General features: G+C 38.4%; 4 protein-coding genes and 1 long non-coding RNA gene across 7 annotated transcripts; 3 read left to right on the top strand and 2 right to left on the bottom strand.

The window, feature by feature from the left end:
* Positions 1 to 7,743: 7,743 nt before the first annotated feature.
* LOC103708910 (uncharacterized) lies at positions 7,744 to 8,267 on the bottom strand. Its single transcript, XR_604371.5, has 2 exons — positions 8,127 to 8,267; positions 7,744 to 7,848 (listed from the first exon to the last, which is right to left on the bottom strand). It is a non-coding gene; the product is annotated as an uncharacterized LOC103708910 (long non-coding RNA).
* A 2,426-nt stretch (positions 8,268 to 10,693) lies between these two features.
* Positions 10,694 to 27,851, top strand: LOC103708911 (RNA-binding (RRM/RBD/RNP motifs) family protein). Of its 2 annotated transcripts, none has more exons than XM_039132385.3 (20): positions 10,694 to 10,873; positions 11,287 to 11,407; positions 11,504 to 11,564; positions 12,632 to 12,668; positions 14,179 to 14,309; positions 14,431 to 14,523; positions 14,625 to 14,703; positions 15,631 to 15,764; positions 17,372 to 17,511; positions 18,056 to 18,106; positions 18,197 to 18,276; positions 18,358 to 18,412; positions 18,489 to 18,600; positions 21,107 to 21,662; positions 21,819 to 22,032; positions 22,121 to 22,191; positions 22,847 to 23,015; positions 23,088 to 23,217; positions 26,840 to 27,297; positions 27,393 to 27,851. In XM_039132385.3, the coding sequence occupies exons 2-20, from the start codon at positions 11,294 to 11,296 to the stop codon at positions 27,648 to 27,650; spliced, it is 2,943 nt and encodes a 980-aa protein (XP_038988313.1). In that variant the 5' UTR covers positions 10,694 to 10,873; positions 11,287 to 11,293; the 3' UTR covers positions 27,651 to 27,851. The 2 variants fall into 2 exon arrangements, with proteins under 2 accessions (XP_038988313.1, XP_038988312.1); XM_039132384.3 differs by having other exon boundaries at positions 10,695 to 10,873; positions 14,616 to 14,703.
* Positions 27,852 to 31,981: 4,130 nt separating this feature from the next.
* On the top strand, positions 31,982 to 38,193 carry GLY1 (NAD-dependent glycerol-3-phosphate dehydrogenase family protein). Of its 2 annotated transcripts, XM_008794025.5 has the most exons (10): positions 31,983 to 32,390; positions 32,542 to 32,678; positions 34,569 to 34,674; positions 34,898 to 35,099; positions 35,358 to 35,445; positions 36,039 to 36,186; positions 36,688 to 36,837; positions 36,920 to 37,069; positions 37,786 to 37,877; positions 37,979 to 38,193. In XM_008794025.5, the coding sequence occupies exons 1-9, from the start codon at positions 32,040 to 32,042 to the stop codon at positions 37,798 to 37,800; spliced, it is 1,347 nt and encodes a 448-aa protein (XP_008792247.1). In that variant the 5' UTR covers positions 31,983 to 32,039; the 3' UTR covers positions 37,801 to 37,877; positions 37,979 to 38,193. The 2 variants fall into 2 exon arrangements, with proteins under 2 accessions (XP_026661132.1, XP_008792247.1); XM_026805331.4 differs by lacking the exon at positions 36,688 to 36,837 and having other exon boundaries at positions 31,982 to 32,390.
* Positions 38,194 to 38,551: 358 nt separating this feature from the next.
* LOC148700130 (Tetratricopeptide repeat (TPR)-like superfamily protein) lies at positions 38,552 to 42,632 on the top strand. The gene has a single exon (XM_088710601.1). It carries the CDS (start codon positions 39,348 to 39,350, stop codon positions 41,847 to 41,849), a length of 2,502 nt encoding a protein of 833 aa, XP_088566727.1. The 5' UTR covers positions 38,552 to 39,347; the 3' UTR covers positions 41,850 to 42,632.
* Positions 42,633 to 46,161: 3,529 nt separating this feature from the next.
* On the bottom strand, positions 46,162 to 48,811 carry WRKY54 (WRKY DNA-binding protein 54). Its single transcript, XM_008794026.6, has 3 exons — positions 48,349 to 48,811; positions 48,099 to 48,203; positions 46,162 to 46,856 (listed from the first exon to the last, which is right to left on the bottom strand). Exons 1-3 carry the CDS (start codon positions 48,678 to 48,680, stop codon positions 46,352 to 46,354), a joined length of 942 nt encoding a protein of 313 aa, XP_008792248.2. The 5' UTR covers positions 48,681 to 48,811; the 3' UTR covers positions 46,162 to 46,351.
* Between the last annotated feature and the right edge of the window lie 7,692 nt (positions 48,812 to 56,503).

Here is a 56,503-nt window from a genome sequence, read left to right as displayed (position 1 = left end):
AAATCTTATATATATTATCTATATAATGTTTAATTAAATTTAATAAAAATATTTTAATATATTTAGGTGAATATAATTTTTTTGAGAGAGAAATAGAGGTCTTACCTTGTTGATAATATGCTAAAAACTAAATAGAGGGATTTGACCATGACAAGTCTGGTTAACTAATAAAAAATATTTTGTAAATAAATTCTTTTTATTTGTACCTATTTTAACTTTGTTATTTGTCTTTTGTTTTTGTTAGAAGAGAAATAAACATGAAGCAATAAAAAATAAAAGATAGTTCATTTATCATCAAGAGTGTATCGATAAAAGAGATCCCCATTTCAACATAGCAGCCGCTCACGTTTCTCATGCACGTGATTAGTGCTGAGCAATAAATTAAAATATATGTTTTTTATATTTTTTTGTCAGAATATATATTTTTTTAAAATTAAAATACTGGGGCGATGGACTACCGTTTGAGCACTCCAACGAATGGCGACGAGAGAGAAATAATAAAACGAAGAATGAACTTGCACGTGTCAGTAACGGGAATGAAACTAGAAGTGCTGCGGGGCCCAATTGCGGTACCAAGCCAAGCCAATTGCAACGTGTCAAGGGAGATTCGTCCTTTCCCCAATAGCAGCCACGCCACCTACCACCGTTTTAAGAAGTGTAGCGTTCCTGGGGCAAAACTCATGACAATATGGATGGGCATCTCCCATGCAAGCGAGTGTTTAGGGCTGAAAACGCCATCTTAGAGGATGACTCAGTAGAGCTTATTGAGCAAATTCGGCAGAAGAGATTGGGAGAGCTAGATCATCCGTTGTTAGCCAACATTTGAAGACTTTTGGATGAGTGCGCTGCCATCTAGATCGAGCATGTCCATCAGAAGGTGAATAGGATCGCAGACTGGATCGCCTTCTTTACCGCGCACCACTCTGATGATATTCTTTGGACTCGGTATGTATCTGTTTTTCCATTTTTTGAAAGTATTCTCTCTTTGGATTTCTCTGGCTGTGCACATTATAGACTGGTGTGAGCGGCCTAGGGTTATGTGGTGGGCCCTGTAACATTTCTACTCAAGCAGGCCACAAGCCATACACGTGTCATGCCAATAATATTTTCCCACGTAAATGCTGTGGGTTCTCGAATTGGCGGCCCCGTGAGCTGTATGGTAATTGCTGAGCAAACCGTGGCATGGGCAACCGTTGGTGTTAGGGAATGATCCAACTTAGTTCATGCACTTTTAACTTTTTTTTTATTATAGACCACTTTGAAATCTATTAAAAAGAATAAGATTAAAGGAAGATTTAGACCTTAAACGAATTCGGATGAATGAATTAATAAAAAGAAATTACCTAAATATTGATTTTTGCACAAAGAGGCATGGGGATAGGTGACGATAATAAATGATGGTGATGGTTTTGCCAAGGTTTCTCTCATCATATTTAGAAAAAAATATCTTACAAAATTTAAAACATAAAAACTTGATTCGGATGAAATCTTGATGGTTGTCTTGGAATTATACTTCAAAATTTAAAACATGAAAACTTGATTCAGATGAAATCTTGATAGTTATCTTGGAATGGGACTCATTCCAATATATATACACTTCCTCCATATATATATATATATATAGACACTGCGTGTTTTTCTATTGAGGGGTGGGGTGTGGAAGATGCAAGGGGAAAGTTTTTTTTATAATAATAAAAAAGGTGGATAAAGCAGCCACCAAGCTTTTACTGAAAGCTAAAAGTAATTATAGAAGAAGAAAAGAAAGAGTTACAACATCTAATCAATAAAGATTTAATTAGAATGAGGCAGTATGACAGAAACAAAAGCAGTTACAAAAATAGAAAAGTAGAGAAAAATCAAAAAAAATAAATGATATAATTTTAGCTCAACAAAAAGAGCTAACTTGTTGTCCATATTGAGCAATCCATTGAAACAACTTTTGGATACCGCCATGCTCTTTTTTTTTTTGGTCAAAATTGCAAATTATATAGCTTTAAAGTGAGTACATCCTGCCAGATCACGAGAAAGTAAATAGTACAAAAAGGAGAAAATATCTCTTATAGATGTTCAAAGAAACTCCCCGGAGTGCCGGGCGACGAAGGAGGCGACCCAGTCTGCTGCCCTATTCGCCTCCCGTCATGCTCTTCTATTTCAGTGGCCGACACCAATAAAAGTTCCAGGTGTAAGACTTTTTAAGCCCTCATACAAAATGAGCCTTGTCGTGCATCAGCTCAACAAACCAATTTTGGTACATATCCCCTGCCTATTAAAAAAAAAAAAACTCTATTTGAGCATAGTGTCATGTCCGAGAGATTGTAAGATAGGACAACGTATAGCCTTAGAAATATGTTTGGCAGGCAGAGTGGATGGTAGTTGAAAATGGGTCCGAATGATAGGTGCACACCCAATGCAAGTTGCTCTTTTCTTGCCTACTATTTATGCAAGGATTGAACTTGTATTTGGACTAGTTCAAAGAAATGGTTTTGCTATCGTAGCCTAATGGCATGGACATGTATAGGAACATATTATATTATACAGATAAGAACGTACTCCATATATTATATTATATTCAATACGTGCATCTTCAATAACTGAGGAATTGCAATTTTGTTTTCTTTAGCTATAATTCTTCAAACTTTACTTACTGTCATTTGCTAAGTTTCGAGCTTCAGCCATTATCAAGGTGGTGGTTCAACTGAAGTACTTTCATTTGGTTTTGCTGAAATCCTAATGGCATAGTATGCTGCCTTTCAAGGATTGTTTTTGTTTCTTCTTTTGGTGGAGCCTTACAATAAAGGAAGGAAGCATTCTGATAGGAAGCTAAATTGAATCAAAGACCAGTCTAACAGGAAGCTGATCTTAACTCCTAACTATCTGCCAGGTTGTTTCATCTACTTTTTCTTACTGGTTGTTACTTATTCCTCTCTTGCCTATGTACTTTTCTTACATATTCAATAAACTGGGTAGCTCGGCCTCCCCTTCCCTTAAAAGAAAAAATATTCAATACGTGCATTGGTTCTTGCATTTGATAAGGAAGCAGAAGGCTCTTGAAGATACAGTACTTTGGCACAACCATGCCATCTGCCAACTTTAACAGCAATGGTTAATAGCAAGTTCATGAATATATAACTGGAAAATGGAGGTGCACATCTTTCATAAGAATGAGCTAAACCTCTTTCATAAGAATGGGCAACATATGACTGCTTCTTTTACAAGGCCGATTCTGTACAATCCTGCTATAAGTGGATACCAAGGCATTGCTGTGTTTAATCATATCATTCAAAAGCTCCAGGACAATGTTCATCATTAATAGTTGAACATGTCTGCATCATAACGCAGGCGCTGTCGCCATGCTTGTCCCTGAAGAGGTTTTCAGGAAAGTAGAACCAGTCTGCTCATTGAGCTCACATGCAGCAACAGTCATTTGCTTTAGAGCACATAAATCTTAATTTATCAGTCCCATTTTTACCACTCCCGCTGAATACTGTTAATCCAAGGCATTTAGCAGCAAATCCCATTCATATTACCAACCATGTTGAAAGTCTTCGACCATTCCTCATCACTCACACCGTGAAGAAGCCATCTGATCCAAAAGTTTTTGAGCGTATCAAAGTTTATCTTCTTCCTTCCAACTCTAAGCAAGAACATTGTAGGTGGCCGCAGTGACAACCATCCTCTTTTCTCCTACACCATCTTGTATTCGAAAGTATTCTCACAATTCCCTCTCCCTAAATAACTTATATAAACACTGAAGATGCAAGAATTCTTAAATGTACTCCCCAGAAACCATTTCCTCTACGGTGAATGAGCAAGATCAGATCTTCCAAATTTGAATGGTCCATCTATTTGCGCATCATACATCACATGTTTAAACAGGAATTACAAAGAGAATGGGTTTCTTCCACTTATCGATCCAATCTTGAAAAGGGTGTTTATGCAGAGGAGTGCGTTAGTTTGTCAAGGATCAAACTGTTTTTTTTATGACAAGGGAGGCAAGACTACTACCCGGCTTTCATTGAGATTGAAAACTATATACAAGAAGAGCAGTATACAAGAATGATCAGATACAAAAGATTTGCTGAACCAACTATATCAGATACAAAGTTTTGATTAGGTGCAGTCCTCAGAAGAGGAATGACCTGTCAGAACTATATCACAATCACGGATTTGAAAATTGAAACAAACTTTTTCTGCTGTTAAAATAGGCGATCCTCACATTATATTACTTATAACCAGGTGGATGCTTTATAGACAATTGAACAAAAGTATAATTAGCTTAAAACCATCTACGACTGCATTTTAATGGTGAGTTAAAATGATGATCTTAAGTTATATGCAGCATTGTCAACCATCCAAGTAAAAATTGCAAAGGAAGCATGCCAAAGATAATCTCCAATGAAGCAAGTTGAATCATCACATCTTCATCCTTGAAATCTTTGCATCCTATCTCAAAGACATAAGGGAATTACCTCAACTTGAATTCGGGTAACATGATTAATTTCGATTCTTTTGCCTTTATTCTCCAACAAGAGGACATGCCATCCTTTAGTCTTTAGTGCATCCCAAGAGTCAGCCCAATAGGTCCCTCATAAAAAAAAAAAAAAATAGGAATCAGCCCAATAGGAAGCAGCCTCGATGAGTCAACCACAACAGGAGTATGAAATTTTGAACCCAACGATAAGACTGATATTGCTTAAAAACAAAACACAATGGGGTTATGGAAAAGTCCCAAGTGGGTGGACTGGATTATCTCATTCTCTATTCAGTCTGTAATGGGAGATCTTAATCACTGATGTTTATCCCACATACAGTGATCTATATAGAGCATCGTGTTAGTCCTCAATGTACTTCGGAGGCAATAAGCACTAGAGAAATATACTCGAGAGAGAGCGGGTTCTTTGGAGAGGCATCTAGCACTCACTCTTCATTAGGAGCTTCTTTCCTCATATGCTTTCTAGTGCAGGTCAGAAGCCCATAGGGTAGAGTGGAAGAGAGATGTCTCATACCTATGTTCTCGTGATTGTTCGCTATTATGAGCATTTTCTTAGGTTTTATCATGTACGTTGCTCATGTTTGAAGGCTTTGCAGTTACTTTGCTTCAAGTTTAACACTTGGCAATTTCACGATGCCACTTACGTAGTTTTATTTCCACTAACTCTTGAGATTTAACTTCTTGGTTGCTGAAGTCCATTGTATCTAGATTATGATACTCCATTTGAGTGGATTTTATAAGCATTCCATTGTATAACCTGTCTCTTTATTTAAAACAGTTCAGAAAACTCAAGTGTCCAGTTTAACAGTGCCTCCATCTTTTTAGTAAGGCCTGAAAACTGACTTTCTATTGTTTGATCTCATAAAACTCAGCTAGTAAAGTCTAGTCGTTCTCTGTCGCTATTGCTTTTTCCTGAAGCAAAAGAACAAGGATTGCCTAAAGGTCATTTAGCAACGCTACTTACAAAAGCTAAAGTAATCTGCAAATCACCACTAGAGCTATAGTCAAGTAAGCTCACAATTTTTCCCTGCAGATGATGTGGCAACCTTGTTGAAGGCACTTCTGAGAATGTACTCAGTTTGGCCTAACCAATAGAGACAACAGGAAACCCTTCTGCTACTCAATGCTAGACAATGAATCTACAGATCCTTATATCTTAAGTACACTCAAACTTCTTGTTTTGCTTAAAATCATTAAAAGGAAAAAGAAAGTTCTTATTTTGCATGAAGCAGTGCTAGGATGATCTGACTTGAGAGAGCTGGAAATTGTAATTAATGATCAGCAACAAAGAGGTGATTTTCTTTTTTCTTGCATTTTTCCTTTTCTCTTTTAAATGACGGCTATGCATTCTCTCTATAGAATTCAGTGGATGATCAATTCTTGTTTAACTTTATAAAACTAGAAAAAATCAGAAATAATTTATTAGCATTAGAAATTTCATTAATATTCTGTTTCTTTTACATAAATCTCACCCCACAATAATTCTAGTTTATTTTGTGATTCCTTGCAGACACACTGATAGGAGCAAAATGAACGACAAAACATGCATTCTATTATGCATATCTATGTCTGTGCCTATGCCCGCGAAAGTGTAAGTCTGATTCCTAGCAGAGAAGTGTGATGGATTGACTGCATGCTCATCGATTGTGTAATAGAAGAAATCTAGAGTTCACGATCTGAATTCTCTGCAATAAAACAAGTGTATGGACTCTAGGCATCATTCATCTGAATTAAGTGCAACATGCAAGTGCATATGAGAAGCAATGACTTTGGAAAAGCACATAGTTTTTCGTATGCCAAAATAACTACTTGGAGTTTGAGGGTTTTTTTGTATCATGATATGGCTTCTCTTTTTCTTTTTTATTTTTATTTTAGAGTGAAGGTCATGCTCTGGCACACTGTTATATTTCAATAACTACGCCGATATTTCTATTTTGTCTGGAGTTTTCACCCTGCTTGAAATCAAAAGATGCCATCGAATAAATCAAAACTGATAAAGCCGCTAAAACAAGTGGATAATTAGAACAGCAATAACGCACCCATTCAGAAGGAAAAGATAAAGACACACAGAAAAAGAAAAAACTATATATGTAAACTAAAAAGCTCCTGGTTTCAAATTGTGTGCGCAAGTTTTTGTTTTTTTTTTAGAATTCTGTTTTTTCTGAGACATATTTGCATAGAATTTTTCTACTCTATGTAGAATCCAGTATGGAATACTCATTATGATGAAAAGATGTATTGAAAGTATCTTCACCAGGCTGTTACTTGTTTGGAATTTTTCGCAGAGCAAGACCTTTTTTGCTCGACCAAAACCAAGGTCATATCATACGTACTGCCAATTCCTATATCAGACCAAGATGTGGTAATAAAAGACCAGAGGTATTTTGGAGATAAAGGCTGAAGGCAGTATGACTTATTAGTCCTTAGAAGCTTGCCATGAATATAACTGGAATCTGGAAGACGCAACACAACCATGAAATGATGCATTGTATTATAGTGAAAGATTTAACTCGCCCCATAGTACTAACATAATTAATGAGGCAGGAAACTTCATGATGAGAAAGAACGTAAATGAGCTCTGGAATTTTTAACGACTTAATTTTTTATGAAAGGGAGGATTACTCCACCCAATTTTTATTATGGAATCAGAAGTTGCAGCTAAATGATTCCCCAGAAGAGAGAATCAGTGTAAGAAGGTACAAGGAAGGGTCAAGAGACCCAAAGATTTGGTTCAGATTCAAGTGTTGACAGTAGCAAAATTAATGGAACTCCCAGATGAGTTCAAAATAGCGAGAAAGCAGCAGCCTGGAAGGTCTGAAGTTGACGCGGTAGATCTTACTGGGAATGAAGTTTATGCTGTTTCATCTATATCAGAGTTCCACAAACCTAAGCATGACATTGAAATTCATACAGCAACCCAAAACATATAAAGTGCCACATATGTACTGAAGTAAGAACACAGAAGAAGACTCATGAATCCCTTCTTATTGAATTTATGCGCCAAATTAGCAGCTCATGTAATCCCATATCATCAACACACAAGAAGCCTGATCACAGCATTAAACAGAGCTTCTGGAACATTTAAAGCTTATTAACAAATCCATGGCCGGTGAGACTAAATTGCCAGATAAAATCAAGCGAAATGACTGTGGTGGTGATGATGGTGGCGATGCCGGCATTCATCCAATCCAAAGCACTGCAAGAAGGGGTAGCAGGCCACAAACAGGCACCTCCCAATCCCCCTTAAAAAACAGGTAGCAAGATAGCAGGGGCAGCAACAGCAGGCCAAGAAGGGATCATCAAATGGGCTATCCTTCTCATGGTCATGGTGGTGGCGATGGTGATGACCCATGGTCCTGAAACAAGTAACCAATATAATTACAGACTCAAAAAAACACCAGAAGAAAACAGAGGGAAAAAACCACAATTCCATATCAAATCAAAGCAACCTTCTTTATTGAAAACCAGCATCCTCAAGCCTAGAGGAAGAGGTTTCTACTCTTTTGGTGTGGTAGAAAAAGAAACAACTAGACCTATATAGCTATTTGCCAGCAATTCAAATCAAAAAAATAACTTTTTTTGGTTGAAAAACAAATGCCCAGAACATCAAAGGATAGAGTCGAATCTACAACACCTTGCAACTCTGGGAGGCTTTTGGAACCAGAGACCCCGCGATCTCGATCAAACCAAACTCGGATTGGAGAGAGATGGATATATAAAATTTGAACGAAACCAATACAAATCCAGGCAGCTCCCTCCCCAGTCGTCGACAAAAAATAAGAATAAAAAAGGAGTCTTTTTTTATGAGTTTGGTCCAATCTTGGGGAAGTTTATTTGGGGTGGTTGTCGTGGTTACTTCAAGAACTGGAATTTGAAGCCTAGCAGAAGCAGGTGATAGAGTGATCACGCCCGTTGAAACAGCATATCGGTCCGAACACTCGAACCCAGAGTCCGCTCCGTCGACGTCTCTTCGATTTCTTAGAACTGAAAGTCCAAACGGAGTTGCCAATCAAATCACGAAACCCCTTGGCACCTGAGGAGGAGTACCGATTTGACGTCCAAGGGCCTTCAGGATACTTCTTCCAGCGGAGCTGTCGCATGATTGCCTTCCGGAGACCGGAGTCATCCCAGTAAATTTTTTTTGACTTCATGATGACACAACAAAAAATTGAAGCTAACCTCAAAAAAATTCGGACATTACAAAAAATAGTACCATCAAAAATAATCCACGAAGTGTGGCAGCTCACTGGTCGGATGACAACTCTTAGAAGATTCGTCGTCCGGTCAGCGGAGCGATGTCTCCTTTTCTCCAAAATTTTCAAGAAGTCCAAAAATTTCGTATGGTCTGAAGAGTGCCAACGCCTTGCTTTAAGTAAGGTGGCAAGCCAACCGCGGACTGATACGTGGTGGCACCGAAGGGGAGCTATTTTAATTGGATTTGGATTTATGGACAAAGAGAATCCCCGCTACACTTGAGCCCAAACTCTGGAGTCAATCCTGAGCCCTTCACCAATGAAAAAAAACAAAAGAAGAGAAACTCAACTCAATGTATCAGGTATGCTCTATCTATATTATTCCATATTTTATTTTTCTCCGCTATTTTCTAAAACCCCTTTCGGTCGGATCAGCTCGCCGGCCTTCAAGCTCTTCTTCTTTAAATTAGATCTTTTTCTTCTCGCATGGATCCGCCAGCAACCTTTTACCTTCGGGTCGAGTTTTAGCGGCAAGATCATCTAATGATGTTTATGCAATAATCACAAGTCATTCAACATGGCATGTGTCTCTGCTAGGATATCTCGTCTCTTTTGTTTGGATACTCTTGCACAAAATCTTGCAAGGATCAAGTGTGTTGGCCCATTCAAGTCCCCGCCTGCAACTTAATTAAAAACATTTGAGTGAGGTTGGGTGGTATCAAACCTCCTCTAGATCCCTTCCCTCTAGCTACATAGGCTAATCAAAGCCCTTAAAATTAGGGCTTAAACACATTGTATTCACAAAGAATGGCAAGAAATCTTATTATATGGTTAGAGACGCATCAAGGTTGGTGGCTTCACCCATCATGGTATAACCAATTGTTACTGATGTGGAAGCAAGAAACTCAAGAAACTCTTCTACATCACCGAATATTTTTCCAATCTTTAAAAGATCTTCTCATTCTTCTTCTCCAACAACTCTCCTTTCTCTTCTCCTCCTTCCCTTCACCATGGTTGCTCAAGCCAGCAATATCTAATCACCGACTATTGAACAAGATTCCACCATCGTAATAGCTGCCATAGTTGTCATCTTGCTCTTGCCACTACTCGTATTCATCATCATCATTTTCATCTACTGCATCAAGAAGTCGAGGCACCGATATGACATTAATTCTGCTCTCGAAATTGAGCAGAGTTCTCCAAGCGTCGTCACGCAGGCGACAGTTCTGTCGAGCAACCTATCTCGACACAGAAGGTTCCGCCAAGTTCGTTATTATTATTATAACCCTTTATGTGTTGTTATTGTTGTTATAATGATAATGGGCTATAACAACACCCGTATCGTCACTCCAGTAGTAACATCAGATAAAGGGTTATAACAATAATAACGAACCAAGGAGAGTTCCTTATGTCGAGGTTAGTTGCTCGATAGGACTGCCATTTGCACGAGGATGCTTGGAGAATTCTGTTCGATTTCGAGAGCAGGGTTAATGTGGTATCGACACCTCAGCTTCTTGATGCAGGAGATGCAAACGATGATGGCGAATACGAATAACAGTAAGATCAGGATGGCAACTATAGCAGCTATTACGATGGTGGAATCTTATTCCATAGTTGGTGATTGCATATCTAGCAGCTATAGTGAAGAGAGAGATGCAGAGAAGAGAGAGTTGTTGGAGGAGGAGAAGGAGATCTTTTAAGTTTTAAGGGCCAAGGTAGAGGTGATCACGGGCCTTCTGGCCCGGCCCGAAATTTTTCGGGCTTGGGCATTGAAAAAGAGTCTATTGGTCTGGCCTGGGCAGGAAAAACGGCCCGATCAAAAAAATCGGGCCGGGCCTGAAAACTTTTAAAAATGGCCCGGTTCAGCCCGGCCCGACTATAAAACAGTAAAATATAATATATTAAAAAAAATTAAGAAACAAAACTAAAGCCCTAATTCCTAAACCCCCTTCCCCCTTCCCTCGTTGAGACCCAACCCCCCCCCCCCCCCCCCCCCCCCCCCCCCCCCTCCCTCACTGAGTGCCGCCGCCCCCCTTCCCTCGCCTGAGAGCCCCCCCTTCCCTCGCGGAGAACCACCGCCCCCTGTAGCCGGTTTCCGCCGGTTTCCCTGTAGCCGCCGCCTCCTTTCGGTGTCCTTCTCCCCCGGACGGCAACCTCCGCGGCTCCGGTCACCGACTCACAGTCGCCGGTAAGATTTTTCTCCTCCTCCTCCTCCTCTTCGAGCTCGATTCCGGATGAATTTTGCCCAAGCTCGGAAGTAAAGCCCCATATAGCTTCAAGCCCGGATGGAAGAGAGAGAGAGAAAGAGAGAGAGAGAGGTGGGGGGAGCGAGAGAGCTCAGAACTCGGAGGTGGGACTCTGGAGCTTCCCCATCGGGCCGGTTTTTTAGGTGGGGGGGGGGGGGGAGAGGGAGGTGGCTACGAGTCTTCCCGTGGGTGGACCGGTGGAGACTGGAGAGAAAGAGGGAGGAGGGATTTGGTTGGCTTGATGCCTTGATGCCCATGGGTCGTGGGCATCAAGGACGCCGGAATCTTCAGTTCTTCACGACCCCGCTAAAACCCTAAAAACACTTCTCTTCTAACATTTCCCCGTCTCGCGTAGGACGGCCATGGGGAGGAGGAAGAGGAGCGATAACGGCGAGCCTGAGAAGGGGGGCGCGAGGGAGCGCTGCCCTGCTACTATCTTCGTTTCCAATCTCCCCTATTCGTTCAAATCCTCCGAGGTATTCATCATCACTACTTGTTGGCTGGTTCTTCTTGAGTGGTTTTGGAGCACTGCTTGACTCTCCTCCGTTTGTATTTTCGTTTCTTGCTTATAGCTGGAAGAAGTGTTCAGCGATGTCGGTCCGGTGAGGCGTTGCTTTATGGTCACCGAAAAGGGTAAGAGGCTAAAGAAACTTAGTGTAGCTCGAGTTCTTGGACAATCTGGCTCTTGACAATCTTTTTGCTTGGGAACTCGATACATCTGTAGCAATTGTTGTTTATGTGTATGGACATCATTTTCGTACTGATAGGCGATTACGAGTTCGAACTCTGAAGAAAAAGTAATTTAATTCTATATAATAGTAAAAGTCACATCTGAAACAAATGATATAAGAAACCATGTTTTTTCTGAAACCAATTACTCAAGAAATCGTGTTTTTTTGAGTATCTTTTTGATTCAAACTGTTTTTTGATACATCTGTGTCGGTTGCTGTCTATGCGTGACCCGATTTCTATACCCATTGGAAATTAATTACATGAGTTTTAAATAAAAAAATAAACCAATTATATATACAATAGTAAAGAATTGCATCAAAAACCAATTATTGCAAGAAATCATGATATTCTTTTCTTTTCAGTCTCGTTGTCCACTTCTTCAATAAATTGATGATTGAAACTCTGATCAAGAACATTTTATGTGCATCTATTTATTTTTTCCAATATCATGGAAGGAGAGATTTTAAGATTAAGGACATTGAATGTCTATTTATTTGCATAAATGTGCTTTATAATATGTGATGAATAGTTTACCAGACTTAGGAAAAACTTGTAAACTACTTGGATGAGTAATTCTAGTGAACATGTTGCTGCTATGCTGGTTCACTGATTAGGTTTAGAAAAAAGAAGAGCTTGAAAGAGGCAAATAATGAAGTTTACCAAGTTTCATTATCTCAGTTTCAAAGCATACTACAAAAACTGTTTTAGTATATGGTGGTCGAAATTTTTTTGCTAATAACTTCTGTTATGTTTGAAACCTTGGTTTCTAGTGTGTGCTGGATGAATGGAACAATCATTGAATTTCTGTTTTGTGGTAATAGTTTTGTTTTATTGCACTTCATTAGCTTGAGAGAATTTTTTCTAATTCTCCCTTGTCTAATTATTTTTTATTTAGCTTCTCATGCTACAAACTTTTTATATATTTCATAATAATAGAACAGTTATTCTAACCTCTTTCTTTTTACCAGGTTCTGAAGTAACCCGCGGCTTTGGTTTTGTCCAATTGTAAGTATGATTATTCTATGGCCTGAATTTTGTTGGTATCTTCTAATGCTATCTGCTATAATACTTTGTAATAGGAAGGCTAAAAACATTTAGAGCTGATGGAATTAAATCATTTTGAAGTCCATGTGGTGGTTCATTACTTTATTGTTTAATGCCTGCCACGTGACAAGACTTATCCCAAAAATTCCTTGACGTGCTTCTTGCACTCCGAAATTTCCTAGATTGTTGAGAATCTTCTATTGAAATAAGTAAAATGATACTAATGAAATATAATTCAATGAATTATGATGTTTGTTAGGGCATTATGCCAATCTTTGTTGTCATTACAAGTGCCAAGCTTTCTCTTTGCCTTGTTCTTTATTGATCACAAATGTTTCTACTCATCTGATTTAGGCATTGGCCACAAAGTCCGCCTAGCCTTAAGGCTCTGGCTCGCAGGCTCAATAATTGGGCAGGTCTAGGTAGATATTTCAGGCACAGCACGTTTGATCAAGTCCGCTTTTTTTAGATCCATCAAATTTCAGTCTGATCTCAGGTTTGATAAACTGCCCTTGGATGTCCGGATTTTAATAATATATATATATATATTATTTTTATTATGTAGTAAAATTTCTATGTATTCCTTGATTTTAAATGCTTTAACTTTCCTTTTTTTTTGATAACATGTAGGATGACCTTTGGAGTCTCATACTTTCGTGCATCTTTGTGCACCGTGAAAAATACTGGCAGCTCTCTTTTCAACTATAATCAGAATATTAACTTCCAGAACATTAACTTCTAGAATATTATGGACTTTTTTGCAAGGGAAGAGCATGAAAAATTTGTCTTCTAACAAATCATCCTCTCAATTAGTTTCTTGTGTTTCTTTAGGCCTTCTTTGTGCATAATACCTTTGTGACACAAGGTAATGTCTTTTAGTGGTAATGTACTATGGACTTTGCCATTCAAATAAAATGACATATTGACTTAAACTTTTTTTGAATGACAATCTTACTGGATTACCTTTTATGCACTACACTTTTAAGTTAGCAAATGGTTCTTCAATTATCCAATGAGTTTCTATTTATTCAGGATCTCTATTGAAATGCAACTACTTTTTTGTTCAATATTTTTTTGCTAAAATAGTAAAAAGGAGAAATCATCATGTTCGGATTCAAAAAAAGCCGAAAAAGGATGGTACCATTGGTATTGTACCATTCTGTCGTGAATCTGGCACTATTGCAGGTGCCAAGACGGTGAAATCCATTACATACAAGCATACCGGTCTATACTGGTCCATGCTGATGCGCAGGTACCAGTTGGTATTGATGGTTTTTGATTATTTTGATGTTATTAGTTTCAGTATGTACCATTAGTGTTCGGTACTGTACCAATATCATGCCGCTTTGTTAGAATAATAGTATAGGATTCGATACCGGTATTTAAAATCTTGGTATGTACTGATGCTATTGCACACCAAGGAGTCTTTTACTGCCACTTGCATGATTAAAGTGGGTTCCCAATTTTTCAGTGCCTCTGTTGAAGATGCTGAGCGTGCCATTCAACTTAAAAATGGTTCAGCTATTGGTGGTAGAAAAATCAAAGTCAAACTTGCAATGCATCGTCTTCCTCTCGAGCAACGCAAGAAAAAGGCAAAGAATGGTTATACCCCTCATCCAAGCTTGTTGTTTATTATGCCCAAGTTGTTTTAGTATAACAGTTTACAACAGTTTTTTGTGGTAATGACCACCAATACATCTTTATGAGTCTTCATATTCTGCAGAAGTCCAGTCAAGCGACACCGGTGCAATAAATGAGACAATTGATTCTTGCAGTGTCAATAAACATAAAGAAGCTTCACAAGCACAAGGCTTAGGTTTTTAACTAATTTTGATCTTTTCTCTTATATATCTTTCCACTATGTTCCCGTTGCATTGACTGTAAAAATTGATTATGTTGACAATTCAGAAACTGCAGGAGTTACCAAGGATGCGAGGAATGTAGTGGTACCAGGCAGTCACCCTCCGGATAAGGCAGATGGCTCAGAAAAGCAGAGGTATGACTGGGTATATCAATCTTGATTATATCATCATATATGCCTTCCAAAAATTACTATCTAAACAAACTCTGGAAGCAGTTATATTAATAATAATTGACATGGAGTTACAAAATTTTGTTTTTCCTTTCTTTTTGAGGAGAATATATTATTAGGAAAATCCCTTTGTTATCCTTTTTCTTTCTGCTTGTTAAATTTCTTGTCCAAAGCAGCTAACATTTTTGTAGTTTCAGCTCCTTGTTAACTTTCCTTATGACTCATGGTGTTATTCATGATGAGATATCATAAAAAGCTAAGAAAGAAAAAAGAAAATAATTGTTTCTACCTTGTTTTGGACCCTTTAGATCAAAACATGTTTGCCGCTGTAAATGTCTAGCAAGAATGAGGTATGCTAGAAGTTCACAACATGATAATATATTCTTTTGGCAATATAAATACAGTTAGTCCCTCTTCATCTATCTAAATCTGTTACATGTTTATTTTCTTTTGGCTACTGGTGTCTGGTTTTCTTATTTCCTTGACTTGAATGTTGGGTCTCCTCCTAAGTGGCTGCTTTAGGTGGGGTGGGCCCTAAGCACCTGATTTTGGGATGGGCTAAATCATTTGATTACATGGTTAGATGTTGACTAGTGCTTATGTATAAGGCGTGTTTAAGCAGAAGGTTGCATTAGTTTCCTATTTTATGACATTGTTATACTTTTATTTGGTAGTGTAGTGTTTTCATGAAGGAAATGAGATAAATACGGTGAAATGCAAATATAAATTGCTGTCAGCAAACTTTCGAGGGAGAATGTAATATATTGTATCGTCTATTACGCCAAAAATTATTAGCTCTTTTTGACTTTCCTGACCGTGTAATGCCTTTCTTCTTCCAAATATTTTGCAGAATGTCCTTGAATTAATCATCTTCTCTTTTGTCTTGTGTAGGGTTGCAAGAACTGTTATATTCGGTGGTCTTATTAACAATGAGATGGCAGATGAAGTGTTCCATCTGGCTGGAGATATTGGCACCATATGTTCTATAAATTATCCTCTACCAAAGGAAGAGCTAGAGCTCCATGGTTTGTATCTATTCAATTTAACATTCATAGCTCAATTGTGTTTGATTATTTTTTTTATGGTATTGTCTTTCCAGAAATTTTGTGGGTGTATTTTAAGGAAACCGTCTTAAAAGAGATGAGGGAAACAATCATTTGGTCAATATGAAGGACCTACGGTGAGAGCTTTTATTTGGGTCTTTATAGAGGGATCTAATTAGATTTGATTGTGGCCCTTTTACGGCATGATTAGAGTTGGTGCAGTTGGAGTTTATGACAAGTCAGGTTCATTGCTAAGTATTGAGTATTGACTATATCATGCATGATCTGCTGTCACCAATTATTAGTACATTGTCTAAGTATTTATTAGAAGAGACATGAAAAGGCCTCTCTATATTATACATGAGGTAAACAATGCATGTGGTTGGAACTTTCTTTCAGTTTACTTTGTTGAGTTACTTTGGTTTTCCATCACTTATTTCATTTTGGAGCTAATGGAACTCCTTTATTTAATTCTATTCAATTCTTTTTGCTTATTTTTTAGAATTGGATAAATTTTCTCCCATAATCTAATTAATGCAAGTGGTGAAAGATTCTCTCTTAGATATTAGAAGTCAATCAACCACTTTTTTTTTCAAAATAGACTTAGTATGGAGTTTTATGAGACAGGCATTGCCCATCTTCTTGGATTTAGGAGAAAACCTTGTCCAGCTTCTCTCTCCTTTTTCTTGATTTCTTTTTTTTTGTGCGCATGCACATGCGTGTGCGTATGTATGTGTGTCAGAGAACGGAGGCGCATAGTATTTTATTGGATGACATATTTCCAGTTCTGTAGTTTCAGTTTTAAAAATACAGCGGAGGTTAGGTAGTTTGAAGAGATTGGGGAAGCTAAGTGACAGCTAATCCTTATGTTTTAGGGATAGGATAAAACACCTTGCAGGAGGTATTGGTTATTCCTAGAAAATGGGGATTAGTTGCTGCCTGGTGCCTGCCATTTCCTTGAGCCATGCATCACCTATGTATTTTTCAAAGACGAATGGCCCCTGCCAGAAGATCTTATCTGACCAATAAGATCTTCCAGCATCAAAACAACCCCTTAATGTGTAGCATATACTACCAGATCAGTGGTAGGCAAGTTGGAAACACGGTGTCCCAAGTTGTCATTAGTGTACATTATTGACTCATGTTGCCTAATCTGCGCTGACACATTATCATTGTGTCTATGACAAATGTTGTGCTCAGAATAAGAAAGTTTAAATGATTAAAATAAAAAAATGAACATCAACCGAGGCTAGTAACAAACATTAGATGAATCTTGCAAATCATCACTTAGTGACGTGAAATATATGGATGGAAATAGGGGCACAATTATAGTAGCAATGCATAACTTGTTGTTACTTTCTAGATGCAACTTGGTCCACTTCTTAAACTACTTGGCCACCTAATCTGCGCAATTGTTTTTGTAGCTAGTCCACTTAATTTTATGGAAACGTTCTTTTGCATTACCTGCCTTAGTTATAACAACAGTCCCTCCCCACAAAATAATGAATATTGTTTGAGACTCTAATTTGAAATATCCTCCCATTGGAGTTTATGGTGAACATTAACAATAAATTGTAATACTTTTCCAGGGCTTTCTCGAGACGGATGCAAACTAGAAGCTTCAGCAGTACTTTATACTAGTGTCAAGTCTGCATGTGATGCTGTTAAAAAGTTGCACCAGAAAGAGATAAAGGGTGCTTGTGTTTGGGCTCGGCAATTGGGTGGGGAGGTATGTTTTTTCCTATGCTACATATACAATTTGCAATCTAAAAATAATAGATTTTTGAAATGTTCTATCCTTTTTTATTAACTTGGATTATGAATTGCATCCGATATATAATTTTATTTTGACAGGATCATGCATTTTCAGTTATTATTGAGTGGCTTAAAAAACATAGCTTCAGTTGAATGGTCACATAAAAGTTGCACTTAGGTTTTTATCAAATTATGTAAGGACAGTTTTTGTAAGATCAACATATATAATCGGTATATGACAAGCATTTTGATTTTCCTTAACTTAAAAAATCTGCAAATTTTACTATACTGCATGGTGAATTACAGAATGTCATTGCTTGGATGATAGATACAATTGGTTCCAGTCAAGAAGTTAACTATGTAGTTGTAATAGTAAGGTGCACCTATGCTCTAACTCGATGTATCATTTGCTGATAATTTACTTTAAACATCACCAGTTGAATGTCAACTGTTATAAGACTCTTCATTTCTTTGTCCAAATATTTCCAATATTATTTCCTTATATCATTCTGATTCAGGGCTCAAAAACTAGGAAGTGGAGAGTGATAGTCAGGAATCTGCCATTCAAGGTGCTTAACGTAGTATAACATACCGAAATCACTTATACTGGTTTGTTGTTTAAGGAACACTAGTTAAGCTGATATAAATTTTGAATGCAGGTTACAATTGGCAAGATCAAAGATATCTTTAGCTCAGCAGGTTTTGTGTGGGATGTGTTAATTCCACAAAAATCAGAAGGGTATCCGCTTAATGTTATATTTCTTTATTCAGTTATTAAATTTACAATGAAATATCATGTTGGTTTTTCTACTTTTTCCAGAATCTCAAAAGGCTTTGCTTTTGTCTCATTTACATGCAAGCAGGATGCAGAAAATGTACGGTTAGTTACAATTCTGTCATACTAGAAGAATTCTGTGATTATTAAAGTTGTAATGATGCTTTCCTTTCTAGGCCATAAAAAATGTCAATGGGCGTGTGATTGCAAAGAGACCTATTGCTGTTGATTGGGCTGTTCCAAAGAGAGTATATGAGGTTGCTACAAAGTCTGCTACTTCAAAAGATGGTAACTTCTAGACCCTTCATCTTATTTTGTTTTTATACCCTTTGTGCTATTTTCTAGTTTTGTGAACATGCTAGTGCATTAATTTTGATGCTTTTTATTACCAACTGAAAACATTACTTGTGGAGTAATAGCTGAATAAAGAAATTAAACAATAATTACAGGTTGGCTTGTTCCATTTTGGGGGCCTGTAAGGTTTAGATCTGGATCTTGATCACAACTTTGTCTAGGTTCTCTTGTATCTGCTTTTGGTTCTGAGTCTCAAACATTTAAACCTCTTACTTTATTCGCCATGTCTTCTTTTAAATATCTGAACCTCTCACTTGTGCACCATTCCTTCTTTGTTACCATCTTGAGAGATCATTATCATTTATCATTCTGTTCTGCAATATTAGGCTTCCTCGCATGCACTTCATTGCTGAACATCCACTCAAGGCTTTAACATCTTCTGCTTTATTAGATACACACACATACATGTACAGATGCATTTATACACATACATGTATATGTATGTGTATGTATGTATATGTATTGCCCTCTCCATGCTTATTAATTAACATTCTGACATGTACATCATTGTCATGACTCACGATAACACCAACTTAGGACTGAACATATGCCTGAAACATCCTTTTTTTATGCATTTTATGATTTATTTGGATTATAATCTTTTTAGTGCTGTTTGTATTAGTCATGATGAAAAATACCAATGATCCTGACCTAGTATGTTACTTCTCATACATTTGATAATAAACATTAACTAGTGAACCTTCTGCCATGTATAGGTCAGGGTTATCAGTTCCTTGGGATTTGTCCTTTGCAATGACTGAATTACCCTAGGCCATATTTACTGTTAGTTCCTTGAAATGACTCGAAAGTTGTACAGATAGGAAAGAAGGCAACAAATTAAGTCTTGAGTTTATAAAGTCTCCATAGCTTTTGATACCTTTGAAACCTCTTCTTTCGTGCTCTTGACCATGGCTTGTAAGGACTTTCTCTAAGTAGTGGTAAACTAGAACACCTAGCACTGGTCAAACTAAAAATTATGTTGTAGAAAGAAAGCAGAAATTATTGATAGCTTCAATTTTAATATCTTCGATGCCAAGCAAAAGCTTTTATTTAGGTTCAGTTTCTTCTTTTGGCACAAATAAGGAAACGAAGTACTTGACATACCTTCTTTTATTGCCTTACCCTTTGACCATGACCACTTGATTTCTTTTTCATTAAGGAGGTCTTGATATTCCATCATTAAAACACTCATCTTTGAGGATCCGTTGAAGTAGCACTTCCTTTGTGATCAATCTGATGAAGTTCTGTATGAAAAGCTTATCCACATATATGATCTCCAATCATTGCAAAGGTCTGCCTTCTGACTTAAATCATCACTTTTATATAATAAGTCATGATTTAGTTGGACTATAAGGTAAAGTAAGGAGGCTACAAATCTGCTTAGGTTTCTAGACAAAGCATCCTGCATATTTGACCAATTAAACTTCTCAAATACTACTTTGTTACATTACTTGAACTTCATTATGCAACTAGTGGTAGAATACAGTCTTTTCAGTGAAAAGCCCTTCCCTATTGAAAGAAAGCAATATTAATTTGAGATCCCTTGCCAATCACCATAATTAGTTGGTCATACTTGCTAACACTCTTAACTAACACCAAGGACTTTAGTTATCTCCACCTCATCTTTGGCTGTTCTACTCTTGGTCAAAAGCCCAACATACGCTATTATTTGTTCTTGATGTTAAAAGAAGAGGAATAATTAAAGATTGACAAGGACACATATGAGATGATTAAGGGGTCCCATTTCAAAGTTCTCTGTACCAATACAATGGCCTCCTTATCACACCTAGTCTCCAACCTTTCAACCCTAATAGATTTGTTAATCTTTTTATCGTAAGTAATAAATTTATTTGATGCAAGCTAACTTCTCCAGCTCTTTCCCCATGATTTAATTTTCTACCCAGAAAGCTTTTTCAGGATTGTATTTGGCATAGATCCTTTGTAAGAAAGCAATGGTCCCTGATTATAGCATCGGACGTCAAAGACAGAAATTGAATTGCCATGATGTTCAAAAGAGAAATAGGTTTAGGCTGTTATAAACTTTGTATCATGTCTTCAAGTTACATGCTACATATTATAGTTGCATCAAGGGTTTAGGATATGCGTGGCCAAGACTTGGCGATATATCTCTTACTTTCATAAAAATCTGGAAGTGACCTATCTTCTAGGCAGAGCAGATATGTTTGTTGGTTTCTTGGCTTTTTTCTGCTTAAATATGGCCATCATGATCTACATATCCTAGATGCAGGATCATTTGTTGCTAGCTTCGTTGTTCCATACTCGTAGAGTAGTTTGTCTTCTGTGGTGAAACGACGCTTGTTGATTATGGGAGTCCATCATTGTTTTCTCTTCCCATTCCAATAGTTACTCCATACTTATAGAGACAACATGATATACAGATGTTTGTTTCTTTGTTTCTATCGATAGTCTCTTTTTGCAGAAAACCTTAGTGATGGCGACAGTGACAACGACAGTGACGAGCAAGATGAAATCAGTGAAGATAATATGGTTGGAAAAGATGTTGAACTTGAGACTGTTGGAGAACCCCAGCACCATAATGGTGAAAATGATGCAGTTCAAAAAGTTTCGAGTCCTTTCAAGAGTGACATTCTTCCTGTGGAAGTAGATTTTGAGAGAGAGGCAGAAGTTGCTAGAAAGGTTCTTGAAACCTTGATCAAATCCTCGGCACATGTATCTGATCCATCACATGGTGACAATTCCAAAACAGATGAAAGTATGGATAAATTTCAAAAGATGTGGAATTCTGAAAGTAAGGAATCTCTTTTGTCTGAAAAAGAACCTGGCATAGCTGAACCTAAAGTTGCCAAAGGATCAGATCATAGTGTTCAAGCATTGAAGAAAAGAGACACCAACTTGGATAGAACAATTTTCATCAGCAACCTTCCATTTGATATTGATATTGAGGAGGTGAAGCAAAGATTCTCTGTTTTTGGGGAGGTTCAATCTTTTCTACCAGTCCTTCATCAACTCACCAAGTATGTCAGATTTTGCATTCTAGTTTGATTTTTCTCACAACAATAAGAGCCTTCAGCTTCAAAGAAACCATTTTTTGTATACAAATAACTGGTGAGAGTCTAGTTCTGGCATTTTGTAACAGAATATTATGAGTTTCTCTTTGGTTGCTTCTGCAGGCGACCAAGGGGAACTGCTTTTCTAAAATTCAGTACAGCAGCTGCAGCAGATGCAGCAGTTACTGCAGCAAGTGCTGCACCTGGTTTGGGCATCATTATGAAGGGGAGACCACTGACAGTTTTAAAGGCTCTGGACAAGGAATCAGCTCACAGGAAAGAGCTTGAAAAAACAAAGAATGAGGTTCATGACCGACGCAATTTGTATCTGACAAAGGTAATTTTTCTCTCTTCTCCTTATGACATGTTCTGGTATCATGCTCTGCGGCGCAGAAGAAATTTTTCTAATTTCTATGTTGGAACAGGAAGGTGAGATTCTTGCTGGAACACTAGCAGCTGAAGGGGTCTCAGAGGCTGATATGCAAAAACGTGAGATGTAAGTTAATAATATTTAATTTTTAATTCATGTACGACCTTTGTATTCAATATGAATTTTATGTACTTTCTTTCATTGGTTGAATTCTTTTTCTTCAATGATGCTTATGCAATTATTACTGGCAGATTCTGGCAAACTCAGTGACTTTTTCTTTTTTAGTTGATGCTTGTGCAAATTAGTCACTGTACTCAAGTCTCTGGATTAAATTTAGTGCTGGCTTCGATTTTCCGTAGTATTTTGTCAATTAAGATTAGGTTTCGTGATATGCTTAAGGACTTTCTAGGAGAAACCCCGTAAACATCTGGCAGGATCGGCTGGGGAAGGGGAACCGGAGAAGAAGTGGCCGTTTCCAAGAGAACCTTCATAGGGATCGCAGGGTTTGATCCCCAGCAGGATTAAAAAAACATTGAGGGGCCTGATGCCCAAGAGGGTTTTTTTTAATCCTGCAGGGATTGGGCACCGCGACCCCCATGATGGCTCTCTCGGGCACCGTCTCTTCTCCAACTGCCCTTTCCTAGTTGATCCCTCTGGACCTAGTGGGTTGAGTTTAGAAGTAGTATATAAAGTAACTTGTCTTTGGAAGTGTAATTATTACATCAACCGGTAGATTGTCTTGTTTTCTTACGGTTATTTACAAATCAAACTTTTGATACAGGTTATCTAAGAAAAAGTTGGAAATGCTTCGATCTCCTAAATTTCATGTATCGAGAACTAGACTTATTATGTATAATGTGCCAAAGACAATGACATCTGAAGAAGTGAAGAGACTTTGTAGAGATGCTGTCATTTCTCGTGCTTGCAAGCAAAAACCTAAGATTAAACAGGTTTGACGCATTTGGATTCTCAATGTATTTGTATGTTGTTTTGGTCTACTGACTTTGTTACCCTATATCCAGGTAAAGATCTTAAAGGATGTGAAGAAAGGAAAGGTTTCTGTCCAGAAACATTCACGTGGTGTCGCTTTTGTTGATTTTGAAGAACATGAGCATGCACTTGTGGCCCTAAGGGTTCTTAATAACAATCCGGGTAAGATAGGATGTCATTTACATTTGGCCCTTGGAAAGGTATGGTCCTAAAGAGGAAATAATGAATGTTGACTATATGGTTTCTATGTTATAGTTGGTGTGGAGCATGCCACCTCTTCCTTTTCCTATGTTTACCAACAAGTTGTGAACATGGGAACCTTATTTTACCTACAGAGGTGTCCTATCTGCTGGATTTGGCTTGGTCGGTGTTATAATGGCATTTGCTTAAAAGCTCTTAATTGGTTTCTCTTCTTGATTGTATATATTATTGTTGTAAGAATTACCAATACATGGTATGAAAATTTCACCAGGTGCACATGCACGGAGTACTAGCTGGCTGGCTGGTAATGCCATTTATGCTGGCTGTTTTTTTTGGTGTTTTGATATTGTTTATATAGTTCTATGTTCCTATCTTTTCGGTCTTACTTGCATGCATATTAAGCACTATCAACATGTGAAGCTTTTAAAAGTTAAAATCTGCACCATAGTAAGTATAAAATATTATGAAATTTGCTCCACTATTGTTACATCTCTTGCTTTATATTCAATTCATTGTGCATTTTTCATGATCCTTCTATGTGAACTTTGCCCTGCTACTCCTTTTTCTGAGATTTTCAACTGTTCTCTTCATCTTTTATTTTTCATGTTTCTATTGAAATATAGTTAGAATTTCTCTGCTCTTTTTTGTAAATCACCTCTTCATTGCAAAGTACTTTATATTAATATTTCACCTTACTGTTCAATGCATGTGAATTTTTAAACCCCCACACATCTCACTCAACTATTATTTCTTTTACTAATTAAATGTGTTTAAAACCTCTTTAGGTAATCATGCATTCCATTCACAGTTTCTCCCATGCAAAAGATGAGTAAGCTACATGGTCCCTGACATATATCAGCACAAAACTGTGGAGAAATGAGAAGTTTCTCACATGTCAATAATTTCTGCGCTTTAGATTTTTTTGAGGATTATTTTAAGAACTGATTCATGAAAAGCTGAAAATATTCTACCTAGATTGCTTCACTTTGAAATTTCTTTGGAATCTGACCTTTGCACCTGCTTCCTGAGCATCTCCATACCCTAAATCTTCTGAGAGCTCTAGTCTTCACTCCCATAGCTGTGCTCAATTGAGGAAATTAATATTTTACAGATATGAGAAGGGTAGTCATACATCACATAGCATCTTTGTTTCAACTTGCTAGGGCCAACGGGCATAACTGATTGTCATTGAAGTCCTGCAAATGCCTCTAGCACTCCTAACAATCGGAAGAAGATGCAAGTAGATGCCTGTAAAGGAGATTTTAAAGGAAACCCGAGGAAGAAGAAATGACATGGAAATATAGACTATCACAGTACTTATCAGAGCCAGGCTATTTTCTCAAAAGGGCGTGCCTTCTCTTATATTCCATTCATTTTAACATTGATTAAGGATGTAAAATAATCAGGGAAAGAGGAAAAGATGAGAAAAAGGACTAAATACGAAGAGCAAAGAAATCTAGAAAATCGAGATCATAATGGAAAGAGATTAATTTGAAAGAATGCTTCCACGCACTTTCTCTAAGTAATATGTTTTTCTATACTAAAAGCTGTGATTTGTGAAAGTATATATTCTTCATAAAGGGCTTTTATTGTTTAGAATATGCATTTGCATCCTGTTGGTTCTGGACTTTTTATTTAATCCTGACCTTTTTATTTGTTATTGACACATTTTTCATTTTTAAAATTATGAGGAAAATGAAATGGAATGCCTTTAGGCCACGTATCTATTTGGTTGGTGTCAAAAATCATAAATAATATTCGTTCCTTTTACTTTACCCTGATTTTTCTCCATTTTGTGTTTGTTTAAAAGTAGACCAATTCCTATGCTCTAATCCTACTTGGCGCTGTAGTTGCCTGACAATGCATAGCCTATAGCCTGATTCCGAGGATGGTGTTAGAAGGGGCTGGTACTGTGATGGAGTGCCCAGATTGGTGCTGTAATCTAACAGTGGCGATCAACTACAAGTTGCTTGATAATGCATGACAGGTCTTAGTTAAAAATAAAGGCGCTAGGCTGGAGTTAAAATTTCGGAATCTCTTCAATTGGAATCTTAGAATATATCATCTTATATCATGTAGCTCATTGATTCACTTTTTAGGGCATCCATTTCGGATGTTAAACTCAAAATAACAACATATAAAGGAGAATTCGTGAAATTTGTGATAGGAAATGGAGATGGACTCTAGCTGAGATAGTGTCCTCTGATATATAACACAGGTGAAAAATTTTAATTTTCAATATATTCATCTGGTGTGTTCTCCTTTCCCTGAATTAGCATGTTCTTGAGACAATAGAGTTGTTTAGATGTTATTTTTTCAAGCCAACCCTTAGTTGTCAGAATTGAGTGCTGATGCGGAAGCAGGGGCAAGGAAGTGGATATTTTAGAAATACTTTTGGTAAGGAAGTGCTTACAAAGCAGGTGCAGGTTCGAGATTTCAAGAAGATTTCGAAGTGTGTACATCTTTAGTAACGAAGCATTTAGAAAGCAGGCGTAGGTTCGAGATCTCAGGAAGATTTGGAAGTGTGTGCATTATCCTAGGTAGAAGATTCCAACTACTAAGAATGAACTGGTGTGAGCAGTGTGCAACTTGGACTGTAGTGTTCAAAGAGTTGCCTTGAGAAATTACTGCAAAGAACCTTGTAAATGATTTGAAGAGAGTTATGGTTTTGCAACATTGGGAACAAGCTTTCGCAGTAGCAGAAATTTAGCTGAGATGCAAGTGGTGGATATGTCCATAATTAAGGAATCAGACATTTCTAAGAATAAATTAGAAATGCAGAGGAACCTATCCCTGTACATGGTTTTGTGAGCCTCTAAAATGTCTTTAACATGATGTCCAATGCCCCAGTTGGTCCTGTACATATGATCATCGGCCAGGAAAAGAATTGCAGTAGCTAGATGATGGTATGCAATATTGCTTAGCCATAGACCCTTTGTTATAGGATCTAATCCTCCATGAAACTCAGAAATTCCATGTATTTTGACCAATTCAAGGTGAAAAACGGGTTGCTTCCTTGGTAAAACTGGGATAAATTTGTGCCAAAAGGTTTCAATTTAAGATAAATTGATGAGGAAGTGGTGTCTCTTTAGGATCAGCTCTACCATCGAGAAATTAGTTAATCGGTAAAGATACATGGATTTGGTGTCCCGCCTAAGCGAGAGACCCAAGTTATTGTAACCCTGCTAAGTGGTGATTCAACATGGATTCTACATCTTGGAACCAGACCATTTTTTGGGGCAGCTTTGTGATAATGGAACCTACCGGCAAAAGGCATTAACAATGCAAATATTCCACTTGGCTTTTCTGTTCAGTAGGAAAAACTGTGTTGAATAGGATTCTGAGCAGTGACTGATGATTAAAAATGTTGATTTTTTTTTACAGCTCTTTATTGAAGTTGGCCTGTTGCTTTTAATTTCCCATTCATGATTTTTTCTGTTAAATTTATTCTTATTCCTGTTCTTTTTACTTGTTCATTGGTCAACCAATTGTGAATGCATTTTGACACGCTCTTTTTAAATCTCTATACTACGAAACAGAAAAGTTGTTTAATATTGATTTAATTGCGCATTTTCTGTTTTAGAAACCTTTGGTCCAGAACATCGCCCTATCGTGGAGTTTGCTCTTGATAACATCCAGAAATTAAGGCTGCAGAAAGCTAAATTAGAGACTATAAAGCAGAATCATGGCAACTCTGAAGATAGACTAGCAAATCCGCAACAAAGCTCTTCACCTGAGTTGATGGATACTGACTTGAACAGAAGGGACAAAAGGAGGTTAAAAAACGCAAAGAGCCAGAGAGACCATGAGAGATCATCTAATGTATCTGGATCTCCTGAAGGGCCCAAAGTGGAGCTAGATGTGAGTGGCGAGGGAAGAAATGCAGATGTAAGTGCAAGTATGGAAGATAAAAAACAAAAGACAGGTCTTGTGAGAGGAAGGAAGGTTAAAGAATCAAGAAATGGGAAGTCAATTGTAAAGCCAAACTCCCTTCAGGGAGGCATAGAAGTTAAAGGAAAGCAATCAAATGCAGAAGAAAAGGTAAGTACTTCATCTTGGTACTTCAAATATTATTCACTTCTATAGTTTGAACCAACTTGCTAAAATTACTCCCCCTCCCCTCCCCAAATTTGCAGAAGGATATGTCCGCTGGAAAGGAAACAATAACAGTTTTGAAGAAAAGGAAGATACAAACATCTGGTGGTTTGGAACAACGGAAGGTGCATAAAAAGCTGAAGAAAATAAAGGAATCATCAGGAGATGTAGTAGATAAATTGGATAAGTTAATAGAGCAATACCACTCCAAATTTTCTCAGCGCAATTCAAACAAAGCCAAAGATGCTCCAAATTCTGGCCATAAAGAAGTCAGAAGATGGTTCGAGTCAGATTCTTAATAGGCATCACTCGTCAGATTTTGCATGTACATCTTGGTGGCAGAGTTTGTTGAGTAGTAAAATATATGCATTCCCTAAATCAGTTTTTGGTTGGGGATTTGGCACAGCCAAGTCCATAAGAGTCCTGTTTGCAGGATCTTCTGCAATGTAAGACTGAAATCTGTCGATCTATGATATGAGCACTGTATTTTTGTGTCAAAATTGACTACTTGCAAAAAGGAAAGCCCGTTCGGTTGTTTTGCTTGCTGATAATGCTTCGTGGGTAGCTGGTGAAATAGTTGTAACCCTGCCGATGAGGTTAGGTTACACAATCAGAAACTCAGTACTACAAGATTGCAATGCTCTTTCAGTTTCCAACTTTTCTATCGACTTGAGACACTAAGTTCTGGATTGTTTGTGCACTGACAAAATTGCTCAAACTACTGAATAAACTAAACCTTAATTCATTCGTGAATTTTGCAGAGTATATGTACACTTTGTAAATAGTAGTTTATAAGCTTGCAAGTAATAACTGACTGATGACTTGGTGCGAAGTGCTTATTGCTTATTCGCTCTCCAACTGATTTTATCGGGACATTTTAGTCTACCTCATAAGGTCATTTCCAATATTCAGGATACGTTTCAGGACTGAAAGCTTGCCTTGATGTTGTGTTTGACTTTCGTTTTATAGGGAGGAGAATTTGCTTCGTCTGTAGTTTGAGTTAGGTGTGTAGGATTCATTCGTCCCCCAATACTAATTACTCCCAGTTTTTTTACCATATGGGAGAGCCTTTTAGCAGGAAGATGGGCATAACAAAGCAGAGCAAGTACCTAATAATTAATGCAACTTGTAAGGAATGCAAGCATCCTGAAACAAACGTGGACTTAAATTAGGTGACCGGGAGGCCGGGACCATTTGATTACAGTTGATCAAAACTAGAATCACTTTCAGGCCGAGTATGTTTATATAAAAGCTAATGGGCACAGATTAGGTGGTTTCGTACGTGGCTGACCACTCTGGAGGAGAGGGCTATGGACTGGAAAAAAAGAGCTGCCTAGAATACTTTGCAATTTGCTATTTTTTAACTTTTTTGAGGTGCATCTCTACTAGATGCATATGAGCTATCTGCTTTAGCAAAAAAAAAGAAAAAAAAAAAGAGACTAGAACTAAATAAAAGTGCAAGTAGGCAATCTTTAGAGATCATGAGGTTGCTAGAACTTTACTGATAATTCTAAATTTACATTGCATAACCAAATAATGCATGCTCTCTACTTTCTTAGTCCACTACGTTCTATGACAAGTCCCCACCTATCAAGGAAATGAAAGAAAAAAGAAAGACAGAGTGAGATCTGGAGTCTCTTGTATGGATGAACTAAGAAAATTTCAGAATAATTTTTTCCTTGAAAATGTTCAGATAAGTTCATAGGCAAAGTGGTTACTTTGTGGAAGTAAACTATCATGAAGACTTGAGTAACTTGTCTTTTTGTTAATTTGTCTCAAATTTGCCAATAATGAAAAAGATTGAGACCTCTTAGGGGAAAAAAATCATTATTTTTGCCTTCCTTTCCGCTTTATTTTTTCGTAGACGGAAAAAAATCTTCTGTAATTAATAGTCCTTTCATCAACATTCTATATAACCAAATAGAGCAAAAGGGAGGAAAGATGATGGCAAACAATTTCTGAACTATTAAAAAAAAATTACAACCAAGATAATGTCACATCGGCAGTGTTACCCCTGCAGAGCCTTAACATATCAATGCATATTTCATTTTTCAAACGAACAGAGTTGCCACCAAGGTGGTAGCCTAGTGGTACTAGGCAGCAATTCTAACCACAAGGTCCCAAGTTCGAATCGCTGCGGCGACGATTAAATTGTGGACCGGAGCTTACTACTTTAGCCACTGCTTGGACTTGTGGTGTAGGACCGACCCAGCAACTTTTTCTCTCCAACCTCATCCCAATGTACAGGAGATCTGCACTTTCTTCCATAAAGGGCTTCGTAAGGTGCCATCTGGATGCTAGAATGATAGCTGTTATTATAAGCAAATTCTACCAGGGCTATATGATCATCCCAGCAGCCTCCAAGATCAACTGTACATGTCCTCAGCATATCCTCCAAAGTCTGAATCGTCCGCTCTGACTGACCATCAGTCTGAGGATGATAAGCAGTACTGAGCCTCAATTCAGTTCCCATAGCATTCTGAAAGCTCCTCCAGAATCTAGATACAAATCGTGGGTCCTGATCAGATACAATACTAACCGGTATGCCATGTAGGCGCACAACTTTCTCAATATATCTCAGTGCCAGCTTTTCAAGAGGAGTGCCAACCCTAAAGGGTAAGAAGTGAGCTGACTTTGTGAGACGATCAACAATCACCCACACTGCATCATTCTTCTTAACTGTCTTGGGAAGTCCAATAACAAAATCCATAGTGATATGTTCCTACTTCCATTCTGGTATCTCCAACGGTTCCAACAAACCTGCAGGCCTTTGATGTTCGGCTTTCACCTGTTGACACACCAAGCATCGAGCCACAAAATCGGCTATTTCTCTTTTCATGCCACTCCACCAAAAATGTTCCCTCAAATCTCTGTACATTTTAGTGCTACCTGGATGGATGGAGAAGCGGGATTGGTGAGCTTCCTCCATAATTTTCCTCTTCAATTCGATCATCTGGTACACATAAACGGCTACCAAATCGAAGAGTACCATCCTGATGAATACTGATCTCGGGTCGCAACCCCGTTTTCACATCTTCTCTTAGCTGGCATAAGTGAGCATCAGTCTGTTGGGCAGCCTTAATTCTTTCAAGTAATGTTGGTTGCACCATCAAACAAGCTAGCCCCCCAGTACTCGTAGTAATCACCTCGATATTCATCATATCGAGATCTCTTACAATCTGCTTCTGAGTGGTGAGCAGGGCTATTGTGCTTACTGTAGACTTTCTACTGAGAGCGTCAGCCACTACGTTAGCCTTTCCTGGATGGTATTTAATACTTAGATCATAATCCTTCAGCAGTTCAAGCCATCTCCTTTGTCTCATATTAAGCTCCTTCTGTGTAAATATATACTTCAAGCTTTTATGATCAGTGAAGACTTCACATGGTTCTCCATATAAGTAATGCCTCCAAATCTTCAGGGCAAAGACTACCGCAGCCAGTTCCAGGTCATGTGTTGGATAGTTCTGCTCATAGGGCTTCAACTGTCTAGAGGCATAAGCCACCACTTTATCATTTTGCATTAAAACACAACCCAGTCCTTTCTTGGAAGCATCACTAAAGATGGTGAAACCTCCAAAACTAGGTAGAGTGAGGACAGGAGCAGATACTAATCTCTGCTTCAACTCCTGAAAACTCTGCTCACATTCTCCACTCCAGATGTACTTTGCTCGTTTCTGTGTCAAACGAGTCAAAGGGGTGGCTATCTTTGAAAATCCCTCCACAAACCTCCTGTAGTATCCAGCTAGACCCAAGAAGCTTCTGATCTCCGTCACATTAGTTGGACGAGGCCAGTTCACTAATGCTTCAATCTTCCTTGGGTCCACTGAAATTCCGTTCCTGGAGATCACATGCCCAAGAAATGCAATGCTATCCAGCCAGAATTCACATTTGCTCAGCTTGGCATATAACTTTTTTTCTTGCAGAGTTTGCAACACTAACCTCAAATGGTGTTCATGCTCTTCCTTGCTTTTGGAATAAATCAGGATGTCATCAATAAACACAATAACAAACTGATCCAGAAATTCCTTGAAGACCCTGTTCATCAGGTCCATAAAGGCAGCAGGAGCATTGGTTAATCCAAAAGGCATAACCAAAAATTCATAATGACCATATCTAGTCCGAAATGCTGTTTTGGGCACATCCACTGTTTGGATTTTCAGTTGGTGATACCCGGACCGTAGGTCTATTTTCGAGAACACTTGAGCCCCTTGCAACTGATCAAATAGGTCATCAATCCGAGGCAATGGGTACTACGCGGGGGTGGAATTGTCCCTTCCTCCCCTCTACCCCTTTTCTTTAGCAAAAAAAAAAAAAACGAACAGAGTTGAGAAAAGCGAGTTAATTTGAATGTTTGCTAACTCGTTTGATTGATGACGCATCGAGATGTGTGAAAGGTGGAATCACCTTCGACGCACATAAACATGAATATAAATTTCTATCCTTTCATGCATCTTGATACGCGATAGAAGCACAAGAGTTGCACCCAACGGATCTGATCAACGTGGGGCCCAACCCAATCCGTATGAATTGGACCACCTGGCCCTGCTTTTCCTCACCGTTAAACCCCACTCGATATTGATTCCGATCGCACGGTCCAAACTAACCCGCCCACGAATCATAAGCCTCCAGGCTCGCGCGCGCGGGAACGGATAAACTTGCCACCAGTAAAATCCCTCCGAGCTCCAGCCATGGCCGCTCTCATCGCGGAGCCCTCTCTCGTCGCTCCTCTCTTCCCTTCTTCCGGCGCTCCTCGCCGGAACCTCTCTCCATCGGGGGGAAATCTAGGGTTCCGCCTCAAGCCCTTCCCTCTCTCCGTCGTCTCCCCACCGCTCCCTCCCGCCTGCCCCTGCTCCGCCGGAACCCTAGACCCCGACCCGGCGGAGGAGAGGCCTACTTCTAACTCTAGCACTAAGGTGGGAGGCAGAAAAGGGGGCAGGGATAGGCGGAGGGCGGTGAGGATCGCGTGGGAGAAGCTGGTCCGCTGGTCCCGGTCCTGGCGATCCAAGGCCAAGAGCGACATCCTCGAACGGACCAAGAAGGTGCGACATCTTGAAATTTAGGTTTTATAATGACTGTTACCACTCTTTTATTGACGACGTTTGACCGAAGAGCTGATATATATTGGCAAGTATATATGGTAAGAATTTTGATGAAGGATCCCGTTTTCCTGATAAAATGTTGTGTTAGTAGGTTGTGGTTCTTGGTGGTGGATCATTTGGGACGGCAATGGCAGCGCATGTTGCAAGCAAGAAGGCTGAAATGGAAGTTGCAATGCTTGTTAGGGATGTTGATGTTTGTCGAGCTATAAACGAGTCCCACTTTAATAGGTAAGAGGTCATCCTACAGTATCTATTGTTTTTTTATTCGATTTAGGTGTCATTCTATTGATAGCTTATTCCATTGCATCAAATTCTTCTGTTATTAGATATGAATAAAGAGAAAAAGTATTGCAACGTGTAACTAGACATGCTGTCAGTAAAAAGTTGATCTCTTTGTTGATATTTATAATCTTATCCTGTCAAAAACTAATCTTTTGATAAGTTCTACAAGGGTTGCCATTAGTAATTTATGCAATGCTTTCTCTATTAATCATCGTCGAGATAAAAGAATGTATCCACATACATGTGACTAGGACCCACACCGATAGTCCAATTTTTTTGGTTTCATGAGTATAACAGGAGTGCGATCAGCTTCTTTCAAAAAGATGACTGTGATTGGCATTATCATAAGTTTTCTTATGTTTTCATTAGAAAAAATTCTATCATAAAGAATTTAGTTCTTGATTACCTTGGCGATTAAGTTCTAATTCCAACTTTGATGTTGGAAGCCACGAGAATTTGGGTCCTTAAAATTAATGGGTTTTAAGATGATAAAAGTTAGAAGTGTGGTATGCCGGAACTTACAGTTAGAACTTAAGAAGAAGTTTATAGGGAATGCTTGGATCAATCTAGGGGATAAGGACTTGATGGATGGCTAAGGATGCATGCACTGGTTTCTATAGAGAGTAAACCATTGTTTCAGATCTTTTTCTAGTTGCTTTGTGTAGTGGCTGAGGCTACGTTGGGGTTCTTTGTCACTTTCCTGATAATGATATCTTCAAATCACATTTCCTAATTCATCACAAGAAAACTAATTTTTCTAGATTTTCTCTTTAACCATTCTCACCTTCACTTTGTTAGAGCTTTCCATTGCAATGGCCAATGGGACGACATATATCTGGCAGAACCGTTCAGTACTATAACATCAGCAATTATTCTGATTTAATTACTAGTAGATTTCACATACAAATTATTAGGACTTCAAGTTACCAAAGGAGTTAGTATTACAGGTTTTGGACTGGAAAATGGACCTCTTGTCAATCTACAACTACATGGTAAATTAACGTAGCTTTGTTGGAGGAATGCAACTACAAAATGTTATTTTGTTCTTTTAAGCAAAGTATTGCCTTTATTCTTCTCCACAATCTTTCACTGAATTTCATTCAAGCATCAAAGAACCTCCTATTTTTATCAGTTATGCATATTCTATTTTAAGTTTGTGCCAAAATTCTTATACTACTCATAGATTTTGCCCAGAAACCTAATAGGAGAAAACAATCTCCACCTAATAAAATTTCTGAGAAAACAATCTCCACCTAATAAAATTTCCAAATTGATTTTCAATGCACAGAAGATGGATTTCATCTGCTCATCATTGTTGAACATGGCATGAAGGGACCTAGTAGGATAATATGCTCTTTAAGTCTCTCTTATAGATTGCTTGGTAAAGTTGCATATATCCTTGCAATCCATCAGAGCTGTTAGTTGGACCCAGTTTGATCAGTATCTTGCTTGCAGCATATGACCAGCAAAAGGACTTTTGTCACAACAATGCTTGGCCACTGTAATCAATGTGAAGTTGTGCAAAGAAAGTCATTAGAAGGAACTTTGTAATTTTTTTAATATTAATGTGTTTGAAAGAATATCGTAATTATAATCTTAACAATGAAGCCTTTTCTCCACTACGCTGTTGAATTTATGAATCCTCATTCACCTAATTGTTTGAAGGAAAAAAATTGTGCTTATTCAGCTGTTGCAAGGATTTCCCCCTATTTAGTTGTTTTTGATGTATCTGAACTTTGTTATGTATTTATATCAGGAAAATCAGCAACGACCTGACATAATCCATACCAATCTTCAGGCAGTTCTAACTAATATCATCTATATGTGTTCCTGTAGCAAATACTTCCCAGAACACAAACTGCCAGAAAATATTATTGCAACAACAAATGCAAAGGATGCTTTACTTGGAGCTGACTTTTGCTTACATGCTGTTCCTGTACAGGTAATCCAAATTCTCATTCTTGATGATTTATACTGTCGTAGCAGGATAATATATGATATCCCCACCGACCACTAATTTGATGACCTTATCATTTATACTCTTTTTATACTCATTGAATCATATCTTATTGATGCATTACATAATAACAACTTATGAAAACCCAGGGCATTTTCTTTATATAAGCCTCAAGCAAGTGAGCTAACTACAGTTGCCTTTGTGACAGTTCAGCTCATCCTTTCTTGAAGGAATTTCACAACATGTTGGACCGAACTTGCCATTCATATCTCTTAGCAAAGGTTTAGAACTGAATACTTTAAGGATGATGTCTCAAATTATTCCACATGCACTGGGAAACCCTCGCCAACCTTTTATTGTGCTATCGGGGCCTTCATTTGCAGTGGAGTTGATGAAGAAATTGCCAACAGGTTTATTTCAGCTGAATTATGATGGTATCTGTGTGTGTATTATTGTTAGAGTTGTGTGTTAAATTTGCAATGATGAGTCCTAGGCAACTAGGCATGGAGCTTAGGTTTTTGGTCCTACAAATTGTGCAGCATGCCAAGTACATATGTGTATTATGCTAATAAGATATGAGTTCAATATCCCAGCCAACAATGGCTACAACTTTGTTCCTTTTCTGGAAGCTCTATGGCTGTTCTCATGCATAATTTGCAATTCTGCAGCAATGGTGGTGGCATCAAAAGATAAGAAGCTGGCAAGTGCCATCCAGCAGTTATTAGCTTCACCCCATCTAAGGATAAGCTCATCCAGGTAGCTAAGTTTTCATATTTCACTTATCACCATTTTTTGATATTATGGAATTAGCTTTATGTGCACTAAATATGAATTATTGACTCATATGTTTTGATATACATGTTCTGTTTTTCTTACTTATTTTTCTGAATTTGCTGTTTGTTCACTTATCTTTGGTGCTAAGCATTTCTCTGTTTGGGACAAAAGAACTTCTGGACATAATTATCTCTTGTGTGACTTACCTAATATTGCAACTTTATATTAGCATAAGATATTTGATTTTTTTTCACATAATAAATGAACTGTGAGAAAAAAATGAATTAGACTCATTTTTATTTGAAATGTGTCATGTAATTTGGAATCTCACAAGCTAGATGATATGCATTTTCTATCTAATTTTTTAATTATTTTTTTCAAGGAAATAAATGGATATTAATCTAGTTATTTCTGTGTATATCATATAATCTACATGGAAAGATTTACTCGATCCTCTTTCTCCCACACAAAATTCACATAATTTTCCATGACCTTCATTAGTGGCTGATTTGATCAGACAACTGGCAACTATATTTTAATGACGGATCTTCAATTTGTGAACGGTGATGCTCCAGTGATGTTACAGGAGTTGAAATTGCTGGTGCACTCAAAAATGTACTTGCCATAGCAGCAGGTATTGTGGAGGGGATGAATCTTGGAAATAATTGTATGGCAGCTCTTGTTGCACAGGGTTGTTCTGAGATACGATGGTTGGCAACAAAGGTATGTAACTTAAACTACGGCTTCCTTGATAACATCCTATTCTGCAATAATGCCTTTCATTCTGCTTAGAAGTGAGAAAATACAAGAACTCATTAATTTAAATAGTACAGAATGAGTTCTTTGAATTCCATATTTTTCTTGCACATTAGTACATCATCTTTATTTATTTTAGTTGTGACTTGAATAGGAAATATATAGTCAGTTCCACATTGAAGAATATATTATATTTTCCTCTTGTCTGAATTCTAATCTTTTGCTGCACCGTGTCCTCATGTTTCTCAGTCATCTATGTTTATTTTCTCTGGAATTTGAATGCAAGAAATTGTTTCTGTCAAATTGCTTTCTGAAAGTATTGGGTTTTACATTAAAGTAGCATGCGAAGTTTACCAAAAGAAATCTCTCTCTCTCTCTCTCTCTCTCTCTCTCTCACACACACACACACACACACACACACAAAGAAAGTTGCTTGTTATCTGACAAAATTGCACTCTGGATGTGAAGATGGGAGCAAAGCCAACGACACTTACTGGTCTATCAGGATCTGGCGACGTTATGCTTACATGTTTTGTGAATCTTTCACGAAATAGAACTGTCGGATTGCGTCTTGGATCAGGAGAGAAACTTGATGATATATTGAATTCAATGAATCAGGTTCTTGAGAGTTTATTTGATACTTGTATTGATTTCAAAACTAAAATGACATTGTATCATCTGATTGGGATGTCTTTTTCAGGTAGCTGAAGGTGTATCAACAGCTGGGGCTGTTATTGCATTGGCTCAGAAATACCATGTAAAAATGCCAGTCTTGACAGCAGTTGCCCGCATCATTGACAACGAGTTGACTCCAAAAAAGGCTGTTTTGGAGTTGATGAGCCTTCCACAGGTTATTGTTGACATTTAAATTGTTTGCATGCATCATAATGGTGCAATGAAATTGATATTGCAAAAGATGCCAATTAAGTATGCGGATTATTATTCACAGCCTTTGAGACAAACATAGAAGCCAGTTTTTATATGACCTCGTACTCATTCTATTTTGGAAACTTGGTGGGTTTGTCTTCCATTGTTCTTTTTTCCCTTTTTGATCAGCAAAAGGAAGTTTTATGATGAATACTCAATGGGCATCAACAAATATTCTTCCTTTTCCTTTGTACCTTTTCTCCCTTTTATGAATTAAAAAAAAATGAGAAAAGAACAACTGGAGAGTCTTTAGAAGAAAGGAAAACAACAGGTCTAATGTATGATTAGTGAAGAAAGATAAAGATTAAGAGAGGAAATTGAAGTTTCTTTTATTGCCAGTCTTCTTGAAGACAGAGAATGGTCAGTTCATGACTCAGTAATGTTGGTTTAGTAGGAACTTTGTATAAGATAGTAACTTGGTTTAGTTTTAAGACAGATGAGAGAGCACCAGCTATTTGATTCCTCTGGTTAATTATTAACTCAAAAGTAACATAGAATACGCACATCATTTATGAGCACTGATTGTGGTGGTGATTTCTTCTTATGTCTGTGAAAAGTTCTTACTTGTTCATATAATACTGTGCGACGCATTCTTGTTGACCTTATCAATCACTTTACTTTTGATTTTTTTATTTGTAGGTTGAAGAGGTATGAAAACATTGAAAAGTCTAAAATAGTTAGGCATCAAGGGCCCAGTATGAGGGTGAACCAAGATAACTTTGCTGTTGAAGGTGAAAGGCAGCATTCTTTGTGATGATATTTTAATGGTGAAATATAATATGAAATTTTAAATGATAACTTACATAATCTTGATGTTTTACATCCTGTACAGTTAATTGCAATGCCTGCGGGTTACAACACCACCACGAACCTTTGAGGCCAGAGTCGCAAATCTTTGGTCTAGCAGGAATTTTGTTCTCTTTCTCCAAGGAAATATTCAAGCATGGAAATTGTGGACATCTGAATCACAGACTGAATTGACTGCAGAGATACTAGATTGCATATTGCAAATCAAGATTTGATAATCTATAAATCAGATGTTTTGCCTGTCCTTTTCTATCTGCTGCCTGGCCTCAGCTGCTAGATTGCTGATTTTTTATGCCAAACCATTATATGATTGGTTGACTGTTAACAGCTGAATGACTAGCGTAAATTTTGTCTAAAACAAACACCTCATACATCAGGTGATGAAACTGAACTGAAAAGCTTTCTGGTGAATTACTCTTATCACAGCATCGCTGAACATGATCCATTTTTTAAGCTTATTCTCGAATCCTTTCTTCAGTTCTGCAGATCAGGTGCCTGTAAAAGCTGCTTGTTTTTTGGATAAGTTGACCCGTATGAATATATGTCTAGTCCCATATGATGTTGTAGAGACATCTTAAGTACTTAAATAGGGCTATGGATCTCAGTTGGTAAGTACTTAAATAGGGCTTTTGTGGATGAGGTCTTTGAATCGTTCCACAAGTATATCTTGTCTCTGATAATTATGACCATTCTTTTGTGTTTTTAATTTATAGACAAATATATTTAAGAAATTGATAGTACCATCCAAGCATAAAACAACATACATGTATTGTCTTAATAGTTTGTGCAAGGACCTGTGTGTTTAGTCCCATATCATGTTGTGTTGGGGAGGCGAGAACCTTTTAATCATCAATTAATAATCTTCTGGCTAGCTTTCATCCAATGGGATTTTGGGTTGTTATAAAATATATTTTATCTCACTTATGATCATTTATATTTTTTTATTCTCTTTTTTATTGATATATAAGTAAAATTTAAGAAATTGATGGTGCTATCCTGTAGGTACAAGCATAAAACAAAACAAATGAATGGTCTGATCAGATTAGGATTAGATCCTCCCTTTTTTTTTGGTCCTATATTTTACTATAAATATAGTGTTACCTCTTTTCTTCAGTCTCCCATGGACATTTATCTTTAATCTCAACTAGTTATATCAGATCTCGTATCCGCTTTTGCTCCATAAATTCACATGTTAGAATTGTCTAGGTTCACAGTGTAGAGCAAGATTTTGGAACTAAATTTTAGGATCCATTCAGCTTCAGTTGGGTCGGATCCTTGTCTACAGGATCCAGATTGAATTTCGTGTACCCATTTGGCGCGTCTCAACGGTCGTTTGGGTCGGGTGCAGTTCAGCTCAGGTACCGCTTTGTACAGGTTCTTCTCCGAGCTCTAACATGCCTCAGAATGCCATAAGAACCCCGAAATTCCTCGACGTCTTGTTTCCCACGCTCCCCTCCACCGCCAAGAACAGAATCGTAAGAGCTACCCACGAGAAAGGACTCCACACGGGTGCTCAAAGTCTCAGCCGGTTCGCCTTCCCTTCCCTCCTCAAGAAATGCGCGGCCCAGCCGGACCTCCGCCATGGCAAGCGAATCCACGCTTCCATCATCCAAACCGGCCTCCAATTCGACCCCTTCATCGCCAGCTCTCTCATCAACATGTACGCGCGATGCGGCTCCCTGACCGATGCCCAACATGTGTTTGCTCAACTCCCTCAAAGAGATGCCGCCGTGTGGAACGCCATGATTGCCGGCTACTTCCATCACGGCTGCCGACATGAAGCCCTCTCTTTGTTCTACCAGCTGCAATTGTCGGGCGTGAGACCTGATGGGCACTTGCTCAGCATTCTCCTCGGCGGCTGTAGTGCTAATTTGGATCTTTGGCATGGCAGACAGGTGCACGCTTTTCTTGTCAGGAATGCTTCGGACAGCGACTCATTCTTAGGGACTGCATTGATCGACATGTACGCAGAGTGCGGTGAAGTAACGGGGGCATATCGGGTGTTCCGCGGGATGGTCGATAAGAAGGATGCTTCCTTGTGGAATGCGATGATCGGGGGCTTTTGCCATAATGGGTTGTGGGAGGAAGGCTTGGAACTGTTCGTGCTCATGAAGAATTGGGGCTTGGAGCTGCAGTCCACCACCTTCTCGAGCACTCTGACAGCATGCTCAACTGGCGAGGTGGTGGCTTTTGGTGAAGGGGTTCACTGTTGCTTGATAAAGTTGGGCTTCGAGCTCGATCCTTACGTCTGCACTTGTCTTCTAGGCATGTACGGTAGGTGTGGATTGCTCGACGAGGCTCGTAGAGTTCTTGAGAGTGCAAGGAGCAAAGGAACTGAGCTTTGGAATTCAATGATCTCAGCTTATGTTAACAGCAGTTATGCATTAGATGCTTTGAATGTTTATAAGCAAATGAGGTTGAGTGATATAAGGTCAGACTGCATTACTATTTCCAATGTGCTGTCCTCTTGTAGCATTGTTAGTCTCTTGGATTTCGGCAAGGGAGTTCATGGAGAGCTGATAAAACGACCAGAGCGGAATAACATGATGGTGCGGGGTTCCTTAATCAATATGTATATGAAGTGTGGAAGCACTGAGGATGCCGGGCTGCTCTTTAATTTGGGTAAAGATTGGGATGTCATTGTTTGGGGTTCTATGATTGCAGGGTACTGCCAGAACAAGAAATATGATCGTGCATTGAACCTATTCAATAAACTGAGGGTGAAAGGTTTGGACCCAGACTCTGCCATCATTGCAAGTGTTGCCTCTGCATGCGCCGGATTGGGATTCCTAGTACTTGGGTATCAGATTCATGGGTTTGCAATCAAGAGTGGCACAAGTTTTGATGTGTTTGTGGCTAGTGCTTTGATAGATATGTATGCAAAGTGTGGATTGCCACAGTTGGCAGGAATCATCTTTTCTGGATTGCCATGTAAGAATATTGTGGTCTGTAACTCTATGATCTCAGGTTATGGTAGAAATGGCCTACTTGATGAGTCCATCAGTACTCTTGCGCGAATATCTCAGCATGGTTTGGTTCCTGACTCAATCTCCATAAGCAGCCTTCTTGCTTCAGTCTCCTCTTTAGCTGTGTTGGAGAAAGGAAAGATGATCCATGGCTACCAGATAAGAAATGAAGTAATATGTGACAGTCATGTAGAAAATGCCCTTCTTGACATGTATATGAAGTGTGGGTGCTTAAAATATGGGCAATCCATTTTTGATAGGATGCATTTAAGGAATATGGTGGCCTGGAATACAATGATCACAGGATATGGACATCATGGATATTGTCTAAAAGCAATTGGATTATTTGAGGAGATGAAGAGATTGAGAGTGTTACCAGATGAAGCCACCTTTCTCTCTTTAATATCATCTTGCAGTCATTCAGGTTTGGTTGAAGAAGGTATGGCATTCTTCCGATCCATGAGCAGGGACTATGGCATTGGCCCTAGGATGGAGCATTATTTGAATATGGTAGACCTCTTGGGTCGTGCCGGGCGACTGGATGAAGCCTACTGTTTCATCAAAGCTATGCCAACGAAGGCTGGTGAGAGTGTTTGGTTGTGTTTTTTAAGTGCTTGCAGAGCTTATAGGCATATGGAATTTGGAGAAATTGCTGCCGATCACCTTCTCAAGCTAAAGCCTGAAGGGAGTGGGAGTTTCACTCAGCTGTTAAATTTCTACGGGGAAGTGGGATTGTTTGGCAAAGCAGCAAAAGTAAAGCTACAAATGAAAGAGTTGGGTTTGAAAAAGAATCCAGGTTGCAGTTGGATTGAGGTCAAAGACAGGATCCAAGTATTCTTCTCAAGTGATTCATCTCCATTGATAACAGAGATTCATGACACATTAAGAAATCTTAGAAGATCCATGAGAGAGGAGGAAAAATTTTCATGATGCTGATGGTGTGTCAAAGACGAGGAACAAACGAGAGAAGAACTCTATGCACGATGGTAATGCCAGCAAGCAGAGCTCATCCCCAGCAATGACCAGAGAACATAATTACGTAAATGGGTTCCAGAAGTAGATCCAGAAGAAGGTTCTCATAATTTTTTTGTACTAGTTTAATTGGTGAGAGCAAGTGAAACTGCTGTTTTGTGATCTATAGAACAAACTCATAATACAACAGTTATCATATTGGATGACCCATCGGAAGAATAAGATTCAGCAAGTTTCCTTTGGTTGGCATCGGAATGAAATGAAGCCCATTGCATAGGAGACTGAATCAGAGATTGTTCTAGTGTTCCAGAAGAGATGCAAATTCTCAGGCTACTGTATGAAACCTGTTTGATTTTTTGTGAATTATGGTGTCACTGGAAGTCATACCAACTGTGTGTCGTGGAGCTAATCTAAGATTAGGCCAATTGTCTGGGGATTGTAGAGCCTTGTACCATGGAAGGTTGGAAGGTCAGTGTATTATCATAGAAAAAGGAATCCGACTTTCTAACACCAGCGAGAAGTAGGTAAAAATTATTATGAAGCTGTAATAAAAGAACTCAGAGTAGAAAACTGAGATTGCAATACTATCAATGATTTGACATTAGAGTGGAGACTTGTATGGTTGTAAGCAACATGTAAATCCCAAAAGAAAGCATCAGATATTGCTAGCTACCTCTGCTTGTATAGCATTGCTGATAATATCATGGTGATATTCTATATGAAAGGTTATCATTATTGTGAGGATCCGTATGGATGTGTATTTAGTCTCACATCGGTTATTCATCGGAAAGATCTTATGTATTTATACGGGACTAAGGAATCCAAAAAATTTCTTCTCGCTAGTTTTTTTGGGTGAGATTTTGGATCGTTATAAATGGTATCAGAGCGAACGCAGTTAATGGCTCATATGTACTGGAGGACATTGCGGTATGGGCTCATTGAGGTTAACCATAGGGCGATCATAATGCTTGTGATTAGATTTGAATGAATTTGGACTTTTAGCTTAACGAGGATGTCATGGCTTAAATGGAGGGAGCATGTGAGGATCTATATTGGCGTGTGTTTAGTCTTACATTGGTTATTCGTGGAGAAGATTTTGAGTACTTATATAGGATCAAGAAATTCAAAAAATACATTATGACTAACATTTTTAGGTAAAGTTTTGAATTGTTACAATTATCTTCAGAAAAGAAATAACATTTTTTTAGTTTTCAATTCATATAAAAAAAACCATTAGTTTGATATATTTGGTTAGTAACAATTTTGTGGGGGTGGAATCATTAAGTAAGGTCAGATGTGGGTTAGGTCAAAAGTCTTTTTATCTCAAATCTTATCTAGATTCCAACTAGCAATCCAAATCTTGCTCATCTACTTTACATGAAGTCAAAACTAGTGTTAAATTGTCTGGTAGTTTTGATTGCTGTTTCGGGCGGAGGGCATTCAGCTGGTAGAGCACAGCGGTATTAGTGTAGCAAGAGGTTAGGGTGAGCAGAGTTGAGGGGATAGAATGAGAAGGAGAGAATGAGACATCATATGAGATTGAGCATGTTTCTCTACCATGTGTTAAACCGATAGCATATCAAGGTTTTAGATGCACCTTTTAACTCTATCATTCTTCAATTTATATATTTTCATAAATTTAAACTATTTTATTAATAAAAATTATAATTTGATATAAAATACTTATTTAAATCACATAAGTCAATAAAATGTTCTTTTCGGTCCTAATCTGACTGATAAAGCACAGAAAATCATAATAAATTATATATCTAAATTTGTTCAGGTATATGAGAATCCGTGCAGGTAAATATGTGTTTAGTTCTATACCGATTATTCGTTGGAAAAATATTAAGTATTTATATAAAATTAAAAAATTTAAAAAAATACCTTTCAACTAGTCATATTCTAAGTTGTTATATGTCGCATTCCAATTAGATTAATATACATATTGAAACTAGCACAGGGCAGCAAAGGAATAATGCGCATGGGACCTATCACCTATTATACGAGTGCCTACGTCGAAACTAGCAAAAGAGAAACAAAAGAAGAACAAAGTTAAAGTAGCACTTGGCCATTCCTCTGCCACAACTTTTTCGTTTCCCGTACACTTTTGTCTTTTTGAATAGCACGTGGAATTTAGGCAGCTTTCCCAATATATATGGCCCAAGAAAGCGAGGCCCGTCAATATTGGATGGCATCCTATGTTCCTAATCATACATCATAGATGACTATAATAGATATCATACCCATGGATGTATTTATTCTAAATTAACTAAATAAATCCATTTTACTTATAGTCAGGCCCACCAATCATCCAACTCCTTTTGTCTGTCACTGCCGAGTTGAACCCGCTGAACTCCATCCACTGCCACTCTTAGCACATGAAAGGGGAATCCTTGGTTGCGATCCCTCCCTTTTCTATGTCTGAAAAAAAAAATATCTAGTTTTCATCTTATAGCATGGCATGTTCTCTTATGTGTCGGCCTACGACATCACCTTGGTCATCTTGTTCTCTTATGTGTTAGGTTGTATATATATGTACTGGAAGGCAAACAGGGCTGCAGGCTGAGTTGCTACCTATGCCGCCTAGCATTCCGAAGAGATTCTCTAGACACATTAGGAGGCTTCTCCTCCATCCTTAAGCTATTTCCTCCCTTGTGATTCTGTTAGCTGCACCTATCCTAAAGTTGGGTGATCAGGGATTGTACCAAAAAAAAAAATGTGACACGGTGCCCAAAAGATATGTGGGTGTTGGCCAAGGTTTGGTATACCATACAACCAATTACTGGCTTTCATAATGGATTTAGCGAGTGGGAAATAAAGCAATGAAACAAAGCTTTTCCAAGATAAAATCTCTAGTGTTGATTTTTTTCATCAAAATGATTCAAGTATGAAGTGATATGGAAAACTTTTCCTATGATGCTAGATTGACTAGGTCCATGCTAACCTAATTAATTAGTCTTACCATGTCTTAGAACTTTGGCTGCAACATTCTAGGCTCATACATATGGTGCCTCACATAGTCTAGGGTCTTTTCATTTATTGTTTTGTTGTATCATATGGTAGAGATGGGGCTCACATAAACGCCACCATAGTATGAGTTCTATTCCTCTTTGGGCCACCTAGAGAAAATTAAGGCACACAATCTTTGACTATCTTTTTTTGTTTTGTTTCTTCTTCAATCTCATCATCATCTATCTAGTGTTGTAATCTAGTCCATCCACATTTCTTTAGGGGTGATGCTTCCTTGGTTTATTAGAATATTAGACAAAAAATTCAAGGGCTCAAAATTAATGATAAATAATCCAAAGCGAAAGTTCAAATCAATATTTTAAAGACTATAAACAAAAAATTCATATGTTTAATTTCCTAATCTAATATTGAAAGTAGGTTTAAAAAGTAATGATTTTATTATGTATACTTTTCCATAATCCAGTAGTCAATTTAAATCTATTAATGCGTTAAGATGTATAGATCGATCATTTCATACCCATATCAACATGGATGAAATAATTTACTTAGTAGATCAAGAAAATGTCCATTCATCCATTTTCATGCATCACACTTAGCAGTCGCCAATCTGCCCTTTGAAGAGACATAGAGTGGTCATGGTTTATGGCAGTACAGTGTAACACGTGATCAGCAGACGGACAGAGACGCCGGCCGGACCCACATATTTGAACCCATGCGGGGCCTACAGTGGGTGAGAGGAAGTTGTGTGCCGCACGGAACCGGGCTGGGCCCACAAAGTTGATCAAAAAGATATGATCGAAGTAGTATTGGTACAGCACCAAAGAAATGGCTTGAGTAGGGTAATTAGAAGTATGATTATCGACCATAAGTATAGTTTAAGTGATAATTAACTCCAAGGGTTCCCTTTCCTTCCACTCGTTTCTTTCTTTTCTTTTGTGCTTTTCCTTCTTTTGACTTTTCCTACTACATTTCATAATATAACAAAGCCATGATCCACGAAGAGACCCACCAACTTGGATTTGATTTAGTACTAGAGATCACAATATGGACATCATGGCATCATCCATTACTAAGACCAAGCATCTAACCATGGACTAAATTTTTTGCTAGAAAGTCACATACATTGGTAGGAAGATAATTAGTGTGCCCTAATAGGGCACCAAATTCCTCCACTCCAATTGTCATCAAGTCTGAATTTTAGGTATCCAAGAAGTTTTAGTTGATAAAATAAAACGAATGCTTTGAAAGTGAAGGAAACAATAGAAAAACAGCATACAAATTGGATTACACCATAAAATTCTGGGAAAAAAAGCTATTTCATATTCCTTAATGGCGAAGAAAATTCAAATTAGAGTACACAAGAGCTTTCAGAAAGCTTCTCTCACTATACACTAAAAAGTTTCATAGCTAATCTTACCTCTCAAAAATAAAAAGGAAAAAAAAATTCTCATAGCTAGCAGTATTTCCTTTCAAGACTGCATCTAATCTTAGAAAAGCTTGTCCTGATCGACACCAAACAGATCGTCAAGTTCAAATGAGACTCCGTTCAATTCCATATCCAAACAACTATTAGAAGAGTGCATATCGGACATAGCATCGCATTGATCCAATGCAATCCCCATGTATTGTTCCATTGGTGCACGCCAATCAAATGTTCCGAGGTCTGGCAGCATGAGAAATTCTGAGGAAGAGATTCTTGGGGTTGGATCACTCGGCACTTCCTCATCAATCTCTTGCTTCATTACTGAGAAGCAGGAAGAGTTGAAGGGGACTTCTTTTTGGTCATCTGCAGTGGTTTCTGATCCAAAGCTAATGATAGAAGATGGTCTCCGATGGGAAGGTGGGAGAAGATGGGGAGATATGGTAGGATCTCTGCATGTGTGCTCTCCCATGTAAGTGATCACATACATGGAGGGATCAGCCTCGGATTGCTGGACTTGTCTTGTGGCTTGACACTGTTGGTCATATTTGTGAGTGCATCTGAAGTAGCTCCTGCAAGATATCAATCAATTTAGACTTTCAGTTCTTCTTCTGACCATCATACATTTCATCTTACATCACAAAAAAAAAAAAAAAAAAAAAAGATCTGGGTTTTGTTAGTTTGTCAATTTTCAATAGATTTTTCTTTAATAGAAAGCCAAGCAATAGAAGGATGGAAGGTTTGGTAGGCCCTTTCTTATTTCGCTTGAGGGAACATTTACTTGTTCCCATGGCCCCCATATCTTATAGTCCCATAGAATCAAGTTAAATCTACACTTTGCTTTAGCATAAGGCTCCTCTTTTGCTTTCCTCTGTTCTCTTGATGAAGTATTTTGGAGCTCAACTCCTCGCGATGCTACTTAGGTGTGCAAAAATTGCATCCAAGCCGCCAATTAGCAAGATTTTTTTTTTTAATTGTCTTTTAAGAGAGAAACCATCGATTAGCAAGATATCTGCGGGTTAATTGCCTTCATGACACTAACAGGGGAGGACGGTTTGTGCTGCGCATCGAATATTGGATGGATGGTGGTTGTCAACATCTAGTTCTATTGGCATCACTTGTGTTGCTATCCAAGTCTCATTACATGTAGAATTAAGCAGTAATCCACAAGGAAGTGCTTGAGGGGCCACCATTGCATCATCTCTGGCACATCTTGTGATGACTAATACCAACATAACAGCTATATATATATATATATATATATAAGCTTAATTAGCCCTGTCTTTATGAAAGGAAGAGCAAGTAATAATGTCAAAGGGAAAACTACCTTGGGTCAAAGCCAATCAAGGTATATCCACAATCCAAGTAACTCAGAGAAAGAAGACAAGCAGCAAGCGTCAGGGAAAGTAACTCAATTTACTCCTATCATGGGGACTCCAACAAGTTGTTGAAGTGGTTTAGGTGATAAACAAGCAATTAGCATTCTCTAGATGCATGGCAATTACCCTTGGCTTTAAGCATGTTTTATAGAAGGAAAAAACCGAGTCTTATAAGCATAAGTACCAAAAGAATTAAGGGTGGTGTACGGGGTCATTAAAACAGATTTAAGGTACATACGCTACAAATCGAAAATGGTATTGGCTTGCACCCAACCTACTTCTGACCTAAATTTGTAGCTGATGAGCTTTGCAAATGAGCATGGTGAACAGTTTGTGATGAAGTCCACTGGCATGATTATAATTACAATTTTTTGAACTGGAAATTATGTTAAACATGGAATTATTGAGATAAAGAAACAACGGAAAAGGAGGTACCTTGGATACTTAGAATTGAAGATATCTTTCTGTCCATATTTTCGCCATGTATGATCATCATCCATCGTCTTTGATAAGATTCTTGTACATGAATATAGATGAGCCCTGCAGGTCAAAAATATAAATAAGTATGCATTCTTATGCAACAAGGTTTAGGGGAAAATACTTGTCTCATGCTACCCTTAAATTTGGTATATGAGCAAAAGAAAAGAATGATAAATGAGGGGGAGGAAAAAAAAAAAAAGGTTACCTTCTCCTATAACCACTTCTTCGAGATGACTGGATCTTCCTCTTCTTACCTGAATTCTTGCTTTCTTGCTCTTCAGAGCAAGGAGTAGCTGCCTGATCGAGAGGGGCCTCTGGTGCCTTGCCAGAGTTTAAGATAGTGAATGCTCTAGAGAAGGAGCCCAAAATTTCTTCAATAAAGATCCCAACCACAGAGTTCTTTTCTTGATCCTCTGATGCAAAGGACTCTTGCAGTAGGCTCTTGAGCTGGATCGCTGATTCCTTCCCTTTGATCAACTCTCCAGCCACCTTGTTGATTCGATCTATCGAGGAATTCTCTTGCTCGAGGGATCCCATACTCTCACTCCTTCCACCCTCACCCCTCCTCAAATCTTCCTTCCTTTCTTGCCAACTAGTCTTGGGTTGGGGAGGGAAGAGGGGAGAGCTTGGTCTGATTTTATGCCCGGGAAAAAGATGTGTGAATGTAGAAGAAATGGACCGAAACAGAGGAAGCAGCATGGAAGAGGGAACGCACCCCACCCGGAAGCAACCAAACCGATGACGCCATGGATCATGCATGCTACTGACGTCATCGCATCTAGTGACTCAGCCAGCTTCGCTGGTGCCGGCGGGCCTATGTCCCTATGAAACGGTGAAAATGTTCTTGATTCGGTCGAATGGCACCCTACGCTTCATGCACCAAGGTGGCCGTGCAGTGTGTGAATCGGTTTGTCTCTTTCACATTGGGCAATCAACAAAACTCGCGTACAATGAATGAAGCCCATTATAGAAAAGATAAAATGATTGATGGGATGGACGGCCACATGGTATATTTCGTTTTTTTACTTCAAATGGTGAGAAAAGATGTGTCGGCTTTGGGGTCAAGAGGTGAGAGCACAGACCACCTCCTGATTCAAGATATAGGGATGATGATGAGAGATGGAGGACCTTTCAGGCCAAGCATATATTCAAAGAAGCCAACGGAGCAGCTGACTGGGTGGCTGCCTACGCGGCCTACCACTCAGAGTATATCCTTTAGTCCGAAGAGGAAGAGTTGCTATTGGCACTCCGTGAGCTGTTGTATTTTGACTTTATTAGGTACATTCGCATGCGTACTGTATGAAGCACCCATTTTAAGTATAAAAAAAAAAGGTGTGTCAGCTTTCATGGTGGCTTGTGCGGAGAAAATATTTATCTTTTTCACCGGCCTCTCCTTCCACTTTTGATGTGAAAATTACTCACAAATCCAATGGAATGAAGACCTAATAGTATTATTAGAGTTTATAGCTCGAACCTCCATGCCGGATTAATCACACTTCCGGTCTTGATTGATGGGTGATCACGCATGCGAGGTTCGACCGATAAGTGATGGCATCATGGGTGTGATCTTATTCTAATTGATTGAGGGGAACTTGAGAGATTCAATGGTGGTCTTCGTTAGTGAATGTGCCATGTCGAGATGCATGATTTAAAAGGGACATCATCACATGGATAAGAACCCATCTCGATGCAACTAATCCAGGCCATGTGACTGTTCCATTTAGATTAAGGAACTATGACATTGAATAAGCCAAGATGCGATTAGTTGACTATTTTTTACCAATATTTTCTCCAAAAAAAAATTCTAATTGTACGGCAAGCAAGCTAGTTGATAGTATTAATGGGGAAGTGCAATATACAGTTGTGCATAGGCACATATTAACCCTTTCTACCTAGGTCAATTCTTTGATCATTAGGTATGTACGATAGGAGATTCGACTTGGGCACGTTGTAACATCAAATGGACATTTTATAGAGCTGCACTCCTTTGGGAAGACGTGATGCAGTCCACAAACATCACCTTCTAACCTCCTCATCATCTCTCCCTTTCTAATGGAATCTAGGCTGCCATAAGCTCATACTTGAATGTGCTGCGTGCACCAGTTTAGTATGAACTGCTCTTTCTTAATTGGGCAAAAGCTTTCTTTTTCCAAAGATCAAGAGCTGGTATTTCGTAAAATTATCTGCTGCCGGTTGGGCATGTTCGATAGAAGAAAAAAAAACTCAAGGATATTTCTCAATAAATTAGCTTCTTTTGCTACTGCTATTGCTCGGTTGGCCTGAACTTTCTCAATGATTAGTCTATTCTTATAATTCTTATTGCCAAAGTAGAAAAATTATTGCTTATACTACATGCACCATACACCAGTGTAGACGCAGCCAATCATGGTCATTGGTCCGTGTGAATCTATTTACTATGTGCATATCTCGGTACTCATCATAGGAATTAGTTATCGTGATTGGCTACATGTATGGGCGATGCTATTGTTTGTAACGGCGGCAATAATTTATTGGCAAAGTGGCTCAGTTGTTATAAGCGGAACATTAGGTGGCAGCTGATAATTGGCTCAGAGGACATTTGCTGTTGATGACCGAACAACCGATCCATATAGTAGCGGACGTCAATGGATGCTCGAGGTGTCGCCACGTAGTTGGCGACGTCGTTGGGGCAATCAAGCGTTCGACGTCGGAACGGTGACGTTAGACTGCTGAGGTTGCAGTCTAGTGGAAGATGATGCGAGCGAAATCTATGCTTGCGTGTGGAATCTTGGAGTTTCGATGGTCGCAAGTGGCGATATGACAACCATTCAATGGAAGAAAAAAAAATCCCTACGCTTATCAAAATGATAAGATAAACAAATGATGTAAAAGTTAAATGGTTGATGTTAGATGAAATGGTATTTTTAAAAAAATGGTGGGGGCTTGAAAGCTATGTGCCAACATCCAAATAAATGCACTGTCCCTTTTTTTTTTTTTTTTTTTTTTTTTTGCTTAAAAAAAAGGGGAAGGGGGGAGGAAGGGACAAGCCCCACCCCCGCGTAGCAGCCCCGACCACTGGGCCCCCACCCCGCCAGGAGAATGTTCGATGCGGGTAGACCGAGTCGTGTGTTGGACACTCCGACCTATTTTACTCATACCCTCCCCACCCGTGGGCCGGCTCAGTTTTATCCGACCCGACCCTCCGTGTGAGTACGTCACACCTGGCACCACCCAGGCTACCAGCCGACCAGTAGCGCTTCCAGACCCCGTGTCCAGGCGTGGGGCATCCGGTCTCCGAATTTAATCGACGCCCGCGCGTTTCGAACCTGGAACCACTTGGTTGGAAGCAAACGCCCCGTTCCAACTGGGCTACCACCTTGGTGGTCAATGCACTGTCCCTTTGATAGAAAAAAAAGGAATGCTTGAGATCCCTACTTAAAATAATATATGCTTTTCTTATTCTTAGGTTACAGTATTACATTATTTTCTATGGGCCCAGGTGATGTCATGGGCGTGGATCTCATGCCTTCCAATGAAGTACGAATTCATCAAATATTGGTGTTAGCTAGCACCATGCTCATGCATTTAATTTCAAACAGTAGTTTAATAAGAAAGATCATCAAGTATCAATTTCTTTGGCATTTATTTAAGCAGTGGTGTCACGGTAGTTTAAGAGGGCATCTTTATACATATTATTAACTCAATGGTTTTAATGCAACATGACAAGGTGTTGATGAGCTGTAGATTTTGATCAAAGACTAAGGCGCTTGTAAACAAAGAAATTTCTGTGAAATGACATGTGGGTTCTACTTCTCCCTGCTGTTCAAAAGAAAACAAATGAAGAAATTTCCACGAATCCATCAAAGATTTCATCCAAAACATGGAAGGCACATGTACTACATGAAAATAAATAAAATTATATTTTCTAGACTCGAACAGCAAAATTAACAATCAGATAATCGATGCATTTAAAATTAAATTTTAATTTTTTATGGATTTTCTATTCTTTTCCTCCCTTTTAGCTGGATTCTCTTGTTGATCTTAAAAAGAGAGTTGCACGAGAGAAGGCCGTGTGAAAGGGAAAGTGGACTGAGTGGAAGAGAACGCGGAGGCAAGTCAAAAGGAAAAGTGGTAGCGGAATCGTTGCATTCGATATATCTTAACATGAATGGCATGTCCGTATGGGACAACTAGATAAAAAAATACGTGCAGCCACAATATAATATATTTATCCTTATCATTATTGTCATTTTGTTATCATCCTTATCACTATTTGTTGTTAGTTAGATCATGGCTGACTTGACCATGCATATCAAGATGGGATTTAGTTTGGAAACTTGATACTTTTTTCAATTAATTCAATGAGACAACGTGATGATTTTTTTAGTAATTATAAGGACTTATGGATGACAGGTCCAAACTCAACTTTTTAGTGCCACATACAACAGGTTGGTGGATAATTAGCGATCAAAATACCAATGTTGCCCTAATAATTCACAAAAAAAATGAGTTCAACCATTTTTAGGAAGATTTGAGGGAGACAAAGCATTTTCCATTATGATTTAGAAGGATTTTTAAAGAAAGTTTATAATGACTTGGATTTTTGCATGACTCATCCGGCATGCTTCGAATTGATACCATATGTTGTTGATATTAGCCCTTGTTTGTGAATCTCATCCATGTTATTATAACTTTTTTGTTAAAGGAGCAGAATAGGATGCCATGGCAGAGGTTTGCAGAAAATTGGGTAGTCCTTTGGGAATACCTTTAACCCATCAAATCATGAAGTTAGAAATGGAATTCAAATCTTTTAGTATAACTATTAGAGACTTAAGACATTCGTGATCGACTATCATGGTCATTTATGCAACTTCGATGTTGCTAAGACTTTGTTTCGATGAGTTCTGAACAATATATGATTAAGCAATTTGGCAATATTTTTATAGAAGATGATGCAACTTTTTATTTCCCATATTGACTTGCTACACTTTAGATACTGGCCTAGCAAATTAGGTGTTGATTGACTGTGAAGTCTAAACAAGAATTTAGTCTTCTTTTTATCGCATAACTTGGTAGAATACTAGTAATGTTCCAAATCATGGGATTCAATCTCAGGTCATGTAATACAAGTATCAAAGATTTTATGAGCTCGATAAGCCAGTGCTTTTGAAGCATGATGATGGCAGTATATTTCCAAGGAGTTCTTCAAATGTCAGTCCTCATTTCCAAGGAATGATTAGCAATTTTTTTTGAGAAAAATGTTTACTTGATAACTGAAAAATAATGTCTCCAAAGTGTTGCATCTAATTTCAAAATTATGCATTCTCATGGTGCACCATAGAGCTTGCAACTTGAATCATTTGGCCCTAGTTGGACGAAGGATGGCAGCAAGCCCACAATACTTAATTTTCTTTTTTTATTGGGAAAAGAGACAGAGCCATTTGGCATAAAAACAAGTGGAAAAAAGCGTGTTGGATATGCTGACTCATATGCAACTCTCATATGGTGCCTTTCTGTCAAAATGGATTGGGCACAATCTACGTTACCTCCTTTTTTTTGGAACGAGGTTCTTGATTCGAATCTTAAAATTGCTTCTTGAGAATATACCTCTCTTTTTATTTTTTATTATATATACAACGGAGTGCCTCAAATGAATCTCCTCGATAAGAGCAAAGGTGCCATAGAATTAAAAAAAAAATAAAAAAGCTTGTGAGGCCCATCTTGCTACGTACGTAACATGCAGGCCTTGAAGATGTCCTAATGATTCCATTGCAATTCCTGAGCTAGTTAGTATTGTTATTTGATACTAAAAATATTGTTAATAAAAAAATCTCGATCAAAGTCCTGCCTTCAATATTATTTATAATTAATTTATGATCTCAGTATATCGATCTGATCGGTATAGGCTATCTTCCATTTTAATTAACAGAAAAAATTTACGTATTTATTATGACTTTTTTCTTTAGCCTCTCTTAGTTATTATGTTTTTGTTTTTAAAGACAGTTCGGGCTTATTTTCGAAAACGGAATCAAGTTTGGTATAGCTATTACTGAATGCAACGTGACAGAAGTCATGAGCATTGTCGTATATATAGTGCACGACCGAACATGAACGGAGCCAAGTGGCATTAAACAAAGGCTGGTGGCTTTAAAGTACAAGACAAAATATTAGTGCAAAGGTTCCTGGTAGGAACGTGATGGTAGATCAGGGGTTCTACGTTCAGCATCGCAGATAGGAGCTAGTGAGGTCAGAGCCATATACGCAAATATAAAAAAAAATGATTCCTTACCGGAAAAAAATAATACTGATCACTTAATATTTTAATCCTTAAAGGATAAAGCCATTGTTAATGTCACAAGAACGTTGTCATCACATGCGGTCAAAACTCCCATTTCTTGGATCTCTGCGTACTTCCCTATATAAATTCTAAAATGGTGCTTCCACCGATACTTCGGTTCGGCAGACGAATATATAACGAACCTTGGAAACTTGAAGCTACTCATCATCTTTTTGCCCATATTTTCTCTATTGATGACCATCATCATGCGGTATCGATGTAAACTATTGTTCATGTATGCCAATAGTATGAGATCTCATTTAATTTTGTGGCCATAAAAATAAAAAGCTTAGAGTTTGCATGAATCTGCCTAAGAGAAAAAATTCATAACCATAGCACTGTAGAATTGGCTCATTTCAGTATCTAATATATAGTAATAATCTTAAAAAAACTTAGCTTTTAGCTGGATCACCAGAACCTATGCTTTTATGATTGTTAGAACAAGTCAAGCCCGACTCAGTAGCCACCAAGTCGTGGCACCAACCTCTGTCTTGAAAGGCTTCAAAATAGAGAGTGCCATATTTAAGGATTGCAAGGCCTCCTCAAAGAGAAATCTAGCCAATTCTGATCAGACATCATCCAAGGGGTTTATCCCAAGTAGAGCCCAAGGCTGGGTTGTTAGCTCATATCCTCGAGCAGCCTTTTGGATTGTCATGTCTATTTAGTCTATTTAGTCAATAGAAATGCTAATATATATTTTTTTTTTTTGTGCTACAAACGGTAATATCATGCATAACGTGTACGAATACAGGCAAAAAAAATCAAAAAGCAATACATCGAGAAAAACACTAGGCAATTCCACTAGAGTAATTGTGAACAAAAAAAGCCACCCAATCTGCGGTGTCATTGGCCTTTCTGAACACATGCTTAATATACCTATTTAGTCTCTTATTGCGCACAAGATGGGATGGATGTTGGAGGTCAATATTCTACTACGTGGTCTCTCTATTTATACAAGAATAGCTTAAAGGTATATCATCCAAAAAGATAAAATAATATGTTAGAGGTGGATTAGATTAGAGAGAAGGTGCTTAGAAGCTCGATTACGAGGCAATTATTTATTGGTTTACGCGGTAATGGAGAACAAGAATAGAGAAACCCTGTGGCATCAGCTTGATAACGAGTTAAAGAAATTTTATATTCCAACGTGCGCCTCTTCTAGTTTTAACGTCTTGTTGCTTCTGTTGGGTTCACCATGTGACGTGATGACATCACCCTGATGATGGCGTTTTGTTCTTTTTCTTAAAAAAATAGCTTACTCAAACCAAAAATTACTTCTTCCAAAAAAAAATCTAGCAATTTAATTACAGTTTCATTATTGGCATGTTGCAGTGGCAAAAATATGAACCTTGGTAATAATGTTCTCACCATATTTTCTTTTTTTAAAAAAATGGACAACGAATCTGCTGCCCGCCGGCGGCCCAAGTGTGGCGGTGTGCTGAGCTCATTTTTGATGTCGTCCCCGTCGAAGGTTTTCCTATTGCGGCAGAGATCTCTATGAGGAGGCCAGACATAGTGAAGTGGGAAGTTCGATGTACCTATTTGGCCTATCATACTTGGCTAAATAGGAATGCCATGGCTTTTGAGGACAGGTGGCTGGATATGAGGATAGTGGCAGCCAAAGTTTTGTTTCATGCATCGAAGGTCATCAGCAGTGTACTATTCTCTTTTCTTGAGATAGCTAGAAACATTTGGATCTCTCATCCAGCTGAGTTAGCGATCAGATTTGTCTTCATTTCTTATGAGCCCCCATCCTGTTGCTTCCTTAAGGTAAATTTTGATAGCAATACTGCTGAGCGTGGTGAGAGGGGGGTGTGGGCATTGTCATCAGAGACCACCGTTCCAGATTTGTGACGACTAGTCGATGGCGAACCTTCGACACCTCTATCACTGGAGTGGAGCTACTACATGTGGCATGGAAAGACATCTCCTATACGAGGCGTGCTCTGGTGCGGAGTGTATCCACTTGGAGGGTGACTCGGCCTCTATGATTGAGGAGGTTCGTAAACAACACTTTGAGTTAGACAGGCAATTCTTGCTTCTT

The sequence above is a fragment of the Phoenix dactylifera genome, chromosome 14 (genome assembly GCF_051530095.1).
Source record: "Phoenix dactylifera cultivar Ajwa chromosome 14, Ajwa_hap1_PhDact_Kaust_v1.1, whole genome shotgun sequence".
Taxonomy (NCBI): domain Eukaryota; kingdom Viridiplantae; phylum Streptophyta; class Magnoliopsida; order Arecales; family Arecaceae; genus Phoenix; species Phoenix dactylifera.
This window is presented reverse-complemented; position numbering and strand designations above follow the sequence as displayed.

Bases quoted from the DNA above. Each gene is read 5' to 3' on its own strand.
- LOC103708911 (XM_039132384.3), top strand. From the start codon at position 11,294: ATGGGGAGGAGGAAGAGGAGCGATAACGGCGAGCCTGAGAAGGGGGGC. The intron at 14,524-14,615 runs GTTTTTAACTAA...TTGACAATTCAG, and splicing joins TTCACAAGCACAAGGCTTAG to AAACTGCAGGAGTTACCAAG. The intron at 17,512-18,055 runs GTATGTTTTTTC...ATTCTGATTCAG, and splicing joins CTCGGCAATTGGGTGGGGAG to GGCTCAAAAACTAGGAAGTG.
- GLY1 (XM_008794025.5), top strand. From the start codon at position 32,040: ATGGCCGCTCTCATCGCGGAGCCCTCTCTCGTCGCTCCTCTCTTCCCT. The intron at 35,446-36,038 runs GTAGCTAAGTTT...GTGATGCTCCAG, and splicing joins CTAAGGATAAGCTCATCCAG to TGATGTTACAGGAGTTGAAA. The intron at 36,838-36,919 runs GTTCTTGAGAGT...TGTCTTTTTCAG, and splicing joins TATTGAATTCAATGAATCAG to GTAGCTGAAGGTGTATCAAC.
- LOC148700130 (XM_088710601.1), top strand. From the start codon at position 39,348: ATGCCTCAGAATGCCATAAGAACCCCGAAATTCCTCGACGTCTTGTTT.
- WRKY54 (XM_008794026.6), bottom strand. From the start codon at position 48,680: ATGGGATCCCTCGAGCAAGAGAATTCCTCGATAGATCGAATCAACAAG. The intron at 48,204-48,348 runs GTAACCTTTTTT...TTTGACCTGCAG, and splicing joins AGAAGTGGTTATAGGAGAAG to GGCTCATCTATATTCATGTA. The intron at 46,857-48,098 runs GTACCTCCTTTT...GATATCTTGCAG, and splicing joins TTCAATTCTAAGTATCCAAG to GAGCTACTTCAGATGCACTC.